Genomic DNA, 72,089 nt, shown 5'->3' on the forward strand with positions numbered 1-72,089 from the left:
CATCGCTCCTATCACTGCTTCTGTCCGACTCAGGCTTAGCGTGCTTTGAGCCGAGTGCGTTTGCTCGCATCGCACGCTGTTATCTTGGGAACAGCACACAGGCGTTGACCGTAACAAAACACGCGCTTTTCCCGTGATCGTCAGAGAAGTACTATACTCTTCTAGACAATTCCTTTTATTTACGGTACCTTATAATGAAGCAACTATATCAAAGGGGAATTGAGTGGATCTCATAAAAAAAATGGTTCAAATGGCTCTGAGCACTATGGGACTTAACATCTGAGGTCATCAGTCCCCTAGTCTTAGAACTACTTAAACCTAACTAACCTAAGGACATTACACACATCCATGCCCGAGGCAGGATTCGAACCTGCGACCGCAGCAGCAACGCGGTTCCCGACTAAAGCGCCTAGAACCTCTTGGCCACAACGGCCGGCTGGTTCTCATCAAAACGTGGGTTAACGATAAGCGACTGACAATGTAGGCAAAGAGAAAACAAGACGCTTACTAAATCAAATTTCTCCTCATTCATCATGCTGCTTTGTTCACACGACACGTTGGGCGTGTCACTTATGGAGGATCATGTTACCACGGCGATGCATATGTTTATCATACACTACCACGAACGTTGATACTCTAATTGCAATTAAGAAAGATGGAGACGTCAAACTGATACACTACTTCTGACATACATCCATCGTCAAAATCTACCAATACATCGCCCATCCGCGTGTTGCCCGTCACATACAGTACAAGCGCCCTTCGCAAATGAGCCTCTTCTGTATCCATTCTGCATAAACTAGTCACCGACTGATCCATTAGATTTTGGGTGTGCAGCCACAGAAACGACCATTTCTTCACCTGATATTTTGTCCGTCTACCGAATGAGCTGGCAGAACGGAGCTGTTGCGCTCTCATCCGTTATTTTAAAACTACAGCCGTGACACTGCCCATGCGACCACAGAATATACATGGTGTTTCAAAAATGACCGGTCTATTTGAAACGGCAATACAAACTAAACGAGCAGCGATAGAAATACACCGCTTGTTGCAATATGCTTGGGACAACAGTACATTTTCAGGCAGACAACCTTTCGAAATTACAGTAGTTACAATTGTCAACAACAGATGGCGCTGTGGTCTGGGAAACTCTATAGTACGATATTTTCCACATATCCACCATGCGTAGCAATAATATGGCGTAGTCTCTGAATGAAATTACCCGAAACCTTTGACAACGTGTCTGGCGGAATGGCTTCACATGCAGATGAGATGTACTGCTTCAGCTGTTCAATTGTTTCTGGATTCTGGCGGTACACCTGGTCTTTCAAGTGTCCCCACAGAAAGAAGTCACAGGGGTTCATGTCTGGCGAATAGGGAGGCCAATCCACGCCTCCTCCTGTATGTTTCGGATAGCCCAAAGCAATCACACGATCATCGAAATATTCATTCAGGAAATTAAAGTCGTCGGCCGTGCGATGTGGCCGGGCACCATCTTGCATAAACCACGAGGTGTTCGCAGTGTCGTCTAAGGCAGTTCGTACCGCCACAAATTCACGAAGAATGTCCAGATAGCGTGATGCAGTAATCGTTTCGGATCTGAAAAATGGGCCAATGATTCCTTTGGAAGAAATGGCGGCCCAGACCAGTACTTTTTGAGGATTCAGGGACGATGGGACTACAACATGGGGCTTTTCGGTTCCCCATATGCGCCAGTTCTGTTTATTGACGAAGCCGTCCAGATAAAAATAAGCTTCGTCAGTAAACCAAATGCTGCCCACATGCATATCGCCGTCATCAATCCTGTGCACTATATCGTTAGCGAATGTCTGTTGTGCAGCAATGGTAGCGGCGCTGAGGGGTTGCCGCATTTGAATTTTGTGTGGATAGAGGTGTAAACTCTGGCGCATGAGACGATACGTGGACGTTGGCGTCATTTGGACCGCAGCTGCAACACGGCGAACGGAAACCCGAGGCCGCTGTTGGATCACCTGCTGCACTAGCTGCGCGTTGTCCTCTGTGGTTGCCGTATGCAGTCGCCCTACCTTTCCAGCGCGTTCAACCGTCACGTTCCCAGTCCGTTGAAATTTTTCAAACAGATCCTTTATTGTATCGCTTTTCGGTCCTTTGGTTACATTAAACATCCGTTGAAAACTTCGTCTTGTTGCAACAACACTGTGCTCTAGGCGGTGGCATTCCAACACCACAAAAATCCTCTGTTCTAAGGAATAAACCGTGTTGTCCACAGCACACTTGCACGTTGTGAACAGCACACGCTTACAGCAGAAAGACGACGTACAGAATGGCCCACCCACAGACTGTGTTGTCTTCTATATTTTTCACATCACTTGCAGCGCCATCTGTTGTTGAAAATTGTAAGTACTGTAATTTCGAAAGTTTGTCCGCCTGAAAATGTACTGTTGTCCCAAGCATATTGCAACAAACTGTGTATTTCTATCGCTGCTCGTTTAGTTTTTATTGCGGTTTCAAATATACCGGTCATGTTTGAAACACCCTGTACTAGGCCCAGAGACGTCGTTGGGCGGCAACAGTATTATATAAATCGAGTCTGTGGTTAAACGTTCGATCCACGCTGGGATATCGATGCCTCAATAGCCAGCGAAACGTATGTAGTTACTGATTGTTGGAACTTGGGGTACGATCTCCCGGCAACTGACTCATTGGCCACATCCGACGAGCAAGCAGTCCACATGTTTAACGGTGACTGTTCGAAACTTTGTAAGATGCAGCACCCACACGCCTTGTACAGCGCAAATAGCGAACGCCAGATTGCGACTCAGCTGAACATCCTTGGCGATGCAAGATAAACACAGGCAAGGTATGACACAACTCTCGTTACCAGTTCTTATGTAATATTGTATCGAAGGTCTTGAACCAACTGGAATGGCTATAGACACAGCGAATTTCTGAGTTATAACGGAGCATTACGCTCATTCAGTAGTTAATTTATGTAGCAATAGAATACGACAGAGATTCAGAATTACGTATCCTGTAGAAGTTACAACAAGAAAAGCTTTTTTTTCCCTTGATCGCTTAATACGTTTTCATTTATTACGGCGTTTCAGTGTCTGTCATCGTCAGATCAGACCTTGGAAGCCGTAAAACTAAGTTCACCGTCAGTTGCAATAAAACCTGTGCCTGAGCAATTGACTCTGAACGTCGTTTTACGACCTCTGAGTTATGAAGTGATGACGTCGTTACTCGAAATGTCGCAGTAAATGAAAATACGGTAAGTTATCTTGACAGTTTTGTTCACAAATAATCATAATGATCGCAGACTCATTTTTTGGAATTTTTCTTTTGTATATAATAATAATAATTGCGTGTGGTCATATAGTGGGTGCAAGTCTTTCAGATGGACGCCACTTCCGTGACTACCATCTACCTCAGGTATCCAACCTGACGAAGGGCGCCGACAGTTTGACGCGGAACTCGAACCGATTGTCGTTTCTGGTGACTCCACAAGTCGTCGACAGGTGAAGGCTAGAGTAAAAGCAGGCTGAAAATATCCGTGATCTGGCCGGGATTCGACCCGGTGACGTCTCGGTTTCCTGGGATGCGCCTTACCGTTAGACCACCAGATCCGACATTTTCTTTATAAACAATATGAAGTACTATTTTAGAGACCAATTGGCGAGGTCCTTGTGCACATTAGAAATATGTTGCTTGTTTATCTGGCTTGAGGAATACAATCGGGAGAACCTGTTCAAAATGGTTCAGATGCCTCTGAGCACTATGGAAATTAACATCTATGGTCATCAGTCCCCTAGAACTTAGAACTTAAATTAGTGCCACAAAGTTATTTTAGTTCTACAAATTATTAATTTTATAAGATATAGAATTTTTTTGCGATAACTGTTGTGGTTGGCAGGAGAGCCAACAAGGTTTACTACAGGAGGCCGAAATGCACGCGTTTCAGCCCACGCATGCTGGCGTGACGTCTGGAACATGACAAGGGAATTAGTAGCTGGTGGAATACTTAACTTTAATCCATTAATGGAGAACGTCGCTCTTTATGGTACATGATTCACAATATCAATAGTACGAATACTGGCGCCTTGGTAGGTCGTAGCAAATAACGTAGCTGAAGGCTTTGCTAACTATCGTCTCGGTAAATGAGAGCGTAATTTGTCAGTGAACCATCGCTAGCAAAGTTGGCTGTACAACTGGGGCGAGTGCTAGGAAGTCTCTCTAGAACTGCCGTGTGGCGGCGCTCGGTCTGCAATCACTGATAGTGGCGACACGCGGGTCCGACGCATACTACCAGACCGCGGCCGATTTAAAGTTTACCACCTAGCAAGTGTGGTGTCTGGCGGTGACACCACAATAACCACTTTGTAAACATGTTTTTTTCTCTTATCATTTTTTTTTTTTTGCTTTTGCAGATTGTGCATTGTAATGTTCTGCTTTATAATACTGATGTTATTTTCATATTTTTTAATTCCTGTGGCACCTTTGCTATTTTCATAAATTTTACTTGTTCATAAACAGTCACAAATTTTCCTATGATCAGTTGGCTCTTGCAATGAGCAAATACTGGTAAACTCCATAAGGGTAACAACCATAAATTGTTTTCATATTAATGACACAGGAACCATTGTTTTTTCTTGCTGGCCGAATTAGGTCTACACTATCTTTTAAATAGGTGTCACAGTTTGTTTATTTTTCTCTTTGAAATTGGTAGATTCTAAAGATGTGTTGAAATTATTGTGTTTTAGCACGTAGATGGTGACCTTTTGCCTTTTCTTTACATTTTTGGTTTAAGTTGGGTGTGAGAAGCCTGCTTGGGAATGTCCTAGCACGGCCAGAAAATTCCCTGCACAGTCTTTTCCCGGAGCTTTGGGATTATGAAAGATCTCTGTTGGATTCCTTTCATGTTAATTTCTTAAATCTGTTGTCATTTACGGCATACATTCCTCTTCTAAATTTACTGTAGTGTTTCTGACTATCTGGGAGGATACTGAGCAGTGAAACGTGTTACTTTTACACATAAACAAGAAAGATCTGTCACATTACTACACTTTAAAACACAGTTTATATGTAATTCATGTCACACAGTCTCATACGGAACCTACATCCGCTTTCCATTATATATTGTATATGATAAGATACTGTCGTCCCCCTTCCCTTCTGTGTGAGAGGATGAATGAGCAAATGTATTTCTAGTTGCATGCTTGAGGGTAGCAGACCAGCCTGTCTGCTAGAGAACAGTAGGACCAACGTCGGAACAGGTAGCTAAGCTTTCTAGAAGCAAAGAGGTTTCTATCCTTAGTATGGTCCTGTTCGTCCCTTGTCATGTTAGTATAGGGAGCTGCCTCTCTGGTCACTTCCGTTTGTATTTGTGAAGCACGCTCGGTAGGAGCGCAGGGCAGTCTGTCCGTGGCGAGCGTCTGAAGTGGTAAGATCTCCGGCTAAGCGCGTGTCTGCTAAGTCTGCAGGACAATGGATTTATTAAGTTCAGCCTAACTGAGAATTTAATCATCTTTATTTCAGGTTTAGCTCTAAAATATCTAATGTTATCTTAAATTGCAACGCAGTGTATTTCGAGTGTCAACTTCAGAATATTTTCCAGTAGTTGCTTTGTCACTACTTTGTGAGTAAAGTGGAACCACGTGTTGATCAGTAACTCTAACTAAGATCATCAATCTTAAATACGAATGTGCGTGAGATTATAACGTCTCGTCTTGACAATATTTTTCAATATAGCAACTTTTCTTTATGTTCAACCCACGTGGGGTGTACTTTGTGATACCAGTACCACGTGCTTATACAATTGGTTAATAGTAAGACGATAGTAACCAGTTCGAGGTTTTTCTTTTTTAAATTGCTTTTCGATCTAATTTAATTATCAAGATTATTGTGGAGTACACTCTTTGTGTAAACCAAGTTGATCACGTGAAGTATGTGGTGTAATCATCAAAGTAGCCCTCAGCTATTCTTTTCGGGAAGATTTCACAGAGAGTTAGTATAAATTTAGTATACCAGTGAGTGGTAATTACATGACGGACAGGATTGCGCTACGAATGTAACTTCTTTAGGTGAAAATTGAATCGGTTGGTTGTGGTTAACTTCCTCTTGCATATGTTTCAATGTTCTTCGTGTGTTATTTTATGAATGCAGTGTTGTATGCAGTCTCCCAATCTTGGATCCGTATTTGATGTGTTCCGTAAGATTACAAACTCACATTTTCACAATCCCAAGTAAGGCACCAGCTTAGTTGTGACTCAAGTTTAATATACTGAAATTTCTATGATCAATGTTAAAATAAATTTCCAAATATAAACTGATTTATTTCTATTTAAATTATTATTATTATTATTAGTCGTAAAGCTCCCATGTGGAAGACGCTAAGTAAAGCTGGTTCACTTTCCGTTCTTCTTGGTCTTCTGGTTCTTTTTATTTGCCCACCAGTTTTTCATTGTTTGCGAAAATTTAGTTTTTCTTTCTTCGCTCCATTTTGTTCCGGTTCTCGGTGCTTTTGTCTCTGGTTTAACCTCCCACTTTTCAACTTTTATTCTAAAATTGTTCCTTGCAGCTATTTCTTCTTTAGTAATTTTTGCTAATTCCAAATCTTTTTTAACTTTTTGGATCCATTCTCCTCCATTAACAAGAGAATCTACGTATTTTACAATTCTTTTTATTAATCTGTGTTCAGGAAGTCTCATTATGTGGCCATAGAATTTAAGGCGTCTTTTCCTCATGTCTATCTCTATGTTAGAATATTCTTCAATTTTTGATGTTTTCTGTAATCTATATCCATTTTCGGTCCATCTTGGTCCCAAAATTTTTCTAATTATTTTTCTTTCTTCTTTCTTTAGATTTTCTAGATCAGTTTTCCTGTTTAGTGCCAAGGTTTCGCTGGCATATAACATTGATGGTTTAATGACTGTATTGTAATGCCTAATTTTTGCATTTAAAGATAAACATTTTTTATTATAGAGGTTTTGCACTAATCCTAAACCTTTACGAGCTTTTTGTATTCTTTTTTGTTGTGCAAATTTTTCCGAGATAATTTCTCCAAGATATTTGAAGTATGGTACTCTGTTGATTTCTCCGTATTTTGTTTGTAATTTGGAAATTTCTAAATTTGTTGTTGTAAACACTGTCTTTTCAAATGATATCTGTAGGCCGACTTTTTCTGCACATTCTTTTAGAATTTCTACCTGTTTTATAGCCATCTCACTAGAATCTGCCATTATTGCGAGATCGTCTGCAAAGGCTAAGTAGGGAATTCTTAGGTTATGTTTCTGGGTTCCTAATGAAATTGGTTTCCAGCACTTTTCTTCTTCAAGTTTCTTCTCCCATTCTTCCATGACTCTATCCAGAACTACATTGAACAACAAAGGCGACAACCCATCACCCTGTCTAACCCCAGTTTTTATTTCAAATGGTCTTGAAAGTTTTCCCATAAATTTCACTTTGTATTTTGTATTTGTTAACGTCTGTTGAATAATTTTCTGTATTTTCCGATCCAATCCTTTTTCCTCAAGAATCCTAAATAGTGTGGGTCTGTGGATTGAGTCATATGCCTTCTTGAAGTCGACAAAGACATACACTGTAGGCTTGCCTCGCATCTTCCTTATCCTTGTGATTAATTTTAGGTTTAAAATTTGCTCTGGGCATGATCTGTTTGGCCTGAACCCAGCTTGGAAATCTGAGATTTTGGGTTCTAGCATTTCTTGTGCTCTTTCAAGAATACAAGCCGATAAAATCTTATATGTGACAGGAAGTAGAGAAATTCCTCTGTAATTATTTACATAATGTTTATCCCCTTTTTTGTGTAATGGATGTATTAAGGCACACTTCCAATCTTCTGGGATTTCTTCGGTGACCCATATATTTTGAATAATTCCTACTAGCTCCTTTCTTGAATTAGGCCCTACATTTTTGAGAAATTCAGCTACAATTCCATCCTCCCCGGAGGCTTTGTTATTTTTTAGTTTCTTTATGTGTTTGATAATTTCTTCTTCTGTTGGCGGTGAGGAATCTTTTTGCTGCGGGGCTTTGGTGTTGGATATTGGGAGGGTTTCTGTTGGTTCTGGACAGTTTAGCAGTTTTTCAAAATATTCGGCTAATACTTCAGTTTTCTTCATCGCTTAGTGCTAAATTCCCATCTGGTTTTCGGTAGCAAACGTTTTGAGGGTTATAACCTTTAATTTGGTTTGCGAAAGTTTTGTAGAATCCATGTGTATTATAGTTTTTAAAATCTGTGTCTATTGATTCTAATTGTTGGATTACATATTTTCTCTTCTCTTGTCTGATAATTTTATTCGAAAGCTTTCGTGTTTCTAGAAAGTTCTGGTGATTCCCCTCATTCTTATTTGAGCTATATTTCTCTAAGGCTTTTTTGCGTAATTCAACGGCGTTTTCACATTTTATATTCCACCACGGATGTTTGGGTTTCTTCTGTAACGGTATTTTTTCTTTGGCTATTTCTGTAATTTTTGTCTTGAATTTTTCCCAGTTGTTTGCAGGAGAATTTTCCCATGTTTCTATTGTTTCTGATTCTGTTAGTTTCTGTAGATTAAATTTTGGTACTACCGGTGGTGTTTGCGGTGTTTTTCGTCTTGGAGTGAATTGTACTCGAACCCTGGTGAGGTAGTGATCAGAGTCGATATTTGTTCCTTTATTAACTTGTATATCTCTGATCTCTTTTTGGATGTCATAAGAGATGGCTACATGGTCGATCTGAAATTCTCCAAGTTGGTTTATAGGGGATCTCCAGGTTTTTTGTTTGCTAGGTTTCTTGTTGAAGGAGATTGAGCTGATTTTCATGTTGAACTGTTGGCAGAGTTGGATTAGTCTCATACCGTTTTTGTTGGTCAATCTGTGTGCTGGATATAAGCCAACTGTCTTCCTAAATTTTTTTTCTTTGCCAATCTGTGCATTGAAATCTCCAAGAAGTACTTTGACGTCGTTTCTTGGTATTTTAGAGATTTCAAGTTCTAATCGTTCCCAGAATTTGTCTACAGCTTCTCGGTTCTTCTTATTTTCAATGTTGCACGGTGCATGGACATTAATTAGGGTGTAGTTTTTATTCTTATTTTTAAACCTAAGAAGCATTAGTCTGTTGTTAATGGTTCTTACAGACTTTATAGATTTAACGGCGGATTTTTCAACAATAAAGGCCATGCCAAGCATGTTCGCCCCTCTACCAATTTTCCTATTAGTTCCACTTTTGAAGATTCTGAAGCCATTGTAATCAGTGGTTTGATCATCAGGGAACCTTGTCTCTTGTACTGCTAGGATTTGGATTTTCAGTTTCTTTAATTCTTCTGTTACAATATGTAATTTTCCTGGTTGTATCAGTGTCTGTATGTTTATTGTTCCAATGTAATTTTTCTTCTTGTTTTTGTTTTTGGGAAGTTTTCCAGAGTGCTCCGACTCACTCATAAATCGTGTAGGCCCGGTCTCCCCAGAATCCGAATGACCGGTTGCCACCTTTTTACTAGGTGGGTGGATTTTACCACCTGGGGTAATTTTGTTATTACATACACGAACCATGATTTTACTTGTAATTCATAGTTGGTCTGGCATGTGCCAGTTGATAGGATCAAGGTTGTGGAGCCTTGAAACATGAGTCAGCCGCCACTAACATGTGGAACAGACGCTGTTGGTCACCGCCACTAACATGTGGAACAGTCGTGCCCTTTGGTACTAGTTTTGGTCCACCCCGGGTATTTTATTTCCCCGGTACCCACCATATCTAGTGAGCATCCCCCTATCCGCCACCTGGGGAGGCGCCCGGTAGGAGACTAGTAACTCCCGCGGCGGGAATATATATATATATATATATATATATATATATATATATATATATATATATATATATCACCGGTGTCGTATCACTATTAAAATATTATAATTAATGTTAGTCTGGTTGGGAATTTGGTAAGCTAGACCGGATACCCGGTGAAACAGTTGCTCAGTAATGCAAGGTTAACTTCCTCAGATAGCTCACAGCTTTTAAACCGCTCTTATTGTCTATCAGCACCGCTTTCACAGGAAATTAATGCAAAAACGTTACAAACTACTTAAACCTAACTAACCTAAGGACATCACACACTTCCATGCCCAAAGCAGGAATCGAACCTGCGACCGTAGCAGTCGCGCGGCTCCGGAGTAAGTGCATAGAACCGCTAGACCACAGCGGCCGGCGGGAGAAACGGAAACGGATGTCTTGATTCGCACACTGGGAGATTTTAGGTTGGGCATTTCGAATGTTAGATGAGTACAGTTTTTGCGTTTAGGTGACTACGATCATTTCGTGTAAATTCATCGTCGTGTTTGTGTTTTTGATGACTATGAGGGATCGAGAGAGGAGGAGACAGAAGAGGAGAAGACTTTTGGATCTTACTAGCTGTGAGTGACCTGCTTCTCACTCCATGGGAGTCTGAAGGCAGGACTGCAATATTTTGAGACCGTCTGGGCATGGTCAGACGCTCGTTACTTTACTGCAAAACCTCCCCTTCCCGTGTAGTACAAATACTGATTATTAAATTTTCGGCTGCAGCCAGAGCTCGAATGGGTTGCCTCTGCGTGAAGCGCCATTGCCAATGTAAGCGTTAACGATCTCAACTACAACCATAATACAGGGTGATTCAAAAAGAATACCACAACTTTAAAAATGTGTACTTAATGAAAGAAACATAATATAACTTTCTGTTATACATCATTACAAAGAGTATTTAAAAAGGTTTTTTTTTCACTCAAAAACAAGTTCAGAGATGTTCAATATGGCCCTCTCCAGACACTCGAGCAATATCAACCCGATACTCCAACTCGTCCCACACTCTCTGTAGCTTATCAGGCGTAACAGTTTGGATAGCTGCTGTTATTTCTAGTTTCAAATCATCAATGGTGGCTGTGAGAGGTGGCCGAAACACCATATCCTTAACACACCCCCATAGGAAAGAATCGCAGGGGGTAAGATCAAGGCTTCTTGGAGGCAAGTGATGAAGTGCTCTGTCACAGGCTGCCTGGCGGCCGATCCATCGCCTTGGGTAGTTGACGTTCAGGTAGTTACGGACAGATAAGTGCCAATGTGGTGGCGCTCCATCCTGCTAAAATATGAATTGTTGTGCTTCTTGTTCGAGCTGAGGGAACAGCCAATTCTCTAACATCTCCAGATACTGTAGTCCAGTCACAGTAGCACCTTCGAAGAAAAAGGGACCAAAAACTTTTTTGGCTGAAATGGCACAGAAAACGTTCACCTTAGGCGAGTCACGTTCATACTGAGTTGTTTCCCACGGATTCTCAGTGCCCCATATACAGACATTGTGACGGTTGACTTTCCCATTAGTGTGGAAAGTTGCTTCATCACTAAACACAATCTTTGAAACGAAAGATTCATCTGTTTCCATTTGAGCAAGGATAAAATCACAGAAATCGATTCTTTTAATCTTATCAGTTGCAGACAGTGCTTGAACCATTTCAGACGATAAGGTTTCATAACTAACCTTTTTCGTAGGACTCTCCATACAGTTGATTGTGGAATTTGTAGCTCTCTGCTAGCTCTGCGAGGCGATTTTCCTGGGCTGCGAATAAATGCTTGCTGGATGCGTGATACATTTTCATCACTCGTTCTCGGCCGTCCAGAACTTTTCCCTTTGCACAAACACCCATTCTCTGTAAACTGTTTATACCAACGTTTAATACACTACCTATCAGGAGGTTTAACACCATACTTCGTTCGAACAACTGTCGTCGATTCACTTCTGCCGCACTCAATAACACAAAAAGCTTTCTGTTGAGCAGTCGCCATCTTAGCATCAACTGACGCTGACGCCTAGTCAACAGCGCCTCAAGCGAACAAATGTACAATTAAATGAAACTTTATAGCTCCCTTAATTCGCTGACAGATAGTGCTTAGCTCTGACTTTTGTCGTTGCAGAGTTTTAAATTCCTAAAGTTGTGGTATTCTTTTTGAATCACCCTGTACACAACTGGCCATTAAAAATGCTACACCACGAAGATGACGTGCTACAGACGCGAAATTTAACCGACAGGAAGAAGATGCTGTGATATGCAAATGGTTAGCTTGTCAGAGCCTTCACTCTAGGTTGGCGCCGGTGGCGACACCTACAACGTGCTGGCATGAGGAAAGTTTCCAACCGATTTCTCATGTAGAAGTCCGCAGCTCGTGGTCGTGCAGTATCGTTGTCGCTTCCGGCGCCCGGGTTCCCGGGTTCGATTCCCGGCGGGGTCAGGGATTTTCTCTTCCTCGTGATGACTGGGTGTTGTGTGATGTCCTTAGGTTAGTTATGTTTAAGTAGTTCTAAGTTCTAGAGGACTGATGACCATAGCTGTTATGTCCCATAGTGCTCAGAGGCATTTGAACCATTTTCTCATACACAAACAGCAGTTGACCGGCGTTGTCGTGAAACGTTGTTGTGATGCCTCGTGTAAGGAGGAGAAATGTGTACTATCACGTTTCCGACTTTGATAAACATCGGATTGTAGCCTATCACGATTCCGGTTTACGTATCGCGATATTGCTGCTCACGTTGGTCGAGATCCAGCAGAATATGGAATTGATGGGTTCAGGAGGGTAATACGGAACGCCGTGCTGGATCCCAACGGCCTCGTATCACTAGCAGTCGAGATGACGGGCATCTTAGCCGCATGGCTGTAACGGATCGTGCAACCACGTTTCGATCCCTGGGTCAACAGATGGAGACGTTTGCAAGACAACAACCATCTGCAGTAACAGTTCGATGACGTTTGCAGCAGAATGGACTATCAGATCGGAGACCTTGGCTGCGGCTACCCTTGAGGCTGTATCACAGACAGGAGCGCCTGCGATGGTGTACTCAACGACGGAGCTGGGAACACGAATGGCAAAACTTCATTTTTTCGGATGAATCTAGGTTCTGTTTACAGCATCACGATTGTCGCATCCGTGTTTGGTGAACGCACATTGGAAGCGTGTATACGTCATCGCCATACTAGCGTATCACCCGGCGTGTGGTATCGCGTGCTATTGGTTACACGTCTCGGTCACCTCTTGTTCCTATTGACGGCACTTTGAACAGTGGACGTTACATTTCAGATGTGTTACGATCCGTGGCTCTACCCTTCATTCGATCCCTGCGAAACCCTACATTTCAGCAGGGTAATGCACGACCGAACGTTGCAGGTCCTGTATGGGCCTTTCTGAATATAGAAAATGTTCGACTGCTGCCTGGCCAGCACATTCTCCAGATCTCTCACCAATTGAAAACGTCTGGTCAATGGTGGTCGAGCTACTGGCTCGTCACAATACGCCAGTCTCTACTCTTGATGAACTGTGGTAAGGTGTTGAAGCTGTATGGGCAGCTGTACCTGTACACGCCATCCAAGCTCTGTTTGACTCAATGCCCAGGCGTATCAAGGCCGTTATTACGGCCAGAGGTGGTTGTTCTGGGTACTGATTTCTCAGGTAATATGCACCCAAATTGCGTGAAAATATATTCACATGTCAGTTCTAGTATAATATATTTGTCCAATGAATACCCGTTTATCATCTGCATTTCTTCTTGGTGTAGCAATTTTAATGGCCAGTAGTGTAGTTGCATATATGTTGAGGATCTGTTAAACGACGGTAAATTTGGTTTGGGGAAGGGTAAAGGCACCAGATACGCAATTACGAAGTTTCGCTTGATAGTGAAAGTAAAAGTTAAGAAAATCAACACACCTTATATAATGGTTATTAATCATGGCGAGGAGAAGTACGTTATAGGATTACCACCCTGATAGGTTCAATACATGTGTTACTAATGTTCTGCATTAGGTGGAGTAAAGCTGACTTGTTGCTAAATGCAAATACCGTAGTAGTGAAGAGACCCATAAGTAAGAGAAGAGGGCCATACAGTAAAACTGTAGTGGAATGCCAATTGTCTAATGTAACGAAATGTACAATGACATCTCCTGTGGCACGCACAAAATATACTGAAGTGAATATTCGCCTTGTTTGTGCTTGAGGTAATTTAGAAGGGAAGAAAAGCAGTCCAGATATTCTGTACTATGATGGTTTCCCACCGCCACCTGTCAAATCTGAGACGTATTATAAACGTCTCCGTAATTCCTAATAGACATCAGTGAAGAGGTCGGCGAAAGAAACTGTAAATATTTGTCAATCTGCAGATATTGTGCCGCATTGGGCGGTTCCTGAGGAAGAGAAGCCATACATGGTTGAATGGCGTTGTCACAGTTAACTCTATAGATGCAGGCAAGGTACAGGACTACGAATGTCTGCAAAACACTGCCAAGGTTGTGGCAATAACGTAAATGAACACAAATGGGACAAAGAGTTTGAAGTTTTCGGTGGCGGTACGGAAAGCTAGGGACAGTCTCTGGCTTTAGTGCGTCAACGGCTAGACGTGGTGTGCGAAACACTCAGTACCTTGATGGTACTGATTCTGAAAGCTTCAGTAGTGTTGTGATTGCTAAATCATGAAAATGGAACGTATAGGACTTGTGTAGAATAGAATGGGTGCAAGACTTACGAAACTCTGCAAGGACGTCGCAGAAAAAAAACACTTATGGCAAAGGAGTTGGCCAGCAAGGCAGACTCACCAAGTCAGAAATGGAATAAATCACAGAATATTATGGTCTGGCCATCAGGAGAAATAGTGAAAATGTCAGTGAGATGAGAAAAACAATTTGGACAACTCTGTTTCACAGAATATCCACTGATGAACATACACAGCATGCCCTCTGCCCAAAAGGAAACACTCTTTGGTGTTAGTATAAAAAGTGTGAACCAAATTAACATAAACATATACATGCACATTCCACGACAGAAACTGTTGTGGTAGAACTATAACCAACATATTAGAGACCTTCCAGATTCTTAACGCCTGGAATAATGTTTACATGGAAAAAAACACAGAATCCGAATGAAAGTTTCAGTAACTGCTGAAAACGGATTTTGTTGCCCTGCCATCTTTTCAGATTGGTGTGATGGATGCTTTAAAACGTTTTAATGATAGCGTAACAAACAGATTAAAACCCACTAGCAGCTAGGCATCAAAACTGGCAACAACACGAAAAGTGGGCTGCTACGAATGAACAGGCAGCGCGTCGCTAAAGCTGAAAAACCTGCTAAAAGCATCACAAGGAGGCCTGAATAACAAACAAAAGAAATTAAACTACAGAAGATGAAAAGGACTCCCGGATTCAACAAGAAAATGGAGCAGGAATTTTTGACATGTTATCATTGAAAAGAAAAGACCTGCAAATCTTCAGTTTCAATTTCTCGTAATCAACATTTTTGCATACTTAGGTATCGTTATTTCATCCAGAATTAAAGCTACAAAAGCAATAATTTGCATTACTAATAGTATAGTGCTTGCCTACACAGAGATCCACGTTATTCAACGGTGTATTAAATACACACGTCAAAAAAAGTTTTGCGTCACCTCGGTTCCGAGAGTTCCGGAACCTGTACAGAAAATTGGAACCGAGGTCAAGGTAAACATCATTTCTACTAAACATCATTTCTACCCATTTTATTGCTCATGAAAACCACACATTGCATGTTGTACCATCATACAGTGAGACCTTCGGAGGTGGTGGTCCAGATTGCTGTACACACAGGAACCTCTAAAACCCAGCAGCACGTCCTCTTGCATTGATGCCTGCCTGTATTCGTCGTGGCATACTATCCACAAGTTCATCAAGGCACTGTTAGTCCAGATTGTCCCACTCCTCAACGGCGATTCGGCGTAGATCCCCCAGAGTGGTTGATGGGTCACGTCGTCCATAAACAGCCTTTTCAATCTATCCCAGGCATGTTCGATAGGTTCCATATCTGGAGAACAAGGTGGCCACGCTAGTCGAGCGATGTCGTTATCCTGAAGGATGTCTTTCACAAAATGTGCACGATGGGGGCGCGAATAATTGTCATCCATGAAGACGAATGCCTCGCCAATATGCTGCCAATATGGTTGCGGCGTCTTCCATGATCACCGGCGACGTACGTAGGCCCCACATAAAGTCACCCCAAACCAGCAGGGAACCTCCACCTTGCTGCAGTCGCTGGACAGTTTATCTAAGGCGTTCAGCCTGGCCGGGTTGCCTCCAAACACGTCTCCGACGATTGTCTGGTTGAAGGCACATGAAACACTCCTTGGTAAAGAGAACAGGATGCCAATCCTGAGAGGTCCATTCGGCATGTTGTTGGGCCCATCTGTAGCACGCTGCGTGGTGTCGTGGTTGCAAAGATGGACCTCGCCATGAACGTCGGGAGTGAAGTTGCGCATCATGCAGCCTATTGCGCGCAGTTTGAGTCGTAACACGACGTCCTGTGGCTGTACGGTAAGCATTATTCAACATGGTGGTGTTACTGTCAGAGTTCCTCCCGCCCATAATCCGCAGGTAGCGGTCATGCACTGCAGTAGTAGCTCTTGGGTGGCCTGAGAGAGGCATGTCATCGACAGTTCCTGTCTCTCTATATCTCCTCCATGTCCGAATAACATCGCTTTGGTTCACTCCGAGACACCTGGATACTTCCCTTGTTGAGAGTCCTTCCTGGCACAAAGTAAAAATGCGGACGCGATCGAACCGCTGTATTGACCATCTAGGCATGGATGAACTACAGACAACACGAGCCGTGTACCTCCTTCTGGTGGGATTACCGGAACTGAGCGGCTGTCGGTCCCTGTCCGTCTAATAGGCGCTGCCCATGCATGGTTGTTTACATCTTTTGGCGGGTTTAGTGACATTTCTGAACAGTCAAAGGGACTTTCTTTGTGATAATTGCCACAGTCCACGTCTGTCTTCAGAAGTTCTCGGAACCAGAATGATGTAAAACTTCTTTTGATGTATGTATTTTAAGCTGGATTGTGTCACATGTTCTTAAATTACTAGGGGAAAAAATTATTTCAAAATATATTTTTAAAACTACACAAATAACAAATTTGTAAATATTCCTATTTTACTGTTTAAACAAGTTAATAATTAAAAGAATAAAATTTTTGGTCATTTATTTTGAATATTGTGAAAAAAAATAAAAATTACACGTAATTCGGTACGTAAGATGAAAATCAATAGTCACTCACCTGTATTCCACAGTTTTAATTTTTTTCACATAGAGGGCACAATCTACGAATTATTTGATTACTGTTTCAATCCAATATCTGTTAAAGTTTTTAAGTTATTAAATTTCCGAATACGAGTAAAAACTACAGACAGTGACGTCCAGGTCATCTTAAGGAGAGTGTAAGAAAGGATACAGTCTTTCGCCCCTACTGTCCAATTTATATATCGAAGAAGCAGTGACGGAAATAAAAGAAAGGTTGAACAGTGAGCTTAAAATTCAGGGTGGACGGCTATCAGTGACAAGATCCGCTGATGATCAGTGAAAATGAAGAAAAATTATAGGACGTGTTAAACAGCAGACCACACTGATAAGTACACGTTACCTTTTTTTAATTGAGAGTAAGCCGAAGAAAGTCGAATATAATTAGAAGCAGCGAAAATAAGGTTAACAACAAAGTTAACATTAAAATTGGCGACCGCGACGGAGACGAAGTTAACTAATTCTTCTATGTTGAAAGATAAATGACACATGACGTATGAAGCAAGGACGTCTCAAAAAGCAGATTAAAACAGGTAAAGAGGGCGTTCCTGCCCAAAAGAAATCTATTAGAACCAAACGTCAGATTTGCAGATTTGATATGTGGAAGAAATTTCTGAGAATACATATTTTGAGCACAAGAATAACTGTACGTTAATGATGAACTGTGGGAAAACCGGAGAGGAAGGTAATTGAAGCGTTAAAGATGTGGAGCTATAGAAAAATGTTGAAAATTAGGTGTTGATATGAAGTTAGAAGGTCTTTTCAGAATTGGAAAGCAGAGGAACACGTGGAAAATATTCCCAAGAAGAAGGGCAGGGTGGTAGGACATATGTTAATACATATGGGAATAGGTTCCATGGAACTTCAGGGCACTGCAGAGGGTAAAAGCCGTAGGAAAAGACCGAGATGGGATTACATGTCACAGCTGATTGAGGAGGCAGGATACTAGCGGTAATCTGAGATGAGAGGTTGGTACAGGAGAAGAATTCGTATCGGGCCGTATCAAAGCAGTCGGGAGCCTGATGACAGAAGAAAATACACTCCTGGAAATTGAAATAAGAACACCGTGAATTCATTGTCCCAGGAAGGGGAAACTTTATTGACACATTCCTGGGATCAGATACATCACATGATCACACTGACAGAACCACAGGCACATAGACACAGGCAACAGAGCATGCACAATGTCGGCACTAGTACAGTGTGTATCCACCTTTCGCAGCAATGCAGGCTGCTGTTCTCCCATGGAGACGATCGTAGAGATGCTGGATGTAGTCCTGTGGAACGGCTTGCCATGCCATTTCCACCTGGCGCCTCAGTTGGACCAGCGTTCGTGCTGGACGTGCAGACCGCGTGAGACGACGCTTCATCCAGTCCCAAACATGCTCAATGGGGCACAGATCCGGAGATCTTGCTGGCCAGGGTAGTTGACTTACACCTTCTAGAGCACGTTGGGTGACACGGGATACATGCGGACGTGCATTGTCCTGTTGGAACAGCAAGTTCCCTTGCCGGTCTAGGAATGGTAGAACGATGGGTTCGATGACGGTTTGGATGTACCGAGCACTATTCAGTGTCCCCTCGACGATCACCAGAGGTGTACGGCCAGTGTAGGAGATCGCTCCCCACACCATGTTGCCGGGTGTTGGCCCTGTGTGCCTCGGTCGTATGCAGTCCTGATTGTGGCGCTCACCTGCACGGCGCCAAACACGCATACGACCATCATTGGCACCAAGGCAGAAGCGACTCTCATCGCTGAAGACGACACGTCTCCATTCGTCCCTCCATTCACGCCTGTCGCGACACCACTGGAGGCGAGCTGCACGATGTTGGGGCGTGAGCGGAAGACGGCCTAACGGTGTGCGGGACCGTAGCCGAGCTTCATGGAGACGGTTACGAATGGTCCTCGCCGATACCCCAGGAGCAACAGTGTCCCTAATTTGCTGGGAAGTGGCGGTGCGGTCCCCTACGGCACAGCGTAGGATCCTACGGTCTTGGCGTGCATCCGTGCGACGCTGCGGTCCGGTCCCAGGTCGACGGGCACGAGCACCTTCCACCGACCACTGGCGACAACATCGATGTACTGTGGAGACCTCACGCCCCACGTGTTGAGCAATTCGGCGGTACGTCCACCCGGCCTCCCGCATGCCCACTATACGCCCTCGCTCAAAGTCCGTCAACTGCACATACGGTTCACGTCCACGCTGTCGAGGCATGCTACCAGTGTTAAAGACTGCGATGGAGCTCCGTATGCCACGGCAAACTGGCTGACACTGACGGCGGCGGTGCACAAACGCTGCGCAGCTAGCGCCATTCGACGGCCAACACCGCGGTTCCTGGTGTGTCCGCTGTGCCGTGCGTGTGGTCATTGCTTGTAGAGCCCTCTCGCAGTGTCCGGAGCACGTATGGTGGGTCTGACACACCGGTGTCAATGTGTTCTTTTTTCCGTTTCCAGGAGTGTATATACACACATCACAGCATGGTGATGGAGCTGTAATCTACCTGCAGATTGCTACAAGTAGGCCTATAGGCGCTCTGACCTGCGCTACCGGTCGGTCATTAAGCGGCCCGCCTTCGTTCCGACTTCCCGCCGCCCCTGGCCGGACGTCCTGGGTGAGGTGCCCGTGCTTTAACGCCGCGCCTGAAGAGGACCGCCTCCACTGATTAGGAGGGTGGCGGCCCGCCGCGGTTCAATCACGCGCGTTTTATTAACGACGCGCGCCCCTCGCCCATTGTTGGCCTCGGGTGACGTCACGAGGCAGCAGGTTGCGCGCCCTTTTTTGCGCGGGCCATTAAGACCACCGGAATTGAGAGCACAAAGCCGCCCGCCGGGGATCTTCACCACGCTCCTCAGTTCCTGGTCAGGAAACAGCGAAGCGTCACCAGCTCCAAAACCAATCGGTCCTCTCCGGACAGGGGAACTAACTGCCAGATTGTAGGATTACCAGCTTTGTCCTCGTTGCAAACAGCCGGGCCTGTTAGGCGCTATCCTTTTGTATGTAACATCTGAGCCACACTTTTATCCGGACTGTGAATTGGGCTAACGACTGATTATTGTAGACTCTTTCTATGCTCGACTCTCTCATGGGCTGGAAAAGAAAGTTGGAGCCGTGGTACATTTTGACTTAGACAACCAAAGGACCGATAAATAAACACAAGATTCAATGAAATATTGTTCTCGATTTTGGAACCGAATCTTTAAGCAAAGTCCACACAGTAGTTCGTCGGTCCATCTGGACGTCATATTCTTCTGAGACACTGCTGCTGTAGTGTCTCATCGAACTGATGGCATTCTGGTACCGCACCCCTATATATACCAGCACAGAATTTTCAGTGGTGGCTCTCCTTAAACCCAGGAAGAACCCAGAGTCTCCGAAGAGCCATCGACCCAAACCCTTCTCTGCCACCTGTTTAAGCTCTATGAAAGATTGATCCTCAACAGAATAGAGAAGACGTTGACTCGAAGCTAATTCCACACCAAGCAGGTTTTAGACCTGGAAAGTCCTGTACCAGTCAAATTCTGGCATTGACGGAACATATCGAGGATGGGTTCGAGAATAAACTAACCACCGGGCTGGCACTAGTCGACCTAAGTTCCGCCTATGATACAGTAGATCACCGGTCACTACTGCATAAAACCTACGAGACCCTGAAAGACTACAACCTAGTCAAGATAATCGAATCCCTGCTCAGTTCTACGTAATGCTTGAGGCGAAAAAGAGTCGATGACGGAATCAGAAAAATGGTCTCGCCCAAGGGAGCGCGTTGGCGCCAATCCTATTCAACATACATACCAATGACCAACCAACTCCAGACAAAACCAAAACTTTTGTATATGCAGACGACCTGGAAATAACAGTTCAAGGCAACATGTTTGAAGCTACCGAGGAGAAACTAGAAACCGCCCTTTCTACAATGTCAACCTACTACAAAGAGAATTCTCTAAAACCCAATCCCTCCTAAACTCAAGTGAGTGCATTCCATCTGAACTCGCGGCACGCAAAGTATAGGCTCAATGTTACCTGGGATGGGACATTACTAGAACACACAGACACTCCAACCTACCTTGGCGTCGTGCTGGACAGAACATTGACATACAAATATCATTGCGAAAAACCACGCAAAAAAGTAGAAGCACGAAATTTCTTAATAAGAAAGCTGTCCAATAGCAAATGGGGTGCCAAATCTACCGTGGTCAGAACTTCAGACCAAGCTTTGTGCTTCTCAACTGCCGAATATGCCTGTCCGGTATGGTGCAGATCCCCCCACGCAAAAAAGGTAGATATTAGCTTGAATGAAACATGCAGGATAGTGACATGCTGCAGGAAACCAACCCCCATAGAAAATCTTCACAGGGTCGCAGGTTTCACAAACCCTGACTCACGTAGGAAAGCCCATGAACATACCGAGAGGCTAAAACAAACCTTTGATGCCCGTCACTCAATATTTGGCCTAGAGTGTGGCCCCAGCAGACTCAAATCCAGACTCCGTTTTCTCAGTTGCGCCTTAGATGAGCCCCCCATCTACTATCCACTAAGAGAGGACCCACCAAGCGGCGTTTCTAGAGATTGGAAAACCTGGAGAATGCTTAACCGCATCAGAACTGGGGTGGCTCCTGTGAAATCTAATCTGATCAAATGGGGTTTGTTGGACGAAAATGACGGCAAATACGACTGCGGCACTGGACAGGACATGGAACATCTCCTACAGTGCCCTGCCTGCCCCCACAGATGCACCCTCGACCATCTATGGCTGGCTAAAGAAGAAGCATTGGACAAATTGTAGTTTCCGCACACGAAAAAGTAAAGTACGTTCAGTGTAGGACTGTCAATGTTCTTAAAAATATCGGGAATCCGATACATCGAGATTTAAGAATATATCGTTATCGGACAGATACCAGATAGCAGTTATAAGAGTCAAGGGGCACGAAAGGGAAGCAGCGGTTGGGAAGGGAATGAGACCGGGTTGTAGCCTCTCCACGATGTTATTCAATCTGTATATTGAGCAAGCAGTGAAGGAAACAAAAGAAAAATTCGGAGTAGGTATTAAAATCCATGGAGAAGAAATAAAACTTTGAGGTTCGCCGATGACACTGTAATTCTGTCAGAGAACGCAAAGGACCTGGAAGAGCAGTTGAACGGAATGGACAGTGTCTTGAAAGGAAGATATAAGATGAACATCAACAAAAGCAAAACTAGAATAATAGAATGTAGTCGATTTAAGTCGGGTGATGCTGAGGGAATTTGATTAGGAAATAAGACACTTAAAGTAGTAAATGAGTATTGCTGCCAAGGACAGCGTTTGTGAAGAAGAGAAATTTGTTAACATCGAGTATATATTTAATTGTCAGGAAGTCGTTTCTGAAAGTATTTGTATGGAGTGTAGCCATGTACGGAAGTGAAACATGGACGATAAATAATTTGGACAAGAAGAGAATAGAAGCTTTAGAAATGTGGTGCTACAGAAGAATGCTGAAGATTAGATGGGTGGATCACATAACTAATGAGAAGGTATTGAATAGGATTGGGGAGAAGAGGAGTTTGTGGCACAGCTTGACTAGAAGAAGGGATCGGTTGGCGGGACATGTTCTGAGGCACCAAGGGATCACCAGTTTAGTATTGGAGGGCAGTGTGGAGGGTAAAAATCGTAGAGGGAGACCAAGAGATGAATACACTAAGCAGATTCAGAAGGATGTAGGTTAAAGTAGGAACTGGCAGATGAAGAAGCTTGCACACGACAGAGTAGCATGGAGAGCTGCATCAAACCAGTCTCAGGACTGAAGACCAGGAGAACAACGACAACAACAACAACTCTTGATTCGTTATTCACTCTGCTCTACCAATCTTCTGTATTCTCCTGTAGTATCACATTTCAAAAGCATCTCTTACTGCCAATACTGCTTATCGCCCAAGTTTCTGGAAAAAGCTACCCTGAGACAAATATCAAGCGAGGTGGAGTAGTGTTTAGCACACTGGGCTCGCATTCGGGAGGACGACGGTTCAAACCCGCGTCCGGGCGTCCTGATTTAGGTTTCCCGTGATTTCCGTAAATCGCTCCAGGCAAATGAAGGACCGATCCTTTGAAAGGTCACGGCCGATTTGATTTCACATCCTGCCCTAATCCGAGCTTGTGTTCTGTATCTAATGACTTCGTTGTCGACCGGACGCTAAACACAAATCTCCTTCTCCTCCAGACAATTACTTGCAGAAATCATTTCGTGACACTTAAATTTGGATTAGATGTAAATACATTTACTTGCTTTATCCAGTCTGCATTTGTATCCTCTTTGGTTCTGACATCATCAGTTATCTTGCTACACAAATAGCATAACACGTCTACTACTTTTAGTGTATTACTTACTCATGTAATTTCTTCAGCATCGCCTTATTTAACTGGAGAACACTCCATTAACCTTGTTTTACTTTCACTAATATACATCTTAGAACCTTTTTTCAAGACACTTTCTACTCCGTTCAGCCTATTTTCCAATACCACTGCCGTCTCTGACAGAATTATGTATCGGCTTATCTTAAAATTTTTATTTGTTCTTCCCGAACTCGAATTCCTTCCCCAACTTCTCTTTCACTTCCTTTACATCTACATCTACATCTATACTCCGCAAGCCACCTGAGGTTGTGTGGTGGAGGGTACCTTGAGTACCTCTATCGGTTCTCCGTTCTATTCCAGTCTCGTATTGTTCGTGGAAAGAAAGATTGTTGGCGTGCCTCTGTGTGGGCTCTAATCTCTCTGATTTTATCCTCATGGTCTCTTCGCAAGGTATACGTAGGAGGGAGCAATATACTGCTTGACTCCTCGGTGAAGGTATGTTCTCGAAACTTCAACAAAAGCCCGTACCGAGCTAGTGAGCGTCTCTCCTGCAAAGTCTTCCACTGGAGTTTATCTATCATCTCCGTAACGCTTTCGCGATTACTAAATGATCCTGTAACGAAACGCGCTGCTCTCCGTTGGATCTTCTCTATCTCTTCTATCAACCCTACCTGGTACGGATCCCACGCTGCTGAGCAGCATTCAAGCAGAGGGCGAACAAGTGTACTGTAATCTACTTCCTTTGTTTTCGCATTGCATTTCCTTAAAATTCTTCCAATGAATCTCAGTCTGGCATCTGCTTTAACGACGATTAATTTTATATGGTCATTCGATTTTAGATCACTTCAAATGCCTACTCCCAGATAATTTATGGAGTTAACTGCTTCCAGTTGCTAACCTGCTGTATTGTAGCTAAATGATAAAGGATCTTACTTTCTATGTATTCGCATCACATGACACTTGTCTACATTAAGATTCAGTTGCCATTCCCTGTAATCAATTCGTTGCAGATCCTCCTGCATTTCAGTACAACTTTCCATTGTTACGACCTCTCGATATACTACAGTATCATCCGCAAAAAGCCTCAGTGAACTTCCGATGTTATCCACAAGGTCATTTATGTATATTGTGAATAGCAACGGTCCTAAAACACTCTCCTGTCGCACACCTGAATAATTCTTACTTCGGAAAACTTCTCTCCATTGAGAATAGCATGGTGCGTTGTGTTATCTAGGAACTCCTCAATCCAATCACACAATTGGTCTGAAAATCCATATGCTCTTACTTTGTTCATTAAACGACTGTATCAAACTGTATCAAACGCCATCAGAAATCAAGAACCATGGCATCTACCGGGGAACCCGTGTCTATGGCCCTGTGAGTCTCGTGGACAAATAGCGCAAGCCGGGTTTCACACAATCGTCTTTTTCGAAACCCATGCTGATTCCTACGCAGTAGATTTGTAGTCTCCAGAAAAGTCATTATACTCGAACTTACTACCTGCTCATTTAATAAAAAGGGAATAGGCAACAAGCCTGTCTTAGTCGCTTTTTCCAAAACTGCCTCACTTTCCTGCCTTTCGACTCTTTATAATTGCCTAAACAAAAGTAAAAAAGTAAAAATGGAAAGTGCGTGTTAAGAGTAATGTCGTGACAAGTGTAAGAAATTACGTTCTTTGGGGATGTGCGCCAAGTGCTAAGCAGTCGGAACACTCGTTTTGCTAGTCTGATGAATGAACGCCGCGAGAGTGAAACTCACTGAAATGGAATGAAATGATTTGGCTTGCCACGACGGCCCTTACTGGCTGCGTGCCGCCTGTGTTCTCAGAGGCGCTGCCCCATAGCGGGCTGTTCTTTACGGCGATGCTAACTCAGACTCCGAACCTTACTAGCTAGCCAAGAGTTAGGCGCGCCCTGAATCCCCACACTTCCTATACGACGCTTTTGATGCAGTAAAATAAGTAGGTTGGGCATTTCGAATGTTAGATGAGTACAGTTTTTGCGTTTAGGTGACTACGATCATTTCGTGTAAATTCATCGTCGTGTTTGTGTTTTTGATGACTATGAGGGATCGAGAGAGGAGGAGACAGAAGAGGAGAAGACTTTTGGATCTTACTAGCTGTGAGTGACCTGCTTCTCACTCCATGGGAGTCTGAAGGCAGGACTGCAATATTTTGAGACCGTCTGGGCATGGTCAGACGCTCGTTACTTTACTGCAAAACCTCCCCTTCCCGTGTAGTACAAATACTGATTATTAAATTTTCGGCTGCAGCCAGAGCTCGAATGGGTTGCCTCTGCGTGAAGCGCCATTGCCAATGTAAGCGTTAACGATCTCAACTACAACCATAATACAGGGTGATTCAAAAAGAATACCACAACTTTAAAAATGTGTACTTAATGAAAGAAACATAATATAACTTTCTGTTATACATCATTACAAAGAGTATTTAAAAAGGTTTTTTTTTCACTCAAAAACAAGTTCAGAGATGTTCAATATGGCCCTCTCCAGACACTCGAGCAATATCAACCCGATACTCCAACTCGTCCCACACTCTCTGTAGCTTATCAGGCGTAACAGTTTGGATAGCTGCTGTTATTTCTAGTTTCAAATCATCAATGGTGGCTGTGAGAGGTGGCCGAAACACCATATCCTTAACACACCCCCATAGGAAAGAATCGCAGGGGGTAAGATCAAGGCTTCTTGGAGGCAAGTGATGAAGTGCTCTGTCACAGGCTGCCTGGCGGCCGATCCATCGCCTTGGGTAGTTGACGTTCAGGTAGTTACGGACAGATAAGTGCCAATGTGGTGGCGCTCCATCCTGCTAAAATATGAATTGTTGTGCTTCTTGTTCGAGCTGAGGGAACAGCCAATTCTCTAACATCTCCAGATACTGTAGTCCAGTCACAGTAGCACCTTCGAAGAAAAAGGGACCAAAAACTTTTTTGGCTGAAATGGCACAGAAAACGTTCACCTTAGGCGAGTCACGTTCATACTGAGTTGTTTCCCACGGATTCTCAGTGCCCCATATACAGACATTGTGACGGTTGACTTTCCCATTAGTGTGGAAAGTTGCTTCATCACTAAACACAATCTTTGAAACGAAAGATTCATCTGTTTCCATTTGAGCAAGGATAAAATCACAGAAATCGATTCTTTTAATCTTATCAGTTGCAGACAGTGCTTGAACCATTTCAGACGATAAGGTTTCATAACTAACCTTTTTCGTAGGACTCTCCATACAGTTGATTGTGGAATTTGTAGCTCTCTGCTAGCTCTGCGAGGCGATTTTCCTGGGCTGCGAATAAATGCTTGCTGGATGCGTGATACATTTTCATCACTCGTTCTCGGCCGTCCAGAACTTTTCCCTTTGCACAAACACCCATTCTCTGTAAACTGTTTATACCAACGTTTAATACACTACCTATCAGGAGGTTTAACACCATACTTCGTTCGAACAACTGTCGTCGATTCACTTCTGCCGCACTCAATAACACAAAAAGCTTTCTGTTGAGCAGTCGCCATCTTAGCATCAACTGACGCTGACGCCTAGTCAACAGCGCCTCAAGCGAACAAATGTACAATTAAATGAAACTTTATAGCTCCCTTAATTCGCTGACAGATAGTGCTTAGCTCTGACTTTTGTCGTTGCAGAGTTTTAAATTCCTAAAGTTGTGGTATTCTTTTTGAATCACCCTGTACACAACTGGCCATTAAAAATGCTACACCACGAAGATGACGTGCTACAGACGCGAAATTTAACCGACAGGAAGAAGATGCTGTGATATGCAAATGGTTAGCTTGTCAGAGCCTTCACTCTAGGTTGGCGCCGGTGGCGACACCTACAACGTGCTGGCATGAGGAAAGTTTCCAACCGATTTCTCATGTAGAAGTCCGCAGCTCGTGGTCGTGCAGTATCGTTGTCGCTTCCGGCGCCCGGGTTCCCGGGTTCGATTCCCGGCGGGGTCAGGGATTTTCTCTTCCTCGTGATGACTGGGTGTTGTGTGATGTCCTTAGGTTAGTTATGTTTAAGTAGTTCTAAGTTCTAGAGGACTGATGACCATAGCTGTTATGTCCCATAGTGCTCAGAGGCATTTGAACCATTTTCTCATACACAAACAGCAGTTGACCGGCGTTGTCGTGAAACGTTGTTGTGATGCCTCGTGTAAGGAGGAGAAATGTGTACTATCACGTTTCCGACTTTGATAAACATCGGATTGTAGCCTATCACGATTCCGGTTTACGTATCGCGATATTGCTGCTCACGTTGGTCGAGATCCAGCAGAATATGGAATTGATGGGTTCAGGAGGGTAATACGGAACGCCGTGCTGGATCCCAACGGCCTCGTATCACTAGCAGTCGAGATGACGGGCATCTTAGCCGCATGGCTGTAACGGATCGTGCAACCACGTTTCGATCCCTGGGTCAACAGATGGAGACGTTTGCAAGACAACAACCATCTGCAGTAACAGTTCGATGACGTTTGCAGCAGAATGGACTATCAGATCGGAGACCTTGGCTGCGGCTACCCTTGAGGCTGTATCACAGACAGGAGCGCCTGCGATGGTGTACTCAACGACGGAGCTGGGAACACGAATGGCAAAACTTCATTTTTTCGGATGAATCTAGGTTCTGTTTACAGCATCACGATTGTCGCATCCGTGTTTGGTGAACGCACATTGGAAGCGTGTATACGTCATCGCCATACTAGCGTATCACCCGGCGTGTGGTATCGCGTGCTATTGGTTACACGTCTCGGTCACCTCTTGTTCCTATTGACGGCACTTTGAACAGTGGACGTTACATTTCAGATGTGTTACGATCCGTGGCTCTACCCTTCATTCGATCCCTGCGAAACCCTACATTTCAGCAGGGTAATGCACGACCGAACGTTGCAGGTCCTGTATGGGCCTTTCTGAATATAGAAAATGTTCGACTGCTGCCTGGCCAGCACATTCTCCAGATCTCTCACCAATTGAAAACGTCTGGTCAATGGTGGTCGAGCTACTGGCTCGTCACAATACGCCAGTCTCTACTCTTGATGAACTGTGGTAAGGTGTTGAAGCTGTATGGGCAGCTGTACCTGTACACGCCATCCAAGCTCTGTTTGACTCAATGCCCAGGCGTATCAAGGCCGTTATTACGGCCAGAGGTGGTTGTTCTGGGTACTGATTTCTCAGGTAATATGCACCCAAATTGCGTGAAAATATATTCACATGTCAGTTCTAGTATAATATATTTGTCCAATGAATACCCGTTTATCATCTGCATTTCTTCTTGGTGTAGCAATTTTAATGGCCAGTAGTGTAGTTGCATATATGTTGAGGATCTGTTAAACGACGGTAAATTTGGTTTGGGGAAGGGTAAAGGCACCAGATACGCAATTACGAAGTTTCGCTTGATAGTGAAAGTAAAAGTTAAGAAAATCAACACACCTTATATAATGGTTATTAATCATGGCGAGGAGAAGTACGTTATAGGATTACCACCCTGATAGGTTCAATACATGTGTTACTAATGTTCTGCATTAGGTGGAGTAAAGCTGACTTGTTGCTAAATGCAAATACCGTAGTAGTGAAGAGACCCATAAGTAAGAGAAGAGGGCCATACAGCAAAACTGTAGTGGAATGCCAATTGTCTAATGTAACGAAATGTACAATGACATCTCCTGTGGCACGCACAAAATATACTGAAGTGAATATTCGCCTTGTTTGTGCTTGAGGTAATTTAGAAGGGAAGAAAAGCAGTCCAGATATTCTGTACTATGATGGTTTCCCACCGCCACCTGTCAAATCTGAGACGTATTATAAACGTCTCCGTAATTCCTAATAGACATCAGTGAAGAGGTCGGCGAAAGAAACTGTAAATATTTGTCAATCTGCAGATATTGTGCCGCATTGGGCGGTTCCTGAGGAAGAGAAGCCATACATGGTTGAATGGCGTTGTCACAGTTAACTCTATAGATGCAGGCAAGGTACAGGACTACGAATGTCTGCAAAACACTGCCAAGGTTGTGGCAATAACGTAAATGAACACAAATGGGACAAAGAGTTTGAAGTTTTCGGTGGCGGTACGGAAAGCTAGGGACAGTCTCTGGCTTTAGTGCGTCAACGGCTAGACGTGGTGTGCGAAACACTCAGTACCTTGATGGTACTGATTCTGAAAGCTTCAGTAGTGTTGTGATTGCTAAATCATGAAAATGGAACGTATAGGACTTGTGTAGAATAGAATGGGTGCAAGACTTACGAAACTCTGCAAGGACGTCGCAGAAAAAAAACACTTATGGCAAAGGAGTTGGCCAGCAAGGCAGACTCACCAAGTCAGAAATGGAATAAATCACAGAATATTATGGTCTGGCCATCAGGAGAAATAGTGAAAATGTCAGTGAGATGAGAAAAACAATTTGGACAACTCTGTTTCACAGAATATCCACTGATGAACATACACAGCATGCCCTCTGCCCAAAAGGAAACACTCTTTGGTGTTAGTATAAAAAGTGTGAACCAAATTAACATAAACATATACATGCACATTCCACGACAGAAACTGTTGTGGTAGAACTATAACCAACATATTAGAGACCTTCCAGATTCTTAACGCCTGGAATAATGTTTACATGGAAAAAAACACAGAATCCGAATGAAAGTTTCAGTAACTGCTGAAAACGGATTTTGTTGCCCTGCCATCTTTTCAGATTGGTGTGATGGATGCTTTAAAACGTTTTAATGATAGCGTAACAAACAGATTAAAACCCACTAGCAGCTAGGCATCAAAACTGGCAACAACACGAAAAGTGGGCTGCTACGAATGAACAGGCAGCGCGTCGCTAAAGCTGAAAAACCTGCTAAAAGCATCACAAGGAGGCCTGAATAACAAACAAAAGAAATTAAACTACAGAAGATGAAAAGGACTCCCGGATTCAACAAGAAAATGGAGCAGGAATTTTTGACATGTTATCATTGAAAAGAAAAGACCTGCAAATCTTCAGTTTCAATTTCTCGTAATCAACATTTTTGCATACTTAGGTATCGTTATTTCATCCAGAATTAAAGCTACAAAAGCAATAATTTGCATTACTAATAGTATAGTGCTTGCCTACACAGAGATCCACGTTATTCAACGGTGTATTAAATACACACGTCAAAAAAAGTTTTGCGTCACCTCGGTTCCGAGAGTTCCGGAACCTGTACAGAAAATTGGAACCGAGGTCAAGGTAAACATCATTTCTACTAAACATCATTTCTACCCATTTTATTGCTCATGAAAACCACACATTGCATGTTGTACCATCATACAGTGAGACCTTCGGAGGTGGTGGTCCAGATTGCTGTACACACAGGAACCTCTAAAACCCAGCAGCACGTCCTCTTGCATTGATGCCTGCCTGTATTCGTCGTGGCATACTATCCACAAGTTCATCAAGGCACTGTTAGTCCAGATTGTCCCACTCCTCAACGGCGATTCGGCGTAGATCCCCCAGAGTGGTTGATGGGTCACGTCGTCCATAAACAGCCTTTTCAATCTATCCCAGGCATGTTCGATAGGTTCCATATCTGGAGAACAAGGTGGCCACGCTAGTCGAGCGATGTCGTTATCCTGAAGGATGTCTTTCACAAAATGTGCACGATGGGGGCGCGAATAATTGTCATCCATGAAGACGAATGCCTCGCCAATATGCTGCCAATATGGTTGCGGCGTCTTCCATGATCACCGGCGACGTACGTAGGCCCCACATAAAGTCACCCCAAACCAGCAGGGAACCTCCACCTTGCTGCAGTCGCTGGACAGTTTATCTAAGGCGTTCAGCCTGGCCGGGTTGCCTCCAAACACGTCTCCGACGATTGTCTGGTTGAAGGCACATGAAACACTCCTTGGTAAAGAGAACAGGATGCCAATCCTGAGAGGTCCATTCGGCATGTTGTTGGGCCCATCTGTAGCACGCTGCGTGGTGTCGTGGTTGCAAAGATGGACCTCGCCATGAACGTCGGGAGTGAAGTTGCGCATCATGCAGCCTATTGCGCGCAGTTTGAGTCGTAACACGACGTCCTGTGGCTGTACGGTAAGCATTATTCAACATGGTGGTGTTACTGTCAGAGTTCCTCCCGCCCATAATCCGCAGGTAGCGGTCATGCACTGCAGTAGTAGCTCTTGGGTGGCCTGAGAGAGGCATGTCATCGACAGTTCCTGTCTCTCTATATCTCCTCCATGTCCGAATAACATCGCTTTGGTTCACTCCGAGACACCTGGATACTTCCCTTGTTGAGAGTCCTTCCTGGCACAAAGTAAAAATGCGGACGCGATCGAACCGCTGTATTGACCATCTAGGCATGGATGAACTACAGACAACACGAGCCGTGTACCTCCTTCTGGTGGGATTACCGGAACTGAGCGGCTGTCGGTCCCTGTCCGTCTAATAGGCGCTGCCCATGCATGGTTGTTTACATCTTTTGGCGGGTTTAGTGACATTTCTGAACAGTCAAAGGGACTTTCTTTGTGATAATTGCCACAGTCCACGTCTGTCTTCAGAAGTTCTCGGAACCAGAATGATGTAAAACTTCTTTTGATGTATGTATTTTAAGCTGGATTGTGTCACATGTTCTTAAATTACTAGGGGAAAAAATTATTTCAAAATATATTTTTAAAACTACACAAATAACAAATTTGTAAATATTCCTATTTTACTGTTTAAACAAGTTAATAATTAAAAGAATAAAATTTTTGGTCATTTATTTTGAATATTGTGAAAAAAAATAAAAATTACACGTAATTCGGTACGTAAGATGAAAATCAATAGTCACTCACCTGTATTCCACAGTTTTAATTTTTTTCACATAGAGGGCACAATCTACGAATTATTTGATTACTGTTTCAATCCAATATCTGTTAAAGTTTTTAAGTTATTAAATTTCCGAATACGAGTAAAAACTACAGACAGTGACGTCCAGGTCATCTTAAGGAGAGTGTAAGAAAGGATACAGTCTTTCGCCCCTACTGTCCAATTTATATATCGAAGAAGCAGTGACGGAAATAAAAGAAAGGTTGAACAGTGAGCTTAAAATTCAGGGTGGACGGCTATCAGTGACAAGATCCGCTGATGATCAGTGAAAATGAAGAAAAATTATAGGACGTGTTAAACAGCAGACCACACTGATAAGTACACGTTACCTTTTTTTAATTGAGAGTAAGCCGAAGAAAGTCGAATATAATTAGAAGCAGCGAAAATAAGGTTAACAACAAAGTTAACATTAAAATTGGCGACCGCGACGGAGACGAAGTTAACTAATTCTTCTATGTTGAAAGATAAATGACACATGACGTATGAAGCAAGGACGTCTCAAAAAGCAGATTAAAACAGGTAAAGAGGGCGTTCCTGCCCAAAAGAAATCTATTAGAACCAAACGTCAGATTTGCAGATTTGATATGTGGAAGAAATTTCTGAGAATACATATTTTGAGCACAAGAATAACTGTACGTTAATGATGAACTGTGGGAAAACCGGAGAGGAAGGTAATTGAAGCGTTAAAGATGTGGAGCTATAGAAAAATGTTGAAAATTAGGTGTTGATATGAAGTTAGAAGGTCTTTTCAGAATTGGAAAGCAGAGGAACACGTGGAAAATATTCCCAAGAAGAAGGGCAGGGTGGTAGGACATATGTTAATACATATGGGAATAGGTTCCATGGAACTTCAGGGCACTGCAGAGGGTAAAAGCCGTAGGAAAAGACCGAGATGGGATTACATGTCACAGCTGATTGAGGAGGCAGGATACTAGCGGTAATCTGAGATGAGAGGTTGGTACAGGAGAAGAATTCGTATCGGGCCGTATCAAAGCAGTCGGGAGCCTGATGACAGAAGAAAATACACTCCTGGAAATTGAAATAAGAACACCGTGAATTCATTGTCCCAGGAAGGGGAAACTTTATTGACACATTCCTGGGATCAGATACATCACATGATCACACTGACAGAACCACAGGCACATAGACACAGGCAACAGAGCATGCACAATGTCGGCACTAGTACAGTGTGTATCCACCTTTCGCAGCAATGCAGGCTGCTGTTCTCCCATGGAGACGATCGTAGAGATGCTGGATGTAGTCCTGTGGAACGGCTTGCCATGCCATTTCCACCTGGCGCCTCAGTTGGACCAGCGTTCGTGCTGGACGTGCAGACCGCGTGAGACGACGCTTCATCCAGTCCCAAACATGCTCAATGGGGCACAGATCCGGAGATCTTGCTGGCCAGGGTAGTTGACTTACACCTTCTAGAGCACGTTGGGTGACACGGGATACATGCGGACGTGCATTGTCCTGTTGGAACAGCAAGTTCCCTTGCCGGTCTAGGAATGGTAGAACGATGGGTTCGATGACGGTTTGGATGTACCGAGCACTATTCAGTGTCCCCTCGACGATCACCAGAGGTGTACGGCCAGTGTAGGAGATCGCTCCCCACACCATGTTGCCGGGTGTTGGCCCTGTGTGCCTCGGTCGTATGCAGTCCTGATTGTGGCGCTCACCTGCACGGCGCCAAACACGCATACGACCATCATTGGCACCAAGGCAGAAGCGACTCTCATCGCTGAAGACGACACGTCTCCATTCGTCCCTCCATTCACGCCTGTCGCGACACCACTGGAGGCGAGCTGCACGATGTTGGGGCGTGAGCGGAAGACGGCCTAACGGTGTGCGGGACCGTAGCCGAGCTTCATGGAGACGGTTACGAATGGTCCTCGCCGATACCCCAGGAGCAACAGTGTCCCTAATTTGCTGGGAAGTGGCGGTGCGGTCCCCTACGGCACAGCGTAGGATCCTACGGTCTTGGCGTGCATCCGTGCGACGCTGCGGTCCGGTCCCAGGTCGACGGGCACGAGCACCTTCCACCGACCACTGGCGACAACATCGATGTACTGTGGAGACCTCACGCCCCACGTGTTGAGCAATTCGGCGGTACGTCCACCCGGCCTCCCGCATGCCCACTATACGCCCTCGCTCAAAGTCCGTCAACTGCACATACGGTTCACGTCCACGCTGTCGAGGCATGCTACCAGTGTTAAAGACTGCGATGGAGCTCCGTATGCCACGGCAAACTGGCTGACACTGACGGCGGCGGTGCACAAACGCTGCGCAGCTAGCGCCATTCGACGGCCAACACCGCGGTTCCTGGTGTGTCCGCTGTGCCGTGCGTGTGGTCATTGCTTGTAGAGCCCTCTCGCAGTGTCCGGAGCACGTATGGTGGGTCTGACACACCGGTGTCAATGTGTTCTTTTTTCCGTTTCCAGGAGTGTATATACACACATCACAGCATGGTGATGGAGCTGTAATCTACCTGCAGATTGCTACAAGTAGGCCTATAGGCGCTCTGACCTGCGCTACCGGTCGGTCATTAAGCGGCCCGCCTTCGTTCCGACTTCCCGCCGCCCCTGGCCGGACGTCCTGGGTGAGGTGCCCGTGCTTTAACGCCGCGCCTGAAGAGGACCGCCTCCACTGATTAGGAGGGTGGCGGCCCGCCGCGGTTCAATCACGCGCGTTTTATTAACGACGCGCGCCCCTCGCCCATTGTTGGCCTCGGGTGACGTCACGAGGCAGCAGGTTGCGCGCCCTTTTTTGCGCGGGCCATTAAGACCACCGGAATTGAGAGCACAAAGCCGCCCGCCGGGGATCTTCACCACGCTCCTCAGTTCCTGGTCAGGAAACAGCGAAGCGTCACCAGCTCCAAAACCAATCGGTCCTCTCCGGACAGGGGAACTAACTGCCAGATTGTAGGATTACCAGCTTTGTCCTCGTTGCAAACAGCCGGGCCTGTTAGGCGCTATCCTTTTGTATGTAACATCTGAGCCACACTTTTATCCGGACTGTGAATTGGGCTAACGACTGATTATTGTAGACTCTTTCTATGCTCGACTCTCTCATGGGCTGGAAAAGAAAGTTGGAGCCGTGGTACATTTTGACTTAGACAACCAAAGGACCGATAAATAAACACAAGATTCAATGAAATATTGTTCTCGATTTTGGAACCGAATCTTTAAGCAAAGTCCACACAGTAGTTCGTCGGTCCATCTGGACGTCATATTCTTCTGAGACACTGCTGCTGTAGTGTCTCATCGAACTGATGGCATTCTGGTACCGCACCCCTATATATACCAGCACAGAATTTTCAGTGGTGGCTCTCCTTAAACCCAGGAAGAACCCAGAGTCTCCGAAGAGCCATCGACCCAAACCCTTCTCTGCCACCTGTTTAAGCTCTATGAAAGATTGATCCTCAACAGAATAGAGAAGACGTTGACTCGAAGCTAATTCCACACCAAGCAGGTTTTAGACCTGGAAAGTCCTGTACCAGTCAAATTCTGGCATTGACGGAACATATCGAGGATGGGTTCGAGAATAAACTAACCACCGGGCTGGCACTAGTCGACCTAAGTTCCGCCTATGATACAGTAGATCACCGGTCACTACTGCATAAAACCTACGAGACCCTGAAAGACTACAACCTAGTCAAGATAATCGAATCCCTGCTCAGTTCTACGTAATGCTTGAGGCGAAAAAGAGTCGATGACGGAATCAGAAAAATGGTCTCGCCCAAGGGAGCGCGTTGGCGCCAATCCTATTCAACATACATACCAATGACCAACCAACTCCAGACAAAACCAAAACTTTTGTATATGCAGACGACCTGGAAATAACAGTTCAAGGCAACATGTTTGAAGCTACCGAGGAGAAACTAGAAACCGCCCTTTCTACAATGTCAACCTACTACAAAGAGAATTCTCTAAAACCCAATCCCTCCTAAACTCAAGTGAGTGCATTCCATCTGAACTCGCGGCACGCAAAGTATAGGCTCAATGTTACCTGGGATGGGACATTACTAGAACACACAGACACTCCAACCTACCTTGGCGTCGTGCTGGACAGAACATTGACATACAAATATCATTGCGAAAAACCACGCAAAAAAGTAGAAGCACGAAATTTCTTAATAAGAAAGCTGTCCAATAGCAAATGGGGTGCCAAATCTACCGTGGTCAGAACTTCAGACCAAGCTTTGTGCTTCTCAACTGCCGAATATGCCTGTCCGGTATGGTGCAGATCCCCCCACGCAAAAAAGGTAGATATTAGCTTGAATGAAACATGCAGGATAGTGACATGCTGCAGGAAACCAACCCCCATAGAAAATCTTCACAGGGTCGCAGGTTTCACAAACCCTGACTCACGTAGGAAAGCCCATGAACATACCGAGAGGCTAAAACAAACCTTTGATGCCCGTCACTCAATATTTGGCCTAGAGTGTGGCCCCAGCAGACTCAAATCCAGACTCCGTTTTCTCAGTTGCGCCTTAGATGAGCCCCCCATCTACTATCCACTAAGAGAGGACCCACCAAGCGGCGTTTCTAGAGATTGGAAAACCTGGAGAATGCTTAACCGCATCAGAACTGGGGTGGCTCCTGTGAAATCTAATCTGATCAAATGGGGTTTGTTGGACGAAAATGACGGCAAATACGACTGCGGCACTGGACAGGACATGGAACATCTCCTACAGTGCCCTGCCTGCCCCCACAGATGCACCCTCGACCATCTATGGCTGGCTAAAGAAGAAGCATTGGACAAATTGTAGTTTCCGCACACGAAAAAGTAAAGTACGTTCAGTGTAGGACTGTCAATGTTCTTAAAAATATCGGGAATCCGATACATCGAGATTTAAGAATATATCGTTATCGGACAGATACCAGATAGCAGTTATAAGAGTCAAGGGGCACGAAAGGGAAGCAGCGGTTGGGAAGGGAATGAGACCGGGTTGTAGCCTCTCCACGATGTTATTCAATCTGTATATTGAGCAAGCAGTGAAGGAAACAAAAGAAAAATTCGGAGTAGGTATTAAAATCCATGGAGAAGAAATAAAACTTTGAGGTTCGCCGATGACACTGTAATTCTGTCAGAGAACGCAAAGGACCTGGAAGAGCAGTTGAACGGAATGGACAGTGTCTTGAAAGGAAGATATAAGATGAACATCAACAAAAGCAAAACTAGAATAATAGAATGTAGTCGATTTAAGTCGGGTGATGCTGAGGGAATTTGATTAGGAAATAAGACACTTAAAGTAGTAAATGAGTATTGCTGCCAAGGACAGCGTTTGTGAAGAAGAGAAATTTGTTAACATCGAGTATATATTTAATTGTCAGGAAGTCGTTTCTGAAAGTATTTGTATGGAGTGTAGCCATGTACGGAAGTGAAACATGGACGATAAATAATTTGGACAAGAAGAGAATAGAAGCTTTAGAAATGTGGTGCTACAGAAGAATGCTGAAGATTAGATGGGTGGATCACATAACTAATGAGAAGGTATTGAATAGGATTGGGGAGAAGAGGAGTTTGTGGCACAGCTTGACTAGAAGAAGGGATCGGTTGGCGGGACATGTTCTGAGGCACCAAGGGATCACCAGTTTAGTATTGGAGGGCAGTGTGGAGGGTAAAAATCGTAGAGGGAGACCAAGAGATGAATACACTAAGCAGATTCAGAAGGATGTAGGTTAAAGTAGGAACTGGCAGATGAAGAAGCTTGCACACGACAGAGTAGCATGGAGAGCTGCATCAAACCAGTCTCAGGACTGAAGACCAGGAGAACAACGACAACAACAACAACTCTTGATTCGTTATTCACTCTGCTCTACCAATCTTCTGTATTCTCCTGTAGTATCACATTTCAAAAGCATCTCTTACTGCCAATACTGCTTATCGCCCAAGTTTCTGGAAAAAGCTACCCTGAGACAAATATCAAGCGAGGTGGAGTAGTGTTTAGCACACTGGGCTCGCATTCGGGAGGACGACGGTTCAAACCCGCGTCCGGGCGTCCTGATTTAGGTTTCCCGTGATTTCCGTAAATCGCTCCAGGCAAATGAAGGACCGATCCTTTGAAAGGTCACGGCCGATTTGATTTCACATCCTGCCCTAATCCGAGCTTGTGTTCTGTATCTAATGACTTCGTTGTCGACCGGACGCTAAACACAAATCTCCTTCTCCTCCAGACAATTACTTGCAGAAATCATTTCGTGACACTTAAATTTGGATTAGATGTAAATACATTTACTTGCTTTATCCAGTCTGCATTTGTATCCTCTTTGGTTCTGACATCATCAGTTATCTTGCTACACAAATAGCATAACACGTCTACTACTTTTAGTGTATTACTTACTCATGTAATTTCTTCAGCATCGCCTTATTTAACTGGAGAACACTCCATTAACCTTGTTTTACTTTCACTAATATACATCTTAGAACCTTTTTTCAAGACACTTTCTACTCCGTTCAGCCTATTTTCCAATACCACTGCCGTCTCTGACAGAATTATGTATCGGCTTATCTTAAAATTTTTATTTGTTCTTCCCGAACTCGAATTCCTTCCCCAACTTCTCTTTCACTTCCTTTACATCTACATCTACATCTATACTCCGCAAGCCACCTGAGGTTGTGTGGTGGAGGGTACCTTGAGTACCTCTATCGGTTCTCCGTTCTATTCCAGTCTCGTATTGTTCGTGGAAAGAAAGATTGTTGGCGTGCCTCTGTGTGGGCTCTAATCTCTCTGATTTTATCCTCATGGTCTCTTCGCAAGGTATACGTAGGAGGGAGCAATATACTGCTTGACTCCTCGGTGAAGGTATGTTCTCGAAACTTCAACAAAAGCCCGTACCGAGCTAGTGAGCGTCTCTCCTGCAAAGTCTTCCACTGGAGTTTATCTATCATCTCCGTAACGCTTTCGCGATTACTAAATGATCCTGTAACGAAACGCGCTGCTCTCCGTTGGATCTTCTCTATCTCTTCTATCAACCCTACCTGGTACGGATCCCACGCTGCTGAGCAGCATTCAAGCAGAGGGCGAACAAGTGTACTGTAATCTACTTCCTTTGTTTTCGCATTGCATTTCCTTAAAATTCTTCCAATGAATCTCAGTCTGGCATCTGCTTTAACGACGATTAATTTTATATGGTCATTCGATTTTAGATCACTTCAAATGCCTACTCCCAGATAATTTATGGAGTTAACTGCTTCCAGTTGCTAACCTGCTGTATTGTAGCTAAATGATAAAGGATCTTACTTTCTATGTATTCGCATCACATGACACTTGTCTACATTAAGATTCAGTTGCCATTCCCTGTAATCAATTCGTTGCAGATCCTCCTGCATTTCAGTACAACTTTCCATTGTTACGACCTCTCGATATACTACAGTATCATCCGCAAAAAGCCTCAGTGAACTTCCGATGTTATCCACAAGGTCATTTATGTATATTGTGAATAGCAACGGTCCTAAAACACTCTCCTGTCGCACACCTGAATAATTCTTACTTCGGAAAACTTCTCTCCATTGAGAATAGCATGGTGCGTTGTGTTATCTAGGAACTCCTCAATCCAATCACACAATTGGTCTGAAAATCCATATGCTCTTACTTTGTTCATTAAACGACTGTATCAAACTGTATCAAACGCCATCAGAAATCAAGAACCATGGCATCTACCGGGGAACCCGTGTCTATGGCCCTGTGAGTCTCGTGGACAAATAGCGCAAGCCGGGTTTCACACAATCGTCTTTTTCGAAACCCATGCTGATTCCTACGCAGTAGATTTGTAGTCTCCAGAAAAGTCATTATACTCGAACTTACTACCTGCTCATTTAATAAAAAGGGAATAGGCAACAAGCCTGTCTTAGTCGCTTTTTCCAAAACTGCCTCACTTTCCTGCCTTTCGACTCTTTATAATTGCCTAAACAAAAGTAAAAAAGTAAAAATGGAAAGTGCGTGTTAAGAGTAATGTCGTGACAAGTGTAAGAAATTACGTTCTTTGGGGATGTGCGCCAAGTGCTAAGCAGTCGGAACACTCGTTTTGCTAGTCTGATGAATGAACGCCGCGAGAGTGAAACTCACTGAAATGGAATGAAATGATTTGGCTTGCCACGACGGCCCTTACTGGCTGCGTGCCGCCTGTGTTCTCAGAGGCGCTGCCCCATAGCGGGCTGTTCTTTACGGCGATGCTAACTCAGACTCCGAACCTTACTAGCTAGCCAAGAGTTAGGCGCGCCCTGAATCCCCACACTTCCTATACGACGCTTTTGATGCAGTAAAATAAGTAGTACCACGATGAAACTGCTGAGTTTGCAGGTACGGAACAGTGCCAGGTTGGCACGTGATCGATACTGGTTTCAGGTCAATGAGATACTGTGTAAGCGTAAGCTCATATGGTTCACTACAGACAAGCCACCTCAAGCAAGCGCAGCTTTGTGCAGCTAAACTGACAGCCTGTGAGACTCTAAGTGACTTAAAGGTTTCACTAGTAAACGTCCGTCGACAGTAGATACCAGCTTGAAGCTAATTATAGTGTCGGATAACGATATTGACATCTCGTCAGAGACATCCGTGCAGCCAGGGGCAGTCTCTCGTCAGAGGACAGTACAACACTGGCCACGGCGGATAATCCATGTCACGTGCCTTGTAGTGAAGATACTATTTCAAAGTATTTAACCAATCTGGAGTCATTAGTGATTATTAGTGATCAACAAAGCTAATTCTAAAATTCGGGATGCCAACTAGAATTGGATAGTATGTTCCCGTGAGCGAGCGTGGAATCAAGACTGAGTCATTTTTCGCTATTCTAGGAGAATGTCACGGTTGTGCTCGATAGGCGGAGGCTTCATATCAGGTCACGGAATCAATAACTAGTTGGAGGTGCTGCTTAGTGAAACAAACTGACTTGGTGAGGTTAACTGAAATCAATAAAAAAGAAACATTTACCCTCAAACTTAAAAAGAAACTCGTAGAATCACTAATACTCCCCGTACTTGATTATTCTGATCCTCTTGCTCAACGACCCCCACTCGAACTGGCGTTAAATGATAGCGTCTGATACATTTGTGGCGCTCGCTGTTTCGACCATATCACTCCCGCCTATACACAGTTACGTTGGCTAGTGCTGGTAAGAGAAGAAGACACAATGATACCCCGTGTTCGCTCTCAGTGCTTGATTTCTAAACTTTTAGGTGCCGGAACGCGCCCCCTTCTGCCACTTCAACCCCCCCCCCCCCTCCCCGCCTGCCACAGAGAGAGACTTGTGACAACACTTACAATGGCTTACGTTATTTATTTCTCATTGACACACATATCATGATAAGTCGCCTTGCTACTACATCGCTGAGGTTTTTGGTAGTCGTAAACAAAAGTCGATATGTACCGATCACAACTTTGGAATGATACTCAACTTATCTTGGGTATAGTGTTCGTTCGTACACGACACAAAAAAACACATACACAGTACCTCTTGTCCGTCACATCACGTTGGCTACCCATTGTCACGTTCACTTGTGCTGGCGCAGCGGCAAATTATAGTTACTTTGTGATGTAATACACGTGTATTATTTCAAATCTCCGGTGCTGAATTGTTAAAGAAAAATTAAAAAAAGGTCTCTGAGAGATGCCGGAACGCGTTCCGGCCGAAATTAAGCCCTGTTCGCTCTATAACCTTTCCTATTACAGTGCTTGTTTTCAACAAAGAAATCCTTTGCATACCACCAAATAATGCATTCATCTTCACAAAATCATTTTCTGTATCAGAAATACGACTTTGAAATAATCTTCCTCAAAATGTCAGAGAAATTAAATTTCTTTCAAAAAAAAGAAAAAAGAAAGAAAGAAAGAGAAAAAAATTAACTGTTCACTTTCTATCGCAACAGCTGTCTCTTCCGCAGTTCAATCGTGCCAACACTCTTTCTCCTACACTTTTACATAGCTCTCTACTGAATTCTGATCTTACTTCCAGCCATTGTAAATGTCATTTACGATTTTCTGCTCTTTCATTACCCCTTCTACATCTACATGACCTCTACATCTACTTGATTACTCTGCAATTCATAGTTAAGTAGCTGGCAATTGGTTCACCGAACCATCGTTAAGATATTTCTCTACCGTTCCACTCTCGAACAGCACGCAGGAGAAAAGAACACGTCAATCTTTCAGTGTAAGCTCTGATTTCTCTTATTTTATTATGATGATAATTTCTCCCTATGTAGGCGCGCTAACAAAATATTTTCACACTCTGAGGAGAAAGTTTGTGATTGAAACTTCAGGAGAAGGTCCTGCTGTAGCGAATAACGCATTTGTTTGAAAGACTGCTGTCCCAATTCGTGCCTCATACCCATGGCACTCTCTTCTGTATTTCACCATAATGCAAAACGAACTGCTCTTCTTCGAACTTTTTTGATGTTCTCCTTCTATCCTATATGATGCGGATTCCACACCGCACAGTAATACTCTATAAAAGGGTGGACAAGCGTAGTGCAAGCAGTCTCTCTAGCTGACCTGTTACATTTTCTAAGTGGTCTTTGATTTTACATACCCAACGTTATCTATGTGTATTAAGTTATTCGAAAGTGTAGACCCTAAGTATTAAGTTATGTTTACAGCCTTTAGATTTGAGTGATTCACCATGTAACTGAAATTTAGCGGATTCTTTTCAGTGTTCATGTGGATGACTTCACGCTTGAAGTCAGTTGTCACTTTTTGCAGCATAAAAATATCTCGTCTAAATCATTTGGCAATTCTGATGATCAGATCACTTTACTTGAAGGTAAATGATAGCATCATCTGCAAACAATCTGAGAAGGCTACTCAAACTGTCTCCTAAATCATTTACGTAGATCAGGAACAACAGAGGGTCTATAGCACGTCCTTTGGCAATTCCAGATATTACTTGTTTTACTCAGGGACTGTATATGATTGCTAGGTAAGGAGTTATTGTTCTTATCATACCTTACTAGTATACAATCTGGATCAGAAACCTTGCCTTTCTTAAGCTTTATTAGCTGCTTCGCTACTCCAAGTATATCTACTTCTAAGTTTCTCATGCTGGCATTTGTTCTTGATTCGATTTCTCGAGTATTTGCTTCGTCTTATTTTGAAAAGCAATTTCGGAAAATCGTGTTTAGTAACTCTGCTTTGGTGGCACTGCCGCCAATGGCATCATCATTGCTATCACGCAGAGAAGGTATTGATTGCTTCTTGCCACTCGTTTACTTTACATACGACCTGAACTTCTTTGGGCTTCCTACCAGATTTCGAAACAGAGATTCGTTGTAGAAACTCGCTTTGAAGCTCAAGCTAAGTTTCGAGCTTCTGTAAAATCTTGCCAACCTTGGGGTTTTGCATCCTTTAAATTTGGCATGCTGGTGCTTCTGCAAGTGTTCTGACCTGTTTTGTGCACCATCGGGGATGAGCACCATCTCTTATTAATTTATCTAGTATATACCTCTCAATTGCCGCCTATACTATTTCTTTGAATTTAAACCAGGTCTGGTCTACTTTTACATATCAGACTGGAAGGATTTGAGACTGTCTCAAAAGGAAGTGTCAAGCGAATTTTTACGTTTTTCTTTTTCTTTGGGCGGGGGGTGGGGGTGGGAGGCGAATTTCATTTTTTTTTTTTTGTGGGTTTGGATGTTACAGTATTTATTCTAGCCACAACAACGTTGTGCTCACAACTCCCTGGAATTGTCCTCATGTTCCTTCTTTGCTGAGGATTAGTTGTCGCTAAGATACCAAGTACGTTTTCGCAACCATTTATATCTCGCTTTGGTTCCTGAACTAATTTTCGAAATAGGTTTCTGGGAAAGCATTCGGTAAACTTCGGACGACTTTTTATGCCTACCGCTGGCTTTATACATGTATTTTTGCCAACGTATCTAGAGTAGATTGAGGTCATCACCAGCTATAATTAAGTGGCTGAGTTACCTATTTCAAATAAGACTCAGGTTTTCTTTGAATTGTTCAGCAATCGTATCATCTGAGTCAGGGGTTGGTAAAACGAACCAATTATTAATTTATTCCGGTTGTCAAGTATACCCATACTAACTCTCAGAAACTATCTACTGCAATTTCACTGTAAGATAAACTATTTCCGACAGTAGTAAACACTCCACCACCAACTGCATTTAATCTATCCTTTCTGAACACAGTCAGGTCCTTGGAAAACAATTCAGCTGAACCTATTTCCGGATGCAGCCAGCTTTCCGTACCTAAAACGATTCGAGATCCAGTGCTTTCCATTAGCGCTTGGGAGTTCTAGTTCTTTTTCAACACAGATACGACAGTTTACAAGTACTGTATTGATTGTTCCTACGTCTACCCTCTTCCTGTGTTTGCCATGCACGCTTTTAGACTGACAACATTTCTGCAATTTTCCGAGACCTAAAAAACCGCCAGTCCGCTCCACACAGTCCACCTGTCAGTGTTGCTGCCTTCTGCGTGTTGTGCACTGCTGACCTGTTTAGCGGAACCCGGGAACCCACCACCCTATGGCGGAAGTCGAGGAATCTGCAACCTATGCAGCCGCAAAACCGTCTGAGCCTCTGGTTCACTCTTTTCACTCGGCTCAGTACCAAAGGACGTCTATCGGTTCTGTCAACGATACAACAAATGGTGAGCTCCGCCTTCACCTCGCAAGCAAGACTGGCAGTCCTTACTACTTCAGCTAGCTGCACGAAACCAGAGAGAACCTCTTGTGATCCAAAGCGCCAATCGTCGTTAGAATCATTACGAGCTCCGCCTGTGGCTGGCTGCACCCTGTGCTTTTCATGGCATCCAGAAGCACCCGTTCCACATATGGAATGACTCCTCCCGGTATGAACACAGAGGGCATACTGGATACCTTCTCCTTCTTCATGGGCACATTCCTAACGTAGTAAGTCCCAACTACCAGTAATCCCACCCCTTGCGAATTCCCTGACCTTGCAGGCCAAGAGAATTCCTCTGGAATAGGGCAGGCGACTTCATTTGCCTCAGGGACTTCGTAAAGTGTTACTAGTAATACTAAATGTACTAAACTAATAAATATTATTGTTATTCTTGATGCCCTTTATTATGTTTATGTTTATTGTTGTTGTATGTGACAGTGTATTTAAAAAATGTTCAAATGTATGTGAAATCTTATGGGACTTAACTGCTAAGGTCATCAGTCCCTAAGCTTGCACACTACTTAACCTAAATTATCCTAAGGACAAACACACACACTCATGCCCGTGGGAGGACTCGAACCTCCGCCGGGACCACCCGCACAGTCCATGATTGCAGCGCCCAGACCGTGTTCTACGTTAGTAGGTCACTTAATTTTCCTCTTCAGTTTCTACCTGCACGATCACCGTTCCGACCTCTGTACCGGCACCGTCTTCAGGCTTTGGATGTGTATGTAGCTGAACGGGAACAACAGAAGGACCCAATGAATGTCTCAGCAGAGGGATCGAAATGCCGATCGTGAAGTAGAAATTGAATAGAAACAAGACACAGCCTAACAACCTACAATATTTTACCTTCAATGACAACGCTGACGAAAGCCCACCGACCTACTTTCTACTCGTCCGTCACTTGCTTTGAGTAAAAAAAACTCTAAACTTCTCCCGAACAGGTCGTGAAGGCCCAATGGTACCGACCGGCCGCCGTGTCATCCTCATCCCTTAGGCATCACTGGATGAGGATATGGAGGGGCATGTAGTCAGCACACCGCTCTCCCGGCCATATGTCAGTTTCCGAGACCGGATACTTCGCGTCCAGAGTGTGTAGATTCTGGGCGGGGTGCAAATAGTTAGTGCGACACCATTGAATATGCTAGAACGAGAGGAAAGTATTTTTCATGTTGTCGATAAGTCCAGATATATCTGAGGATGTATTATCATCCACAAAATCGAGCACATATACGTACGAGACACAAAAAAGACATACATAATGTCGCACGTTTTCACACCAACAGACCGAAATTATCACTGTACTTCTAGAAAACACGAGAAGCAGTGCACACGCCCCTAAAACTACATCGACCCGCAAGACAGCAGCTGCATCGCAATAGTGGCTCGTTTGTGACGTTTCACACAGATGCGGCAAATTAGCCCTTGGCAAGAATCACTCTTTGGGCTCCATAACGGTTCAACTGGGAAAAGGACTTTAGGCGTCTTGGTGGGAGCACTCACGGTGAACAAGACTCCGCGTTAGCCGAGTCACGCGGTGCCTTTGCGTGAAGTAAATGTCTGTAGTTGGTGAGAAAACTTAAGCGACCTGTCGATTCTAACGGGAGGTGTTTGATGCAAGAATCTGCGACGAGGCATCCAGCCAGGCTAGATGCCGTGCAGATAAACATTTTCACGCGCATAATATACAGTAACGACTTTTTGAGTTTATTTATTTTACTTTTGGTTTTTTTTTTTTCCATACAGTTACCTACAAATACAAACCTTCTCTCCCGGGGTAACGTTCATACTAACAATTACAGTGTTTTAAGATCAATGAAGTATTCTGACATTCAGATATTTCATGTCAGAACATCTAAAACAATCGATGTATACTTGTTTCATATTCGATAGTCTTCGGTTCTAGTCTTCAGAAAATAACTTTTACGTCCGTGAACCGTGTAGGCTTTCTGTAAAACTGCACTGTGAAACCACGTGGTGAGGCAGCTGAGCGATTAGTTTGAAGATCCGTAAAGATCCCACTACTGAAAGAGTGCTGGCCATTAAGGAACCCACTGCATCCATAGTGTATAGCTGTTTTAGGAGGTTGTCTGCCTTCGTTTTCGTCAGTGGACGCATAGAAATAATGTCCTCCTCGACTCCTCATACACAATGAGGGATGAGGAGGTCCTTTTGTCAATTGCCTTCAACTGTGGTTCTAAACAGTCATCCTTAAACTTCATCCGAGTAATTATTGCATATAATCTTCTTGTAAGACTCCTCCTCGTCAACAATGGCTTGCAGGCACTTCCGAATCTATTATCCTACAACTTGTGCCTCTAGTTAGCGACAGAGTTTTCCATTCCTCATTCCATCATGTACTTTATCACTTTCTGAGTACTGTGATCATGTCAGAATGTGGAATACAGTAGTGCTCGCTTCTGCGTGTTTTGCAAGTTAATTCGCCAAATGATCGACGTATAGATCGCAGTAGCTCTTTGTCCATAATAAGGATTCCGGCCCAACGCTGTAGAAGTTAGGCAGCATAGTCCTTACTGTTACTGAATGTGTTCTCCCTTGAGGAATTACATCCACAGCCTTGAAATGAAATGACGAGATGGGTGACACTGACACTTACTCACAGCGACTAAAGCAATCTAATAAGCAGATTTGATCTCGTACGTCATTTAACTCTTTCACTACCAGTTCTTTTTCAGAATGCAAGACATTGATGTATCGTTATTTTAAGTAATGCCGTCGTCAGAAGTAACAATATAAAAAAAAGTTTCTCACCGTTTCGTCTGCCGGCGCGAATAGAGGGGAGCATTGTGTCCCACAAGTAATTGACGTATCTCTCTGTCCCTGTGGAAATTAAATGAAGGGTTACCCTCTATTTTCACTTATTGCATATTTCTTCAGAAAAGGACTTGGACTGTATTTATGACGACAGATTGTTCCAAACCTCAAGGTCTTTGACATGACGTGCAAATTCGAATGTCTCTTGTGACAGGGACATCGCTCCTCCTATTTGTGATTTGTGATGAACAGATTTTACACAAAGCAATTTAGCACCTGATGCAAGCAAATTCCCACTGCTTCTGCAAGTACAATAGAGGATACCTGTAGGCAAATATAGCTGCTGCTGTCTCATTATACACTGAAAAGCCAAAGAACCTGGTACGCCTGCCTAATATCCTGTAGAAGTGCCGCAACACGACGTAATACGGACTCGAATAATGTCTGAAATAGTGTTGCAGGGAATTGACACCATCAGGGTTGTCAATAAATCCGTAAAAGTACGGGAGGATGGAGATCTCTTCTGAGCAGCACGTTATAAGGCATCCAAGATATGCTCAATAATGTTCATGTCTGGGGAGCTTGGTGGCCAGCGGAAGTGTTTAAACTCGGAAGAGTGTTCCTGGAGCCACTCTGTAGCAATGCTGGACGTGTGAGGTGTCGCGTTGTCCTGTCGGAATTGCCCAAGTTCGTCGGAATGCACACTGCACATGAATGGATGCAGGTGATCCGACAAGGTACTTACGTACGTGTCACCTGTCAGAGTCGTTTCTAGGTGTATCAGGGGTCCCATATCACTCCAACTGCACATGCCCCACACCATTAAAGAGCATCCACCACCTTGAATAAACCCCTGCTGACATGCAGGTTTCATGGATTCATGAAGTTTTCTCCATACCCGTAAACGTCCATTCGCTCGATACAATCTGAAACGAGACTCGTCCACAAGGCAACATGTTTCCAGTCATCAACACCCTAATGACGGTGTTGATGGGCCCAGGTGAGGCATAAAGCTTTTTGTTGTGTAGTCATCAAGAGTACACGAGTGGGCCTTCGGCTCCGAAAGCCCATATCGATGACGTTTCGTTGAATGATTCGCACGCTGACACTTGTTGATGGCCTAGCATTGAAATCTGCAGCAATTTGCGGAAAGGTTGTACTTCTGTCATATTGAATGATTCTCTAAAGTCGTCGTTGGTCCCGTTCTTGCAGGATCTTTTTTCGGCCGAATGGATGTCGGAGATTTGATGTTTTATCAGGTTCCTGATATTCGGGATACAGACATGAAATGGTCGTACGGGAAAATCCCCACTTCATCGCTACCTCGGAGATGCTCTGTCCCATCGCTCATGCGCCGCTATAACACCACTTTCAAACTGACTTAAATACTGATAACTGCCATTTTCACAGCAGCAGCCGAGCTAACAACTGCGCCAGACACTTGCCTTATATAGACTTTGCCGACCGCAACGCCGTGTTCTGCCTGTTTGAACACGCATCCCTATACCAGTTTCTTTGGCGCTTCATAGTATTTCTCGTTTGACTGGTGTACGTTAACAACAGCTGTAGGTTTTTTGTATTTGATGCGGTTATAATGAAGTGCTGTCTGGAAAAAAGCTGTATAAATATTCAATCAGATCTTCATAGTGGAAACAATGGCGTTTCTCTCGTACCGGAGACGCCAACTGTTGCTTGTTTTGAAAATAATTTTCTGCCCAGCACTGAAATAATACCGGACACCTTCAGATCATGACATAGATGCCTTGCCTGACTCCGACCACTGCGGAATCATGTTGTTAGTGAATATACGTGTATAAAAGCTAATTCCCTGGTAGGTTAAAAACTAACTATTTGTGTACAATTCATATATTTCGACAAAAGTTAAAAGAGCATACGTAGGTGTTTCTGTGAGTAACATGTATGTAATTGCATTACAGAGCCTGCAGTGAGCGTATGCGATGAATCTGTGACAAGCAAGTACAGGGCGCAAAATGGTCGTACAGTATGCGAATAAGATTGGAATGTTTAAATTCTAAACAAAAAATCATGGAAAAGTTAAAACTGAATAAAATTTATATAAGCATTACTGCTAAAAGGAATTTTTGAACATATGCAGGGACTTCTGTTATGTAGACTATTTCGTTTCCTAATAGCAGAACGCATCGAAGTCTGACGTTCAACCCGCCGCGCACGTTCTCATTGTCAGTGTGGTTTGCACAGTGGCGAGTGTCAATCACGGCGTCTGTCTTACGATCTAAAGATGGACGGTGGCGACTGAAACAGCTAATTTCGTATCGCAGTTTCAGAGCTTGAGCTGAATAATTAGTTATTTTCGTATCTTGATAACATTTAAAAGCGATGCAAATATTGGCAATTTGCTTTAAATGCTCAGAAGTGTAAAATTTTTCACTTCTCAAAGAATAACATCGTTAAACCCGACAACACCGTCTCGTCGTAACCACAATCAAGTTAAAATGAGAAAGTGGGTCGTCAGTGAAGTACAGCATGTAGAACTGGAAGTGTGTGTATTATGGGCACCAAGGTACAGGCAGAACAGAACTGCCTGCCGGGCGGAGAATGCTGCTGTTTACACAGACAGCGAATATTCCAAAGTACGCTAACATTAAAAACGTAATAAATTTCCGGAATCTTTTTGATGGATCAAATGGCTCTGAGCACTATGGGACTCAACATCCGAGGTCACCAGTCTCCTACACTTAAACCTAACCAACCGAAGGACATCACACACATCCATGCCTGAGGCAGGATTCGAACCTGCGACCGTTGCAGCAGCGCGGCTCCGGTCTGAAGCGCCTACAACAGCTCGGCCACAGCGGCCAGCGAACCTTTTAGAAATTCTAAATACTATATAATTAATCATAGTTGACCTTGCCACCCGCGGCACGTCAGCAGCAACTAACAGTTACTCCACATTGTATGCAGCACAGCTCGCGACAGTACCGCTGAGTCGCAACTGGATTCAGTCACTAATCACAAACAACCGCGTGTAACAGTCTGTTGGGACATGAAAGGAGATGACCACTTAGGCTCATTTGTAGATAACGCACCACAGAAGGCTTTCGGTTCACTGGCACAGTGCTGGGAAACTGCAGTCTACAAAGAGGATTACTGACGAAACTCTGGTAGGATCCATGCTAAATAGGACCAACACGAAATTTGAACGCAAATAAAGAAGGGTAGTACCATGATCATGTGTTTATATCCACTGGAGAGTGTCACAGGGACTCTGAAAGACTTGAACTGGCAGACGCTTCAAGATTGGCGCCAAAAGTATCGCGTAGTAACCTGTTTACGAAGTCTCAAGAACAAGTATGAAGTGATGAAAGTAAGAATGTTATACTGCGTGCTACGTATCGCAGCCGTAGAGACAGCGAAGACAAGATTAGACTAATTATCGAGCGTATAGAGGCATTAAAGTAGTTGTTCTTACCGCTCACCATACTCAAGTGGAGCAGAAAGACAGACGTTATGACGATGTATAATGGGAAGTAGCTTCTGCCACGTACTTCCAGTGTTTTGGAGGGTCGTCTTATGTAGATTTTCCACAATTTCCGGAAATCACTTCAGGCAACGCTGGTGTGGTTTGCTCGGCAAGGCCACAGTCCGTGTGTTCCCCAGCCCTCTCCAGTGGAGTTAGTGGAAGTGGTGATCTTGGATGTAGCTCCAAGTTTTCAGCGGAGAGGGTGGCTGTAGACATTGTGTGTGTGTGCTGGTGTGATGGCGAGCGCTTTCGCCGGAGGTCGCGCCGCCCCCGCCGCCCCCGCCGCCCCCGCCGCCCCCGCCGCCCCCGCAGGTGGCGTGTGGAGTGCGCCACTGTATCTGCTCTCCACCCACCATTTGGCCGCCATATCTGCGCCCGGCGCCCCCTCGGCAGAGTGCATTATCTTCGGCGCCAAGGAGCATCAAACGCTCATTTTCATAACCGCCCGCGCGACCCAGCCCGCCGAGAAACTCTTAATGGACGATTTCTTTTGCGCGCGTCGCGTCGCATCGTCCCCGCCGTTTTATATTCGCAGTCCTCTTCGGCGGGGCGAGAGCCGGGACATTGCGAGATTTATGGCGAGCATAACTCTCTTCCTGCGAAAGTAGGTCCTGACGGCGTATACATTGTCTCCGCGCCCAGCCGCCGAGAAATATGGAAGGCGTCTGCGACTCGAATGGACGATCAGCGGCGGGGACCCCGCGCTGGGCCGTCTGCCGCTTGCGGTATGTCGCCCTCTGGCTAAGGTGCGGGGAGGCGGGGGTGTGGGTGGAGGGGTGGCTCGCTGGCGCATCGGCGGGAAAGAGATGCGCGTCAAAGTGCCGGGGCGCTGATCCACGACGGAGACTCCACAAGGAGAGGTCTCATCGTATTAATACGCTGACAGAAGTGGAAAGAGTTACACCGTACCCTGACCGAATACCTCCAAACTAATACGTACTTCCTTCCATGCCTGTTGCATACGTAGATTAAAGTTTTATAGCTGTGGGGCCGACGTACGCCGCTGGTGGTCATGGAAGGCGCCGTAGCGGCTGTACGATACGTGATTGCCATCCTCCGACCGATAGTGCAACCATATCGGCAGCATACTGGCGAGACATCCGTCTTCATGGACGACAATTCGCGCCCTTATCGTGCAAATCTTGTGAATGTCTTCTTTCAGTATAACGACATCGCTCAACTAGAGCGGTCAGCATGTTCAGACATGAACCCTATTGAACATGCCTGGGATGGATTGAAAAGGGCTGTTTACAGACGACGTGACCCACCAACCATCCAGAGAGATCTACGCCGAATCGCTGTTGAGGAGAGGGACAATCTGGACCAACAGTGCCTTTAAAAATTTTTAGATGGTATGCCACAACGAATACGCACGCGTCTATGCAAGAGGACGTGCTAATGGGTATTAGAGGTACCGGTGTGTACAGAAATCTGGACCACAGCCTCTAAATGTCTCACTGTATGTTGGTACAAAATGCGATGTGTGGTTTTCATGAGCAATAAAAAGGGGGGAAATGATGTTTATCCTGATCTCTATTCTAATTTTCTGTATAGGTTCCGGAACTCGCGGAACCGAGGTGATGCAATATCTTTTTTTTTATGTGTGTACATTTAAGCCACAGATATATAATTACACGCATCCTCCAAAAATAAATTTGCCACTTTCACTGCTGATCTGTATCAGTTGTATGGCAACCAGATCCGTGATACCGTGCTTGTATCGTCATGGAAGCCTATCCATCACCTTTTATAGTTTAAGGCCTTTCCCTGTTGATAGCATTTTATTATGCACGTAGTAATTCAAATAAAACACTTTTTATATCAAAATATATTACTTGAGGGCAAAATAAAATGAAAATGCCCTACCATTAAGACTGTTGCGCAAAATCACATACTTTCCCATGAAAAATATCCCTATCGTATGGTGTGAAAAGTACTCAATTTTTAGAGACATAATTATCTTGCGGAACTGATCTGACGCGTTCAAAACAAGCAAATTAATACTCTTGATACCGTACAGCAACTAAGAAACTTGGTGCAAATGACACAAAAATTTAGGAATCATTAAATTTCAAGTGTAAGGTATTCTAAAATGACAAAGTAGCGTAGGAACTTAATAGCACATTTCTAAGAAGTGTCTGTAAATGAAACATAACACGAAACTGAGGGGATAGAGCAGTGTACCTCAGAGGTAATCAAACATTTTTTACCTACCACACACTTTTGCATTTCTGTTAGTAATAAAATTTTCTAATTGCCCGCAAGTTTTACAGGGGTGGTGATTTATAAGGTATGGAAGCAACTTTCCTTTATAAAATTTATGAATCAAAGCTACAGAAATTTAATAACAATAATTACTTCACAAATAGTTTACGCCAAAATTGTATGAAAACCCAAGGAAAATATTTTTAAAATCTGTAAGGCCTACTGACCAGCATAAAAGCTGGCCTAGCTCACAGATCTATGCAACCATAAAGCCTGTACATTCTAATTTTTCGATCTGACTACCTGCAAATTTCGACAGGTAGTGGTCTGTTAACTTTGTACACAATCCAGGAATTCGCAACTGACTTCGTTTTAAGGAACTTCGGCCATGGTCTTTCCTTGACATTGTCATTATTACTATTTTTTTTGAAGGGGGAGGGGGAAGGCGGGGGGTGGGGGCAAAAGTCAGTGTTCAGATGACGACGAGCTTGTTAGAGATGGAGAACAACCTAGAATTGGACAGCGATGGGAAAGGAAGGAAATCAGTCGGTCGTTTACAGTGCAAGCATTCCAGCACTCACTTTAAACTAGTTAGGAAAACGGTGGATAACATAAATATGGATGACCAAGAGTGGATTTGAATATCACTGCTGCCGGATGTGGACCCACCGCTTGACCGCTGTCCGGTCTCACCCAGTGTCTGAGCTGTGGCTGGCGTGTCACGTGCAGAGTGTTGTCAATAATCAGAGTTTCTGCAACGAAATGTTTTGTCTCTCGAATTGTGACAAAGTACTCAACGACAGACACGAAGACGATTAAATCCTGTACTATGCGAAACATTCTTCCCACGAATATCACTGAAGTGTTCACCGTGAGAGACTGGTAAGGATTAAACTCTGGGCCCGTTTTCCGGGCGCTTGAAGTTGAAATCGGCGTCAGCTTATAAAGATTTAAGTTTTCCTGTGACTTCAGGCAAACGTCTGCTACAACAAGGATACAGTATATTCCATTCTCTGCCCTTGCCCGAATGAGAACCAGTGTATTTATGTGGTCATGATCTGACCACCTTATCGTTCGGACGCTAGACAACGATTTTCAGTTATATTCAGTCCCACGCTCAAACGGTAAATGTTGGGAACAATGCTGCCTTCTCCTGTTGTTGTCTTGAGAACGGTCGTAGAGCGGACGGTTTGTATTTTTCCTTCTACTGACGTACTTTGTTCAAATCTTTATGCATGTGGAGGACTCTGATCAAATTTTTGTACAGTTTGCCTTTCGAGGGTGACGATAGAGTTACTGGAAACCAGAGAGTGTAAGCTGATGCCTATGCTTCTCGAATAGTGCTAAGAGGCCGCCGAGGTTAACATTTCCACACGATGAACGGATCACTTTCAGCAGCGCTAAGTGTCCTCACTTCATGGCGCATTGTGGAGACGATTAATACACCGACGAAAAAAATCAAAATACCAAAAAATGATTAATGTAGAGTAATGAAGTTTCGAAAATACAGGGTGATTCAAAATGAATACCACAACTTTAAAAACGTGTATTTAATGAAAGAAACGTAATATAACCTTCTGTTATACATCATTACAAAGAGTATTTAAAAAGGTTTTTTTTCCACTCAAAAACAATTTCAGAGATGTTCAATATGGCCCCCTCCAGACACTCGAGCAATATCAACCCGATACTCCAACTCGTTCCACACTCTCTGTAGCATATCAGGCGTAACAGTTTGGATAGCTGCTGTTATTTCTCGTTTCAAATCAACAATTGTGGCTGGGAGAGGTGGCCGTAACACCATATCCTTAACATACCCCCATAAGAAAAAATCGCAGAGGGTAAGATCAGAGCTTCTTGGAGGCCAGTGATGAAGTGCTCTGTCACGGGCTGCCTGGCGGGCGATCCATCGTTCTCGGCCGTCCAGAACTTTTCCCTTTGCACAAACACCCATTCTCTGTAAACTGTTTATACCAACGTTTAACACACCACCTATCAGGAGGATTAACACCATACTTCGTTCGAAATGCACGCTGAACAACTGTCGTCGATTCGCTTCTGCCGTACTCAATAACACAAAAAGTTTTCTGTTGAGCGGTCGCCATCTTAGCATCAACTGACGCTGACGCCTAGTCAACAGCGCCTCAAGCGAACAAATGTACAACTACATGAAACTTTATAGCTCCCTTAATTCGCCGACAGATAGTGCTTAGCTCTGCCTTTTGTGTTTGCAGAGTTTTAAATTCCTAAAGTTGTGGTATTCTTTTTGAATCACCCTGTACATTTCTCTTGGTAACATATTTAACTAATTAGCACTACCGGTTAATTTAAGCGCGAGATATGCCATTGCAAATGTGAAATGCTGGTACATTAATAACCGATGCAACCGCCAAGAAGTTGCATTGTGTTGTGCAGGTGCCGTATGGTAATTTGTGGGATAGAGTTCCTTCACTGTTGCACTTGGTCGGTCACTACAGAGACAGTTAGCGCTGTTTGTGGATGACGCTGGAATTGTCTTTCGAAGATGTCCCACATGTGTTCTGTTGTAGACAGATCTGTTGATCGAGCAGGCCAAGGCAACATGTCGACACTTTGTAGAGCATATTGGGTTATAACATCGGTACGCCTCTTACTTTAAGAACAGAAAGCAGAAGGTAATTCTCCGCAATATTGAGAGTGGTAGTGATGTTCTGTACCAATGGGTCACTGTTAAGTGGGGCGTTCCCCAAGGGTCGGTGCTGGGACCACTGTTGTTTCTTATTTATATAAATGATATGCCTTCTAGTATTACAGATGATTCAACAATATTTCTGTTTGCTGATGACACCAGCTTGGTAGTGAAGGATCTTGTGTGTAATATTGAAAAATTATCAAATAATGTAGTTCATGAAATAAGTTCGTGGCTTGTGGAAAATAATTTTATGCTAAATCACAGTAAGACTCAGTTTTTACAGTTTCTAACTCACAATTCAACAAGAACTGATATTTTGATCAGCGAGACGGAACAGTTCAAGTTCCTAGGCGTTCGGATAGATAGTAAGCTGTTGTGGAAAGTCCATGTTCAGGATCTTGTTCAGAAACTAAATGGTGCTTTATTTACCATTAGAAAAGTGTCTTAAATAAGTGACAGTTCAACACGAAAAGTAGTCTACTTCGCATATTTTCATACGCTTATGTCATATGGTATTATTTTTTGGGGTAATTCTTCTGATTCAAAAAGGGTATTTTTGGCTCAAAAACGGGCTGTTCGAGCTATATGTGGTGTAAGTTCAAGAACCTCTTATCGACCCCTATTCAATAGTCTGGGATTTCTGACATTGCCCTCACAGTATATATTTTCTTTAATGTCGTTTGTTGTTAGCAATATTAGCTTATTCCCAAGAGTTAGCAGCTTTCACTCAGTTAATACTAGTCAGAAATCAAATCTGCATCTGGAATGCACTTCCTTGACTCTTGTGCAGAAAGGAGTGCACTATTCTGCTGCATCCATTTTCAATAAGCTACCACAAGAACTCAAAAATCTTAGCAGCAGCCCAAACGCTTTTAAGCCTAAACTGAAGTGTTTCCTCATGGCTCACTCCTATTCTGTCGAGGAGCTCCTGGAAGAGCTGAAAAATTAAGCAAATTCCAGTGTTACATTGTTGATTTTCTTTATTTCAACTTACGAATTGTCGCCTGAATATGTTTCTTGTATTTCATTTTATCTGTTTCTACTATCGTGTTATTATTTCATGTATTGACTCGTTCCCTGACCATGGAGACTTCTCCTTAATTTGTTCCCACGGAACAATAAATAAATAAAAGCGGGCGAGCGTTATCCTGTTGGAAAACACCCTCGGGAATGCCGTTCATGAACGGCAGCTCAACAGTCCGAATTACCGGACTGACGCAGAGATTTGTAGATAGTGTGCGAGGGATAATTACTGGAGTACTCCTTCTGTCATACGAATTCGCTCCCCAGACCATAACTCCACGTGTAGGTCCAGTGTGCCTGGCCCATAGATAGCTTAGCTGTAGGCCTTCAATTGGCCTCTTTGTAACAAACACACGGCCATCACTGGCACCGAGGCGGATCCAGCTTTCATCAGAAAACACAACAGACATCTACCCTGCCCTCCAATGAGCTCTCGCTTGACACCATTGAAGTCGCAAATGGCCGTGGTTTGAGGTCAGACGCAACAGGGCGTCTGGCTCGGAGATGTCCTTGAAGTAAGTGATTTGTAACTGTTTGTTGTGTCATCTGCAGCTCAGATTGTTGCCGCAGATGTAGTTCAGCGTGACACACGGGAGACGGACGGTTTTGAACTGCGTAGTACTGAGGGCGCGGTGGTGGGAGGTGGTCGTGGTGGGGATAGTTCTGACCCACACAAGACGCCGTTTCATTTACTCAGTCACTACGGAGCAGTGGGACTTGCAACGTTGACTGTTTATCTATGACAGTTTCGTGAATAGTGGCGTGTCTATTATTGCTACGCAGCGATTGTTTCGCGTGCGGTTTAATGTCGGTCAACATGGAGCTGTTCCGAGCCGTAACACAATCCTCAGATGGGTGGAAAAGTTCATATCAGCTGGAAGCATACTGGATAAGCAGTATCCTGGCCTGAGACGCAGAATAACGACACCAGGAAATATTGAAAGGGTAAAGCAAGTGGCAGTCAGAAGCCCAGGACGGTCAGCTAGACGTCATGCTAGTGGGTTACGGATCAATCGTGAATCGGTTACACGAATTTTGCATAAAGAATGAAAATTCCATCCCTCCAAAATGCTCATTGTCCAACAACTTACGGAAACTGAGTTTGCTGTACGAGAAGACTTCGCTTACAGAATGCAAGTGATTCTGGGATCGAATGAAAATGATATTTTATTGATGAGCGATGAAGCTCATTTTCATTTAAACGCGATCGTGAATAACCAAAACCTACGTTACTGGGCTCCAGAGCATCCACACATTATCAACCAGCGTCCTCTACACTCAGAAAAAGTAACAGTCTGGTGAGCTCTTGTCTCTGTTGGCATTATTGGATCTTATTTCTTTGAAGAGAACGGGGCCACAGTTACTGTTAATTCAGTTCGTTACATTCGTATGCTTGAAACGTTCTTGAAATCAGAACTAAGAAGACGACGAATCCCTTTAAAACGCGTTTGGTTCCAGCAGGATGGGGCAACATCGCACATCGCAAAACACTTCTACTAGGCAGTTCTTAGACGCATGTTTCCTGGCCGGATTATCTCACGTTTTGGCAATGTTCCTTGGCCTCCCAGGTCTCCCGACTTGTCAGTATGTGACTTTTTTCTGTAGGGGTACCTTGAGAACTGCGCCTATAACCACAAACCACGAAATTTGGTCGAGTTGAAGAATGCAATCATTCAAGAAATTGCTGCCATTCCTGCAGAGATTTTAGTCCGTGTGATGGAGGATTTTGAGAAGAGACTGGAGTCCTGCATTCGAAATGATGAACATCACCTTGACGACATTATTTTTCAAAATAACTTTGTTAACTAAAATGGCAAATAATGAGCTTTGATTTTGTGTAAATCAACATGCATTAATTTTAAAGTTGGCTGAGTGTTATTTCATTAAAAACCGTCCTTCTCCCCTGTGTCACCCTGTACGTTGCGCCAGAGTGCGGCACCGCGGTTCTTTCCGTTCCTTTACGACAGAACTGCACCTACCTGTGAACATTGTCTCAGCAGATCAACAGTAGGAAAGCCGAGTGAAACCTACTGTACTTCGACATGAACCAGGCTGCAATTAAAGTCACTAATCTACGTTTCGGGAGAAAGTTTTTACACAAATGAAAATTTGGAAATTTTGTCCTTAATTAATATATTCTGAAACTTAGGTGAATAAGTATCAGTGCCAAGCTCGTCACTCACAATCCCTTTCACTCACGTTAGCACGTTTATAGTGTTGCATTTCCCGAAAACGTAATAGCTACTGAAATACTGATTGTTTTTGATTGATAATGCTCGCCAAATGTTAAGTCTGTCCGTACCAAATGCAGTCACAGTTTCTTAGCCACCGACCTGCTCAATACGCCACGTGGAATATGTGTCTCTTCTCATCACAAAATTCACTTAAAAATTCCGAAATTTCTACACACCCATCGGAATTATTATGCCGTCACTTTACAACACTCTTGATGTATGAAACACTGCTAGATCCGGCAACTTATCATTTTCATCGGAACTACTACTGTACACGTCCGAACTGTTTCATGGCTAGGCTCCGACTCTTGTCTAGAATACGCTAAATCTTTTCTACCAGCAGAGAAAGGCGCGTGAAGAATATTCCTTTACCATTGGTCAGTTCACTCAACAGCCAATAGCAAAACAACACTCTCCATCGTCAATTCGCGCTTTTCTCAATAACAAATCGCAAAATAGTAAACCTAACGACGGCACTTTTTAGCGACGTAATTATCTAATATGCTGAAGTTTTGCTTATGCTTAAAGTTATTTACTATTGTTATTTATACCGGAATTAAGTTTCCCTCTACCAAAAATTACTTCACAAATCTATTCTACAAAAATCCCCTTTGTTCATATCCATACTTCTTCGAAATGTTCCCACAATAAGTCCTACTACATACCTCGTTAAACAATTATCTTCATGCCGGCCTTGTTGGCCGAGCGGTTCTAGGCGTTACAGTCTGGAACCGCGCTACCGCAACGGTCGCAGGTTCGAATCCTGCCTCGGGCATGGGTGTGCGTGATGCCGTTAGGTTTAAGTAGTTCTAAGTTCTAGGGGACTGATGACCTCAGATGTTAAGTCCCATAGTGCTCAGAGCCATTTAAACCAATTTTTGCGAAGTAAGATACAGCAAATGTCGAAAGATGACAAGATTAGTGCGACATAGGAAGAATAGGGTTACTGCAGCAAACCAGACGAAACCCCGGTGACCATAAAACGAAGTGACGCGAAGCTAGGAAACTGGGTGGCAGTCCCCGCAGCTGCTGTATCGGAGGTGTTTCTGCAGCTCACGGCCGCTGCCATATGGGACGACGGCGACGCCTCCCACAATCTTCTCACTCTTTCAGAGACGCCGCCCCGCCGCCCCCAACGCCGCCGCCGTCTCCTCCGCCAATAGAGCCCGACTTGAAAAATATTTCGCCTGCCTCTCCCACGCAACCGTTTGCGTTCGCGTGCGCCACTCTCTCCTCTCTCTCTCTCTCTCTCTCTCTCTCTCTCTCTCTCTCTCTCTCTCTCTTCCTCACTTTCTCCCTCTCTGTCTGCCAGTCCGCCTGGCCGGGAGCCGCCTTTTGAAAATCCTCTGAATACGGGCAAATTGTAGCCACAATACTGTCTTTTGAAAATGTCACTGAATAGCGTTAATTTCGGGCAGAATAGGGAAATGCCGAGCTGCGCGGCGCGTGCGCGCGCGCGTGAGCGAGCGAGAGGGAGGGAAAGAGAGGCAGAGAGACGCGGGAGCGAGAAGGAGAGACGCAGAGGGCGGACAATGACAGGGGGAGGTGGCGGAGCAGGCGCGAGCGCGAGCGGGAGCGAAAAATGTGGACCGCGGAGCGGCGTGCGTCGCAGACGGCGCGAGAGCCTAGTTTGTTCCGCTGTATTGATGTAAACAAACTTCGCCTTGAAAGGATATGCAAAATCGCTGCAGCGGCGGCGGAGGTGGGCGTCGGGGCCGCAGTCGGTCGCTGCCACTTTTCTCGGCTCGCCTCGCGTTGCCCCACCCCCACCCCGGAACACCGCCTGCGTCTAATTTGGGACGGGACCAGCGGCCACGGGGGAACCAGGGGGTGTCGTAAAGCAACTGCGCCAATACACCTACTCCACAACCTGTGGCTACTACTATTATTCTAAACAGACACGCACTGCGAATGAAACAACCTCTCCGCGTACTTGGCTGTATTTTTGTATTTGTATTACAGGCTTTTAAAAACGCAGAACCATGAAGCCGGCATGTGACTGAGGCGTAGCGCCGTATAACGATCCTGCCTTGGAGGCGGTTAAGTGGGAGATGTGTCTCAGAGGTGGAGAGTGACAGGTGGTGACGCGAGACTGGACGCGCACGTAGTTTATGTATCAGCCGATGTTGTTGTTGTTGCCTTCAGTCCTGAGACTGGTTTGATGCAGCTCTCCATGCTACTCTATCCTGTGCAAGCTTCTTCATCTCCCAGTACTTACTGCAACCTACGTCCTTCTGAATCTGCTTAGTGTATTCATCTCTTGGTCTCCCTCTACGATTTTTACCCTCCACACTGCCCTCCAATGCTAAATTTGTGATCCCTTGATGCCTCAGAACATGTCCTACCAACCGGTCCCATCTTCTAGTCAAGTTGTGCCACAAACTTCTCTTCTCCCCAATTCTATTCAATACCTCCTCATTAGTTATGTGAATTACCCATCTGATCTTCAGCATTCTTCTGTAGCACCACATTTCGAAAGCTTCTATTCTCTTCTTGTCCAAACTATTTATCGTCCTTGTTTTACTTCCATACATGGCTACACTCCATACAAATACTTTCACAAACGACTTCCTGACACTTAAATCTATACTCCATGTTAACAAATTTCTCTTCTTCAGAAACGCTTTCCTTGCCATTGCCAGTCTACATTTTATATCCTCTCTACTTCGACCATCATCAGTTATTTTACTCCCCAAATAGCAAAACTCCTTTACTACTTTAAGTGTCTCATTTCCTAATCTAATTCCCTCAGCATCACCCGATTTAATTCGACTACATTCCATTATCCAAGTTTTGCTTTTCTTGATGTTCATATTATATTCTTCTTTCAAGACACTGTCCATTCCGTTCAACTGCTCTTCCAAGTCCTTTGCTGTCTCTGACAGAATTACAATGTCATCGGCGAACCTCAACGTTTTTGTTTCTTCTCCATGGACTTTAATACATACTCCGAACTTTTCTTTTGTTTCCTTTACTGCTTGCTCAATATACAGATTGAATAACAGGAGACAGGCTACAACCCTGTCTCACTCCCTTCCCAAACGCTCCTTCCCTTTCATTCCCCGTCGCTCTTATAACTGCCATCTAGTTTCTGTACTAATTGTAAATAGCCTTTCGCTCCCTGTATTTTACCCCTGCCACATTTAGAATTTGAAAGAGAGTATTCCAGTCAACATTGTCAAAAGCTTTCTCTAAGTCTACAAATGCTAGAAACGTAGGTTTGCCTGTCCTTAATCTATTTTCTAAGATAAGTCGTAGGGTCAGTATTGCCTCACGTGTTCCAACATTTCTGCGCAATCCAAACTGATCTTCCCCGAGGTCGGCTTCTACCAGTTTTTCCATTCGCCTGTAAAGAATTCGCGTTACTATTTTACAGCTGTGACTTATTAAACTGATAGTTCGCTAATTTTCACATTTGTCGATACGTGCCTTCTTTGGGATTGGAATTATTACATTCTTCAGGAAGTCTGAGGGTATTTCACCTGTCTCATACATCTTGCTCACCAGATGGTAGAGTTTTGTCAGGACTGGCTCTCCCAAGGCAGTTAGTAGTTCCAATGGAATGTTATATACTCCCGGGGTCTTGTTTCGACTCAGGCCGATAGATGACAATATTGGATAGGGGGACTGTCATTTTAGTTTCGATTGTGCCCACTAGAGTGCACTAAAGTAATAGAATGTTTTTCATAAACTGTTCTAGTATTTTCAGAAAGTCTTATTATGTCCTTTTGTGTAGGTAAAATATTATAAACGTGTTTTAGCAGTGTTTATGATGCGTGAGTGTGGTTTAAGGTTAATATGAAGGTAATTTTTTAACGAGTTATGTATTAGGATTTAGTGTGGGAACATTTCGAAGAAGTATGGATATGGACAAAGGGGATTTTATAGAATAGATTTGTAAAGTTAGTTTATGGTAAAGGGAAAGTTAATTCAGGTATAAATAACAACAGTAAATAACTTTATGCATAAGCAAAACTTCAGCATATTCGATAATTACGTCGGTAAAAAGAGCAGTCGTTAGGTGTACTATTTTGCGATTGGTTATTGATGAAAGCCTCGGATTGACGCGGGAGACTGTTGTTTTGTTATTGGCTGTTGAGTAAACTGAGAAATGGTAAAGCAATATTCTTCGCGTGGCTTTCTCTGCTGGTAGAAAAGATTTAGCGTATTCTAGACAAGAGTCGGAGCCTAGCCATGAAACAGTTCGGACGTGTGCAGTAGTAGTTCCGATGAAAATGATAAGTTGCCGGATCTAGCAGTGTTACATACATCAAAAGTGTTGTAAAGTGACGGCATAATTATTCCGATGGGCGTGTAGAAATTTCGTATTTTTTAAGTGAATTTTGTGACGAGAAAAGATACATATTCCACGTGGCGTATTGAGCAGGTCGGTGGCTAAAAGCTGTGACTGCATTAGGTACCGAAGGACCTAATAGTTGGCGAGCATTATCAATCAAAAACAATCAGTATTTTAGTAGCTATTATGTTTTCGGGAAATGTAACACCTTAAACTTTCTAACGTGAGTGAAAGGGATTGTTAGTGACTGTTTTACGACTAGCATGGGCTTGGCAGTGATACTTGTTCGTCTAAGTTTCAGAATATATTAATTGAGGACAAAATTTCCAGCCTTTCATTTCGTGTGAAAATTTTCTCTCGAAACGTAGATTAGTGACTTTAATTGCAGCGTGGTTCACGTCGAAGTACAGTAGGTTTCGCTCGGCTTCCCTACTGATGATATGCTGAGACTATGTTCACAGGTAGGTGCAGGTTCGTCGTAAAGGGACGGAAAGAACCGCGCCGCCACATAACAACCGCCAAACTGGCATGAAGAGTATAACATGCCTCATTATACAACTGTTTAGCATTTCTGTGGAGCCGCAAAACGTAAGTAGACATACTGCCATCTACATTATACACTGAAGCGCCAAAGAAACTGGTATAGCGCGCGTGTTCAAATACAGAAATACACTCCTGGAAATGGAAAAAAGAACACATTGACACCGGTGTGTCACACCCACCATACTTGCTCCGGACACTGAGAGAGGGTTGTACAAGCAATGATCACACGCACGGCACAGCGGACACACCAGGAACCGCGGTGTTGGCCGTCGAATGGCGCTAGCTGCGCAGCATTTGTGCACCGCCGCCGTCAGTGTCAGCCAGTTTGCCGTGGCATACGGAGCTCCATCGCAGTCTTTAATACTGGTAGCATGCCGCGACAGCGTGGACGTAAACCGTATGTGCAGTTGACGGACTTTGAGCGAGGGTGTATAGTGGACATGCGGGAGGCCGGGTGGGCGTACCGCCGAATTGCTCAACACGTGGGGCGTGAGGTCTCCACAGTACATCGATGTTGTCGCCAGTGGTCGGCGGAAGGTGCACGTGCCCGTCGACCTGGGACCGGACCGCAGCGACGCACGGATGCACGCCAAGACCGTAGGATCCTACGCAGTGCCGTAGGGGACCGCACCGCCACTTCCCAGCAAATTAGGGACACTGTTGCTCCTGGGGTATCGCCGAGGACCATTCGCAACCGTCTCCATGAAGCTGGGCTACGGTCCTGCACACCGTTAGGCCGTCTTCCGCTCACGCCCCAACATCGTGCAGCCCGCCTCCAGTGGTGTCGCGACAGGCGTGAATGGAGGGACGAATGGAGACGTGTCGTCTTCAGCGATGAGAGTCGCTTCTGCCTTGGTGCCAATGATGATAGTATGCGTGTTTGGCGCCGTGCAGGTGAGCGCCACAATCAGGACTGCATACGACCGAGGCACACAGGGCCAACACCCGGCATCATGGTGTGGGGAGCGATCTCCTACACTGGCCGTACACCTCTGGTGATCGTCGAGGGGACACTGAATAGTGCACGGTACATCCAAACCGTCATCGAACCCATCGTTCTACCATTCCTAGACCGGCAAGGGAACTTGCTGTTCCAACAGGACAATGCACGTCCGCATGTATCCCGTGCCACCCAACGTGACCTAGAAGGTGTAAGTCAACTACCCTGGCCAGCAAGATCTCCAGATCTGTGCCCCATTGAGCATGTTTGGGACTGGATGAAGCGTCGTCTCACGCGGTCTGCACGTCCAGCACGAACGCTGGTCCAACTGAGTCGCCAGGTGGAAATGGCATGGCAAGCCGTTCCACAGGACTACATCCAGCATCTCTACGATCGTCTCCATGGGAGAATAGCAGCCTGCATTGCTGCGAAAGGTGGATATACACTGTACTAGTGCCGACATTGTGCATGCTCTGTTGCCTGTGTCTATGTGCCTGTGGTTCTGTCAGTGTGATCATGTGATGTATCTGACCCCAGGAATGTGTCAATAAAGTTTCCCCTTCCTGGGACAATGAATTCACGGTGTTCTTATTTCAACTTCCAGGAGTGTATGTAAACGGGCACAATATGGCACTGCGGTCGGAAACGCCTAGAGAAGACAGCAAGTGTCTGGCGCAGTCGTTAGATCGGTTACTGCTGCTACAATGGCAGGTTACCAAGATTTAAGTGAGTCTGAACGTTGAGTTACAGTCGGCGCACGAGCGGTGAAAAACAGTATCTCCGAGGTAGTGGGGATTTTTCCCGTACGACCTTTTCAAGAGTGTACCGTGAATATCAGTAATACGCTAAAACATCAAATCTCCGACGTCGCTGCAGCCTGAAAAAGATCCTACAAGAACGGGACGAACGATGTCTTGAGAATCGTTCAACGTGACAGAAGTGCAACCCTTCCCCCAATTGCTGCAGATTTCAATTCTGGCCCATCAGCAAGTGTCAGAGTGCGAAGCATTCTACGAAACATCATCAATATGGGTTTTCAGAGCCGAAGGCCCAGTCGTGTACCCTTGACGACAGCACAATTCAAGCTGTACGCCTCACCTGGGCCCGTCAATTTTATCGAGCGGATGGACGTGTACGGGTATGGAGACAACCTCATGAATCCGTGGACTCTGCATATCAGCAGGGGTTATTCAAGGTGGTGGGGGCTGTTCATTGGTGTGGCGTCCGCAGCTTGTGGTCTTGCGGTAGCGTTCTCGCTTCCCCCGCACGGGGTCCCGGGTTCGATTCCCGGCGGGGGCAGGGATTTTCTCTGCCTCGTGATGACTGGGTGTTGTGTCATCATCATTTCATCCCTATCGACACGCAAGTCGCCGAAGTGGCGTCAACTCGAAAGACTTGTACCAGGCGAACGGTTTGCCAGACGGCATTTCCATTTCCATTGGTGTGGCACGAGTGCGGCTGGAGTGATATGGGACCTCTGATACGTCTAAATATGACTCGGACATGTGACACGTACGTAAGCATCTTGTCTGATCGCTGCATCCATTCACGACCATTGTGCTTTCCAACGGACTTGGACAATTCCAGCAGGACAATGTGACATCCCACACGTCCAGAATTGCTACTGAGTGGCTCCAAGAAGACTCTTCCGAGTTTAAACACTTCCGTTGGCCACCAAACTCCCCAGACATGAAAATTATTGAGCGTATCTGGAATGCCTTTCAACGTGCTGTTCCGCAGAGATATCCACCCGCTCGTGCTTTTACGGATTTTTGGACGGCCTTGCAGGATTCATGGTGTCAGTTCCCTCCAGCACCACTTCAGACATGTGTCAGTTCCCTCCAGCACCACTTCAGACATTAGTGGACTCCATGCCACGCCCTGTTATGAAACTTCAGCGCGCTTTCGGGGGCCCTACACAAATTAGGCAGGTGTATTACTTTCTTTGGCTGTGCAGTGTATATACCCTATTGGCCATTAAAATTGCCACATCAAGAAGAAATGCAGATGATAAACGGGTATTCATTGGACGAATATATTATACTAGAACTGACATGTGGTTACACTTTCACGCAATTTGGGTGCATAGATCCTGAGAAATCAGTACCCAAAACAACCACCTCTGGCCGTAATAACGGCCGTGATACACCTGGGCAAAGAATCAAACAGAGCTTGGATGGCGTGTACAGGTATAGCTGCCCATGCAGCTTCAACACGACACCACAGTTCATCAAGAGTAGTGACTGGCGTATTGTGACGAGCCAGGTGCTCGGCCACCATTGACCAGACGGTTGCAGTTGGTGAGAGATCTGGAGAATGTGCTGGCCAGGGCAGCACTCGAACATTTTCTGTATCGAGAAAGGCCCGTACATGACCTGCAACATGCTGTCGTGCGTTATCTTGCTGAAATGTAGGGTTTCGCAGGGATAGAATGAAGAGTAGAGCCACGGGACGTAACGCATTTGAAATGTAACGTCCACTGTTCAAAGTGCCATCAATGCGAACAAGAGGTGGCCGAGAAGTGTAACCAATGGCACCCCATACTGTCACGCCGGGTGATACGCCAATATGGTGATGACGAATACACGCTTCCAATGTGTGTTCACCGTGATGTCGCTAAACACAGATGCGACCATCATGATGCTGTAAACAGAACCTGGATTCATCCGAAAAAATGACGTTTTGCCATTCGTGCACCCAGGTTCGTCGTTGAGTACACCATCGCAGGCGCTCCTGTCTGTGATGCAGCATCAAGGGTAACCGCAGCCACGGTCCCCGAGCTGATAGTCCATGCTGCTGCAAACGTCGTCGAACTGTTCGTGCAGATGTTTGTTGTCTTGCAAACATCCCCATCTGTTGACTCAGGGATCGACACGTGGCTGCACGATCCGTTTCAGCCATGCAGATAAGATGCCTCTCATCTCTACTGCTAGTGATACGAAGCCGTTGGGATCCAGCACGGCCTTCCGTATTACCTCCCTGAACCCGCCGATTCCATATTATGCTAAAAGTCATTGGGTCTCGACCAACGCAAGCAGCAATGTCGCGATACGATAAACCGGAATCGCGATAGGCTACAATCCGACCTTTATCAAAGTCGGGAACGTGATGGTACGCATTTCTCCTCCTTACACGAGGCATCACAACAACGTTTCACCAGACATCGCCGATCAACTGCTGTTTGTGTATGAGAAATCGGTTGGAAACTTTCCTCATGTCAGCACGTTGTAGGTGTCGCCACCGGCGCCAACGTTGTGTCAATGCTCTGAAGAGCTAATCATTTGGATACCATAGCGTCTTCTTCCTGTCGGTTAAATTTTGCGTCTGTAGCACGTCATCTTCGTGGTGTAGCAATTTTAATGGCCATTAGTGTATATATTGAACGATTACAGAGCTGATTTCTTTTTCAAAAATAGCATTTGAACGCTGATTGATCTTGAGAAGCTCGTATTATCTCTCGTGTAAGACGGTGGAACTTCCACCAGCACATGTTGGAATTCTGTGGCGTCAGGATCTTACTGTAGCTGCCCGGGTTGACCAAGGCCACTTCGAGTCATTCAGCCGAGTTGTGGTGTGAAGAAGTCCGGTGCTACGCCAAGGCGTCAGTAACACAGTGATATCTTGAATGATATTTTATTGTCAGGATAAATACACACAGTAATGTAGCTTCCTCGTAGCATCGTGCAACACGCAATTGGGAGAAACGCTCACGTGCTCCGCTAGTGAGTCGTGGTGAGTGGTGACTGTAGGTCAGAGGGCGGTAGCGGCGTGGTGTATGGGCTGAAGGGGGCATATCACTAGACGTTGTCCATTACCGGACGTGTTGACAGCACAGAGCGGCTCTAGACTTCAGCACTCTCGTAGACGGCCCGTCATGTGCTTAGTTGAGTGTAGCCGTCTGTGTAGTCCAGGGCGACGGTTGAAATGTAGTACAGGCCCTGGTCTCCAACCGTGGAATGAGCAAGGCTGCAGAAGATGCTCACGGGATGAGCAGGGGGCTGTATGAACACACCATGCCGGCACTGTGTGCGGATGCCAGCTTGCAGATCACCCACGAATCACCTTCAGTACGAAGAGGGTTGGTGGTACGTCAGTCTCCTCATCTGCAACGTCCATGTAGGTTGCTCTGGCAGATCACAGATGTGGCTTGCATCGGGATGGCTACTTCTTGCCTTCGATGTCAGCAAGCAGGTAGCAGGAGGCCATCATCGAAGAGCTTGTTGTGGTTTCACATAAAGTAAATAGACCATCGTTTCGTCTGGTACTGGTGACAAGAGCAGAAATGCGGCATGAATGAATGTGAGTGTGAGCTCCAAATGGTTCAAATGGCTCTAAGCACTATGGGACTCAACTTCTGAGGTCATTAGTCCCCTAGAACTTAGAACTACTTAAACCTAACTAACCTAAGGACATCACACACATCCATACCCGAGAACTACTTAAACCTAACTAACCTAAGGACATCACACACATCCAATACCCGAGGCAGGATTTGAACCTGCGACCGTAGCAGTTGCGCGGTTCCGGACTGAGCGCTTAGAACCGCTAGGAGCTCCAAAGGCCTGGTTATTTAAGCAGCAGAGCTCACACATGTGACACAGTTTTTCTAGCTGGATGAGCGAAATTATCTGATTTGCTGGACTCGTCAGCGTTCCATGCCTCGCTGTGGTAGTTCAGTAACTATCCCGTGTTGTCGATTTTGGGTTTTTCTGCAACATTTGGCGCTCTGGTGCTTGGAAGTATGGAGAGTTACTTCATACTGCCCTGTTCTGATGTATTGCACTGTTTGTTCTTTTGCTGTCCCGCTCAGAGGTTGTTTGTCAATGCTCGACTAGTGCCTTGCCTTCTGCTGCACTGACACACCAATTAGTACAACAGCTCCGACATGGCCTGCTTGGCTCTGAATTCGCTGGGTAGAAAGTTCAAAAAATTAGGCATGCACACTGTATTTATTCTGAAGTACAACAGTACCATCTCGAGATTATACTTTTCTTCATTCCACCATATTGCTTCTCGCACTGGTCAGTATCTCAGCATTGTCATGCGAATATGGAATCGATGAATTCAGAAGGGCCACACTTAAGGTCATGGCGGATTTCAACAGTCCCACATGGGCGGTGCAAAGACATGTGGAGCGCCATGTCTGTCAGCATAATGACGACTCTTGCGGCTTCACTTGACGAGAGAGGCGCCGATAGTGGTGTGTCCGATATTTGACACAGGAGTAGCACCACCTCTTGCTTCCAGAGGAGTCCAGCTTGTACGTACAGCATCAAGATTGACATAGCCATCTATGCAAGATCTGGGGAGAACGAAATGTTACCAGATTGCATTCATCATCATCAAAACACCCTAGCTCCTGGTGTCAGATAACTGACACAAATAACTACGCACTTGAAACTATTTCTTGAGAATTAACATGAACAAAGCTTAAATTGATTGGTATTCATTATTCCCTTAAAGTTTTTCCAGGGAATGTACGGTAAGATTTGTTTTATTGTGGTTATTCTTTAGTTATAATTTTCAATACACAGTCTCTCAGGACATCGGTTTTACTCGTCGTGGAAGGTATTGACAGACTAATGCAAGTCCAAATATTGAAAAGAAATGGATACTTTTAACAGATGCACTTATCGTACCCGACCAGTACTTGTACAGGAGCGCGACAGACCTTTCAGAGGATTGGATCTAAACTCTTAACTTCAGCTAGTAACTGATCAACAATCAGAACGGAAATAACCCGGATGTCGCTCCCTCGCAGTATAGCATCAGTGCCTTTCTGACGATAAACTATAACACATATCCGTATAAATTTCCCACAGAAAATACTACCAGTACTATCCCATAGCCCACAGACTAAAGAAACTTTCTTGAACAATCATTAAACATAACCGTAAACAAATTAATCCGAAATAACTAATTTGGAGCACAAAATTTATTACCGGGTACCCTGTGGCATCGATACAAGTAAAAACGATTTCCAATATTGGTTTCCCCTCTTCTCTCGTGTCTTTCATATTTAATTTTATACTGCCAACAGTATATCTCCTTATGTCATCGTCTACATGGTATTTGCCTAATTTTTTGCTATTACTTAGATCCTTATGAACTACGGTAGCCGGGCGTGCAATAATCCGTTCATTGTTACTCTCAATCTGACCATTTACATCCTGGCTAAACAAATTTATCACCATTTCCTGGGATTCGTTAAGTTTGTCCAATTCCACAGGAAGTGACCATATCCTACTAAGTGCACCATCCACCGACGATACTTTATTATTAACCGTTTCATATTTATTATTTAAAATAAGAATTTCATTTCGTAATTCTTCCTGACTATCTCTGATCTTCTTTAAATCAGGTCTCAAATTCTCCCTATCAAGTTTAGCTTCGTGTTGTCCCTTTAGACCCGCTTCTATCTTATCATTAAGCTTATTTACATTAACATTAGACTCGTTCTATTGGTCTCTAGTTTACTTGCTAGTCGCTTCATATCAGCCTTTAGCTGCCTCATATTATCATTAAACTTTTCCATTGTACCATTAGTCTAGTTCTTACTTACTTCATATTATAATTAAGCTTCTTCAGACTATCCCTTATTCCCTTTATAGTGTCTGCACAAATTTTTAGTCACCATCCATTGCAAATAATAACTAGTTATGTTAGTTCTATTTTGGAAGTACGTCACTGGAATTCACATGCCTAAAACAACCAGTGGGCGAAAACTTCTGAATTGGAAATGACGTCTATCCATATCACAACGTAAGCAATTTTACGAGGATGTTGAAATTCTCTCGATAAAGCCCACACTACGTACCACTACGAAGATGTTGTGTACTACAGAATTCCCGTACGTACTATTTGTGGTTTGAGAAACTAATGGTAGCTACCGAAAGCGTCTGACTATCAACATATCTACAATGTTCGTGCAAATAACTTTCACCAAAGAAAATGCTATGCACTATAGAAAAACAGATGCTCGGCCTAACTCACAGCCACAAATTAAA

This window comes from Schistocerca gregaria, chromosome 2 (genome assembly GCF_023897955.1).
Source record: "Schistocerca gregaria isolate iqSchGreg1 chromosome 2, iqSchGreg1.2, whole genome shotgun sequence".
NCBI lineage: Eukaryota > Metazoa > Arthropoda > Insecta > Orthoptera > Acrididae > Schistocerca > Schistocerca gregaria.